This window comes from Podarcis gaigeae (assembly GCF_964106915.1).
Source record: "Podarcis gaigeae genome assembly, chromosome: 9".
In the NCBI taxonomy this organism is placed as follows: domain Eukaryota; kingdom Metazoa; phylum Chordata; class Lepidosauria; order Squamata; family Lacertidae; genus Podarcis; species Podarcis gaigeae.
In genome coordinates, this window is record NC_139685.1 from 36543908 (window position 1) to 36615760 (window position 71853).

At 43.2% G+C, this 71853-nt stretch overlaps 2 protein-coding genes across 4 annotated transcripts; one reads left to right on the forward strand and one right to left on the reverse strand.

Annotated features, from left to right (window-relative positions):
- Positions 1-287: 287 nt before the first annotated feature.
- Positions 288-37198, reverse strand: KLHL2 (kelch like family member 2). 3 transcript variants are annotated; one of them, XM_083755773.1, is made up of 16 exons: positions 35432-35602; positions 31419-31478; positions 30984-31109; positions 28374-28480; positions 26012-26133; positions 16274-16436; positions 13158-13267; positions 10851-10967; positions 9622-9771; positions 8669-8786; positions 8310-8507; positions 7869-7970; positions 6727-6855; positions 4187-4327; positions 3626-3769; positions 288-1292 (listed from the first exon to the last, which is right to left on the reverse strand). In XM_083755773.1, the coding sequence occupies exons 3-16, from the start codon at positions 31019-31021 to the stop codon at positions 1264-1266; spliced, it is 1668 nt and encodes a 555-aa protein (XP_083611899.1). In that variant the 5' UTR covers positions 31022-31109; positions 31419-31478; positions 35432-35602; the 3' UTR covers positions 288-1263. The 3 variants fall into 3 exon arrangements, with proteins under 3 accessions (XP_083611899.1, XP_083611901.1, XP_083611900.1); XM_083755775.1 differs by lacking the exons at positions 31419-31478; positions 35432-35602 and adding an exon at positions 36857-37198; XM_083755774.1 differs by lacking the exons at positions 30984-31109; positions 31419-31478; positions 35432-35602 and having other exon boundaries at positions 26012-26236; positions 28374-28479.
- A 7046-nt stretch (positions 37199-44244) lies between these two features.
- On the forward strand, positions 44245-62274 carry TMEM192 (transmembrane protein 192). Its single transcript, XM_083756021.1, has 6 exons — positions 44245-44422; positions 48992-49141; positions 50534-50798; positions 53784-53918; positions 59072-59174; positions 60104-62274. The coding sequence occupies exons 1-6, from the start codon at positions 44360-44362 to the stop codon at positions 60225-60227; spliced, it is 840 nt and encodes a 279-aa protein (XP_083612147.1). The 5' UTR covers positions 44245-44359; the 3' UTR covers positions 60228-62274.
- The last annotated feature ends 9579 nt before the right edge of the window (positions 62275-71853 follow it).

The window sequence follows — 71853 nt, forward strand, 5'->3', positions numbered from 1 at the left end:
CTGGGAAACTGGAAACTTCTAACTCTAACTCTTTCCTGACATTAACCTGAAACTGTTCTTAACCTGAGGTACCACTTTAGCTAATGGGGCCTCCTGCTGCCACCGTGCCGCCACCGCGCGATTTCTGTTCTCATCCTGAAGAATGGTCAGCATGGTTCTTTTGCTCCAAGCAAAACATACTCAGTTCATCCAATCTGTCTTCCCAGACAGTTATGAAACAAAAAATACCTGTCTTGTTGAAGAGGGGCATTATTTCATCACTTTTACATTAAATAGAAGTCCCAAACTTTAGGAAAAACAAATATGCAAAGTTTTATTAAAAGAAAAGAAGTCAAAATGACAATAGTTTTGGTCATATCTCATATCCAGGAATTGTTTGTTTACAAACATTTTCACATACAGGAAGTACATAATTAATAGCAGCTAGTTACACAGGAAAAGTTTTAAATGCCATGCAAGTAAAACAGAGCTCCATACATTCATTATAAACCTGCCATTATGCCCATGCCAAGTATTAACCCTTATGACAGAGTTAAGAGAGATAAAACATAACAAAAGAGATCTTGGTAAATAGAGATCACCAATACATTAGTTTAAAACATTTTGGCATTACACTTGTTTCATGAGCATTGTATTGTATGTTTTCTGTGGCATTTGTTAAAGCATTGGTAAATATCAAAATATACACCTCTGTTTTACAACATAGTACTGGCAAACTTCAAAGTTCCGTGCAGAGTATAAATAGTATCATCAAGAAAGTCTACTTACACACACACTTAAATATGCACACAATAGTAATGTAACCAAAGATGATTTATAAAAGCATCCAGATTCTTGTGCCAGCTTGTAGTACTAAGCTGGGATTCAATATTTCTCCAAAAACCAGCAGTTAATGGATATTTTTTTTCTTTGGAAAAAAGACACCAGGAAACACTATCTTTTACTTAAAAAAAATATCCAGTCAACCATGAGACACATGATTGATCCTTAAGGAATTTTGTCCAGAAACCCAGCAAATCCAAATTGTAGTCAACACAGCCAGCTACATCTCAGTCAGATGCTGCTTTACATCAAATAATGCTACACATTGCTTCAAACTGGAATAATCTTCATTTTCATCCTTAATTGTCGCAGGCCACAGCTTCCAACATGTCTCAATGTGCTACAAGTTAAGAAGTGACTTGATGCTCAATCACTTCGACATCACTTGTTAAAGCTTGCTTCTACTGCATAATCAAGGTAGGGAGAAATCTTTGCACCAACTCACAATGGCTTGTCAATAACTGTAACGCCTACAGAAAGAGAGAGAAAGCAGGACTTGAACTGTTATTCAGAGAAACATTCCTACATGGTTGTTCTAAAACTACATAATTCACTTTATCGTGTTAAAACAGCCATGTAAAAATAAAGATGTGACCCGATTCTGTGGCTAGAAAGCAGGACTGATCCTAGAGTGGAGTTATGGAGTTTTGCTTCACATACATATTTCCCCCTGAAACTAAAATATTTTCCCTGAAGGGGGCTTTATTTGCTGTGCTTTTTGCTGTAGTGGGTCTTGGGCTATAATTATGTTTTAGTTCTAGGCTGGATGTCTGCTTATTTGCTATCTGTATTTATTGAGCTTCATTCACCAAATAAAAACGAGTACAATTTACATTAAAACTGTAAAGTAGCATCAGAAAACCACCAATGGCAAAGTTGCCAAAAAAACAACAACCCCAACAACAACCAAAAAACAACAACAGCACAGAACATCAGATCATAGCAAAGTAGAAGGGAAGACACCTACTCGGTGTGATTTTCTAGAAAAATAAGTGCCGGAACTCACCATGACCACCTCCCTCCTTCTCTTAGAATGGCAATAGCGCCCACCTGAGAGGTGCTGGACTTGAGTTCCGGTGAGTTCCAGCTGAAACAAAGCCTTGCATCTAGTCAACTAAAGACCTGGGTGAAGAGGTGTTTGAACTAACTCAGAGAGGAAGTCATTCGACAACCTGGAAGCCACCACAGAGAAAGTCTCCCCTGTCTCCCCGCCCCTCAAACCATATTTTGCCTGCACTGCCAAAATGACTTCCCACACTGATCACAACACTTAGGCAAGCTAATGTGGTAGGAAGTGCTCCTTCAGGTATTTGGAGCCCAGGTGATTTAAGCCTTTAGCAAATTGGAAACCAGTGCAGATCTTTCAAAGCCAGCAGAATACATGTCAGGCCAGACACTCAACAGTAGCCTTGCTACTGCATTCTACATTAACTGCATCATCTAAACAGTCTTCAAGGGCAGCCCCACAAAGAACATATTGCTAGTCTAACCTGGAAGTTATCAAAGCATACATTGCTTTGGCAAAAGAATCCCCTTCCAAGTGGGACTGTAGCTGGCGAACCAGCCAGAACTGGAAATAGGTATTCCTAGCCATTGAAGCAAACTGTCTCAAGTGACAGTGATGGATCAAGGAGTCCTGCCCCCCCCCCCAATGCACATTTTCCTTCCAGGGGAATGCAACTCCTTCCAGAACTGACCATCTCCCTATATTCTACACTTGAGAACCTGCAGCACCTGAATTTTGCCTGGATTACGTTTCAGTTTAGTACTCCCCATCCAGACTACTACCATCTCCATACAACTGACAAGCACCTGAACTGCTTATCCTGAGTCAGAGGCAACAGAGAGATAGATCTGGTTGCCAACTAACTCAACATCGCCTTAATACATCTCCCAGTGGATTACTATAGGTGTTCAAAAGCATCTATAACTAATGCTCTTTGTATGGATTTTGTTTCATTATTTCTGGTTTATTCACATTTTACCTGTGATGAAATTGCCTTACATGTTGTTTTTTATGGACGCCGCCCTCAGAAAGCTTTGACTCTTAAAAAGGTGACATATACACCGTGGCGCCGCAATGGGGGTGTGTGGGGTGGTGCGGTGCACCCCAGGTGCCATGTCTGGGGGGGGGGTGACAAGAAGGCAACCCGCTGCAGCTGCATGTGGAGGATCCTCCATTCGCGGCTGGAGCCGTGAGTAGAGGATCCCGGCGCCATTGGCAAACTGCTATGTACAGCGTGTGTGCAGTGTCGCACGCATGTGCTTTACGCAATGACGGCGCACATGCACTGTACATAGCGGTTTCCGCCGGCGCCGCTCAAGCGCCTTGCAGATGGCGGTGGGATCCTTCCATCGCCACTACAGCCGCATGTAAAGGATCCTCCGTTCGAGGCTGCAGCTGCGAGCAGGGGATCCCGGCACTGTCCGTATAGCGCTGGAGCACCGGCAAACCACTATGTACAGTGCACATGCGGCATTGCCACGTATGGCACATGCATTATACATAGCGCCCTCACATGCGCCCTACGTAGCGATGTCCCACCCCAGGTGTCACAACGCCTTCATTCGCCCCTGCATATACATATTTCAAATCAGCAAATATAAAGATGAGAGCTTGGTTTTCACCGCATACAGATGCTATCTGTGTTTAACTCCATTTATATCCCATCCATCCTCCAAGAGCTTCTAGACCCATTCACATAATACACGCTCACTGAGGGAGCATAATGCAGACCACCTCCCTTCATTAACCTCCAGAAAAAGGGAGAAGACTCCTCCTTTTTAATGTATTCTTTATTACCTGCATAGCTTCTTCCTGTACTCATACATGACGATACCACCGTCCACTTATCTGTTGTAGGGTTATAATATTCCACTGTTGCCAAGTTACAGGAACCATCGTCTCCTCCAACTACATATAAGAGCCCATTGACAGCACAAACCCCTAATACAAAGCAGAAAAATAGTGTCAGCGCCTGGTTTCTTAGCTCACCAGGCCACATTTGGTGCCAGGAGGTTGTAAAAAAGAAGCATTAAGGCCTTTCTAAGTGACAAGCTAAGTGCACAATTATTTATTTGATATGATGGACAACCATGTATTCCCCCAATGTAGCATTTGAGGCTAGTGGTTTATCAAAATTCAAAACTGCCATAATTTTTGTCTGTTGTTATTTAGTTCTATGGTGAAAGTGGCTGTGTTAGTGTCATATACTGAATTATGTTAGATTTCTCATTACTCAAAGCAAGGTCCTCATTAGATAAATAACCTGGGGGGCAGATATGGAAGCAATTAAAGCCCAAGCGAGTGTCATTTCTATTTTCAATGCTATATTAAAAGTTCTTTGAAGGCTGTAATATTTACCTGCATTTCTCCTACACATGTTCATATCTGCAACCTGTTTCCATGTATTGATGGTGGGATCATACACCTCAACACTTTTTCTGACTAAAGGACCATCATGGCCACCTACTGCATACAATAAGTTGTTTAAGACACCAACACCTGAAAGGAGGGGGGGGCGGGAAAGCAAAATAAGTTAACATTAAGAAAAAGCATAAATCCCCACTTCTGGGGTTTTAGCAAGTACCAACAAAGTACCAAGGGGTGGGAATCAAAAAATTTCAGATGCAATGAAAGTCACATAAATACTGTATTACATTATACGTTCACAGGCACCAACACATTCACAGACATGAACACACACTTAGTATGTACCTAGAGCTTGAGAGTTTTGAAAAATGTCTTCACACTTTTCCCCAGCAACTCTTACAGCCACCTTTAGGTCAGTTTGTTTATCCCAATATTACATGGTTTGCTGGAGCTGTGTGTGGCTTTGTTGAAGGTTCTATTGAGTTCATCAAAGGGGCAAACTTTAAACTAATGAAATACTGGCCCACAGCTGACTCTCTTACAGTGCAATCCTATGCTAAATTACACCTAGACAAGTGTGCATAGGATTGCACCTTTAGCCAATATGCTATGCTAGTTCTTGGTCTTGCAAACCTTGATGCAGCTCACAGGAAGGAAATACTGTGGGGTCCTGCAACAGATTCTATAAGCTAAAAAACATAACATGCAAGAATAAAAGGGCAGCGTAAGCGCTATACTAGCAAACAAACTGCAGAGTTGAAGTGAGGCACATCCTTGCCTTCCTTCGCCACCAGTCAGGAAACCAATAGCCCCTGGGAGAAGCACTCTCTACCTCTCGGAAAGAGCATCATGGGAGAGCAATCTAGCCTCATCCATCTGCCAGAGGAGGAGAAGCAGCTCCTCCAATCATTACTTTCTCCTTCCCACCACATTTCCCCCCTTTTCAATTTGTATATCACTTAGTTGCAGCAATCTCTCAGTGGCATACAGGAAACACAAAGCAGTAAGACTAAAAGTGAGTCAAAACTATAAAACCAGAATTCAGCTTAAAAGTATGCAGGAATAAAACAATGTCTTCAGTAGGCACTGAAAGCTTAACAGGGAGGCGGGGTCCTGTCTGATCTGGAAAAGAGTTCAATAAAACTGGGCCCACTATACTGAATGCATGGCTCCTTGGTAATAAGAGTCATGCATCCAAGCCATGGGGGACCATTAACAGTGACTCCCTTGAAGACCTCAGTGACTGAGCAGGGATATAATGGATCAGGTGGTCCATTATGTACCTGGATCCACGTTGTTAAGGGCCTTATAAATTAATACAAGAAACCTGAACCTGGTCCAGTAGCATATAGGCGGCCAATGCAAGCTTGAACACCGGGTTTATGTGCTGCCGATAGTCCAACCCTATCGACTGTCTAGCCACAGCATTCTGCATCAGCTGCAGCCTCTGCTCAAGGGATGAGTGCATTGCAATAATTGAGTTTTGAAGGTATCAGTATATGAATCTCAATACAAATTTAACCAATCATCATCATCATCATCATTGCCATTATTATCCAGGTCCAAGAACGGCCATAGTTGGAGGACTAAGTGTAGCTGGCAAAAGACACTCCTAGCCACTGAGGCTATATCTGAGCTTCCAGCAACAAAGACGGATCTAGGAGCACTCCACCCCCCAAGCTCTGAACCTATTCTTTCAGAGGGAGTGCAACCCCACACAGAACTGGTCAATCTTCCAAACAAAGGAAACACCAAACCATCTTCCAAGGATTCAAGCTCAGCATACCGGCCCTCATCTACTCCACCACAGTGCCCAGTGGTGCAAATTGAACTGGACACCAAGTACTGAATGGGTGTAATCCAGACGTATGCAAACAAAATTATGTTTTCTCAAGTCATGCTGAACCAGAAATTGCTTTTTCAAAGCCACTGGCATTTAAGAGTTTGCTGCTGGGAGCTTCCAACATAAATACTTAAATTGGGATTCAAAAAACAGAAAACAAAACAACCAAAGTCAGATTTTTCAGTGAGTGAGATCATACCAAAAAACTTTGAAAAACAAATAAATGGGGGCGTTAAACCAGCAATTTAAAAATTAGCTACAAAGAAAGATTATCTTGAGAACACTTCCTGATTGCAACTCACAATGTCAGTTCCTTCCAAAGAAACTGATAGCAATTGATCTTTGGAATGTACACCTACCCGTCACCCCACCTTGAGAATGGTAAAGCATGAATGGCGAGATGACCCTCTCCAATCCTGCAATTCAAGCTAAAATCTGATCAGAGAGACATCTCATATTCCAATAAATGCAATTATTTCCTGGTTCATGAATTATGTCCCATATGCAGCAATGAGTGTGAGGGAGGTGCAGGAACAAGTTCAAGCAACAGTAAGACAGCTATTTGTATTTTGAAAATATATGTACCTGCCATGACTAGTTTAAAAACACCCCCCCCCCCCAAATTTGGGATTCCTTGCATTTTTTTCTATTTGACACATAGAGTTCTCATTTAAGTTTGTTTACTCACCTGCTCCGCTACGTCTAGTGCCCATCTCTGCAACATAGCTCCATTCATTTGAACTGTAGTTATAACACTCCACTGTACTAAGGCACTGACGTGATGCACCATCATAGCCACCGACGGCATACAGCATACCTGGAAATAGGATTAACAAATTCTGCATATACAGATACACCAGTAGATGTTATGTGAACCTTCCCGAACCTGGTGTTGCCCAAGCATTTTGGACCACAACTCTTGTCTTTCCTGACCACTGATCATGCTCGGTGATAGAAGTCAAGAGCCCAAAAATATCTGGTGGGCCCAAGGTTGGAGAAGGCTGCATTAGATTTGTATGATGTGCATTTCATGGAGGATTAAACCTAGAAGCCTTTATGTTAAAAGGGGTGACTGATCTGAATGAGAAAGCTTCCACATAAAATAGTTAAGGTTTGTGCTCTGTGTAACTGAAACAATGCAAAACCATTTAGCGTGGACGTTTGCATTTGATGCCTTGTGCTAAATGGGCTTTTCTCAACAAGGGTCTATTTTGAAGAGAACTTGTCAGGTTCCACTCAAGTCCTTTTTTGTGAGGTTTGATGGACTCACACTTTGAAGAAGCTGAACGAAAGCAAGGCAGCCTTATCTGAGCTGTCTACTTCAGATAGGTTGTGGTTCAGTTTAAATCATTCGTACATTTCAGAAGAAACAAATACTTTCTCTTTAAGTATTTTTTTAAACATTTCTCTTTCAATCATATTCATTTAATTCAAGATTTTTATTTTTATTTTAAAACATGAGCAGTCATTTTTTAAAAAAGGACTATTCAGCTTCTCAGCTGGGCAATAAAATCTGACTACTATAGCTATTTCTTAATATAGCAGGCAGCACACTGCCACTTTCTCCTTGACACAAGGAAAGCAAAAAAATAATAAAATAAAGATAAAAATACTGTACTAAGGTGGTTAGGAAAATTTCACAGAGAACACAGCAGAGGGCACTCCTGGGTCTAATAAATACTTCATCTGAAGATGGAGTTAGACTGAAAAGACTAGTCTGCTTTGCAAAGTGCTTGCTATGAACATATGGTGTATTTAGGAGTTAAGCTTGGGAACAGCTATTAGTCACATGGACACCAGAACCAATTTAGTCTTAAGAGGAGATCTTACCTCCAACTACACCTACACCAACACTACTTCTCCTTGTGTTCATTGGAGTTACATGAAACCATTCATTAGTCTTCATATTATAGGCTTCTACTGATGATAGACCTGTAACAAAGCAGTACACAAAGCTATGAAGAAAGAAGGTATTATTCATTTGTTTCTCCATGAACTATTAACAGGAATTAAGAACTTATGAACTCTTTTCTATCATTAGCTACGGAGATGACCGTGAGCTTGAGAGTGCTGGTCTCACTCAGATGAATTACTGCGTGTTGTGTTTTCATTTTTATAAGCACACTTTTAACAGTGCAAAACAACTTGCTGGGGCTGATGGGAATTGTACTGCCAAGCATCTGAACAGTGCCAAATTGGTGAGGTCTGATCTAGAAGACTGTCATCTCAAAGTAAGAATGCAAAGTACAATATGAATGAAATGCTCTATACCTGTACTTCCATCAAATCCTCCCACAGCATACAGAAGTCCGTTTAATACAGCAGCCCCCAAAGTGCTTCTTCTGTCTTGCATGCTAGCAACACTTGTCCATTGGTCCTTCACAGGATCATATGAATCCACCGTACGAACCCTCAAGGAGCCATTGAAACCACCAACGGCAAAGACAAGTCCGCTCATGTATACCACTCCTGAAAGAAAAGGTTCTACATTTCAGGCATTGGTCTCTGCAGACCATGTATGCTCTTTTGTTTAAAGACTGCACACATAAAAAACCCATCCTTCTTAAAAGGAAGTTGTTGGCATGGAGTTACCTAGCTATGTGAGCAACACTATCAATTTAAGCAGCTACCTGCTCTGCATCTTCTAGAAGGCAGCTCAGCAACTTGGTGCCACCGTTCTTCCTTAAAATCATAACACTCCACACTGCGGATAGCTTTGGGTGCTTGTCCTCCAACCACCACCATCAGCTTCAAAGGAAGAAACACATCGTAAATAACCTTGTTGCTTAGTCACATAAACGGAGACAACAATGGAAAATTGATCATTTTTTACAAGTTGCTATTCCGTGTCTCAGAGTAGTTTGTCATGGTCTTTGGCTAGAGCAAAAAACTTAGGAACTATTCACTTACGCATACCCATCATGTATCAGAATAGCATCTTTGAACTTCCTGTATTCTCCTTTTCTTTTGGAGACTACTTCTGCCAAGGCGATTGTCAGGAGAAAGAGTTCCACCACCAAAGTACACAGGGATCAATAAGGAGGAGATATAGTCCTACTCCTACTATCTAACTTTGCTGCCACTAGGGTTTTTTTTGGGGGGGGGGAGGAGAGAAGAGTCTTGCTATAATCTATAACGCTGCTCCTTCTGTTAAGTGGTCACCTTGACAATTCATGGGACACATATGGAACCAAATACCTCCATTCTACTCACTAAAAAGGCAGATGCTCTTGACAGGCAAAACAAGAGTCTCTCTTCTGAACCACCATGACAGTCTTGCCAGTTACGTCATGGCACCCCAATATTCTTGAACAAGCAGAACCCTACTAACAAATATGAAAGAAAGACATTCTAGATTGATTGTCTAAATTCACTTACTGGATTGTGGTGCGCCTCTTCCTACTGGTGTGTGTGTGTGTATGTGTCCCATTTGACTGTCTTAAATTACTCCAAAATCACTGCATTTTCAATAAGACCGCCACATAATTAAATCCATCTGTTACATCTCTGCTGAACGTTCTCTTCCCATAATGCAATGCAATACTAAATGGCGAACCAGGTAGCCAAGAGTGACGGGTCTTACTTTTGGAAGGTAGGCTGGTGTTCGCAGCCTTGTTCGTGTGGTCTTCATCAGAGCCCTTTGCTCAAGTGGCAACAAATGGTACTTCATCGCTTCAATGAGGTAATCCTTACACGCACTGCTGTTTTTAACAAGCGGTTCCTCTTCGACTCTCTGCGCATTAAACATGGACAAAAGTCTTAACAAGTACTACTACACAACAGGTGCACACTATTATGCTGGCATGTTCATCTCAAGATTACCCCTATGCCAGCCCTCTTAAGAAAGAATATACAAGCCCTTTGGATCTGTTCAATAAGAGATGTAAGCACGGTGCTTCCAAAATTTTTGGAACCCTATAAAGAAAAGGCATTTCAAGAGGGTGGATGCCTACAGGCGAGAAACCAGAATATAGAGACAAGCACAGAAGCTGTATACCCTGGCAAAAAACAAAAAAACAAAAAACAACAATTTGAGTATCACTTGTTATGTGTGCTTTGGAATTCTGTCCTATGCAAAGACATTTCAGTACTTTTCTAAACAAGATCAAGGTAACTTATTCAAAGAAATGAAAACAAATAGGCTCAAGGAAAAATGAGGTGAATATTGCCAATTTCCTTCTGCATGACATGCAGAAGGTTCAAAACTCACTCCCTGGCACCTCCAGGTAAAGATGGGGTTGTCCCTTATTAAACTCTGGAGAGCCCTGCCAGCTGGACCAAAGCTGGAGAGCCCTGCCAGCTGGACTTCATTTAAGCTGGTTTCCTACATTCCTAGGGCAACAGGAAATATTAATTCCCTTCAACAAAATATCAAGGAAAGCATAAACCAGTACACAATTGTTCTAGTATAGCTGCAGATTCAGATTCTTACCGATAAACCATTTAAGGCAGGTCACTTCAAATTTAGGTGTAGGTTTTTTGGGTTGTTTTTTTATTTTTTTTGCTAGTTAGGTTGATGAAGTGATTCCTCCAAATTAACGGAGCCTTACCCTTTCCACTATTAAATATTTTCAAAAGTTTCACACTCGCCAAAAAGCACGACACAAACAAGATAAAAAAAGACCCGGTCGTAACTACCAAGATACAGAACGCTGAGCAGATTGGTAGAACCTTACAAGAAGTGCTATCTGTAGTTAAGCGATTCTGTCTCCTTAATGGTAAATATTCTGTTCCTATGGCTAAGTCTGTACGCTTAAGGTTGTACAGAATAAGAGAGAGGGTGTGCACATTAAATGCTTACTTTTTACTTACCTGAACCAAATACTCCCGGGAGAGCAATGGCAGGCGGACATGTTCCATCAGGCGTGCCATGAGCTCCTGTCGCACATCTTTGTCGTGGTTGACCCATGCGATCACCGCTTCAAACACCTTGAGTAACAAAAGGACACACTATGAGTTTTGAACATTTTTTTTGGGGTGGGGCAACAGGGCAGATTCACATATTATTCTCTCTTAAGAAGCCCTTCTCTGCGAGTGCTGTAATTGAGCGTGGAGAACAGACACCCTTCCATCAGGGGTTAGTAGCACAGGAAAGGAGCCACAGCTTCCGCCCATACTCTGTGAGTTATCCTCAGCAGGTCCTATCTTTTTAAAGATGCCAGTAGCCTTCTCACTCTCTAAATGGTTAAAAGGGGGTACCAAGCCCAAGCTGCTTCCCTCTCTCACCCCAAGCATCTTGCTCCTTTTGAAAGTGGCTGCTCTCCTCTGTCGTCTCTTCCTCAATCACCTTCAGCTTCTCATAAGCCATCAGGAGGATGGAGTATATTCTCACCTCCTTAAAGGAATACTGTGGCTACTGAGGATCCTCAGTCCTTGGACACAGCTACATTGGCAAAGAAAAAGCGCTTTGTATGTGTTGTACAATGGTACCTCTGGTTATGAACTTCCAGAGGTCCATTCTTAACCTGAAGCCGTTCTTAACCTGAGGTGCGCTTTCGCTAATGGGGCCTCCCGCTGCCGCCGTGCAATTTCTGTTCTCATCCTGAGGTAAAGTTCTTAACCCAAGGTACTACTTCCGGGTTAGCAGAGTCTGTAACCCGAAGTGTTTGTAACCTGAGGTACCACTGTATATGCATTATAACACTGTGACACCTGACGGCGCTTTGGAGTTCCGTTTTTGCCAAACTGATTTCTCATATAAAGTTTACAACGCGTTTCACTGAAACGCTTCTTTGATGTGTCTGGATCCAGCCCTTACTGAGGTTCAGCTTTTCGATTAAAATGTTTGTGTTTTCACAAGCTGCCGGAGTGGAATTCAGCATCGTGCTAAGCTGATCCTTTCATCGGCACAGGCATTTCTCCTTGTCAGGTGAAATGATTAATCCTCTGCTCTCCCTGCGAGTTGTACGGGGGGGTGGGCATATGGCATGTGGGGCATGTGTGCGGAAGAAGAGAATTCCCCCAAGGATGCCAACAACTTGGTGGTGTTGTTTTTTAGTGGTCTCCGGTTACAAATCTTGTCAGCGCTTACCACTTGAGTTAGAAGGATTATCTATAAAATTCCCATACTGTGCTAAATATATCTGCAGTCTATGAGGATGCTTAATAGAAGTTCAGTTCAGTTTGCAGCTAGGGTACCAAAAGATCTGCTGAGGATTTAATTAAAGGATAAGAGTCATGCAGCTCTAAAAGCAGGCCGAGATGTGGGCTGACAGCACTGCGCCACTGCCAAGACTCAGAGAGTTGGACAGTGATGCTGCAATAGCGTGTCAGCCCTCACCGAGGGAAGAAACCCACACAGGACATGGGCATGTGGCAAAAACAAAACAATCAGAACAGCTTCTCCATATGCCGAAACTCAGCACATGCTCTACTTAACCTACATCTCGGCCCACATTCAGTATCATATGATCTTGCTTTGTAGGCCTATGTGTATTCCAATATCTGCGCTATCACTGTATAATACTCATTTTTAGGTAGGATGATTTAGCTGTACTTCAAGGAAAGCCTTGAAGTTGGCCAACTATAATGCATGGCGCATAGGGCAACCTTTCAAGATGGCCCCAAACCTGCTACTGGTCCATTTCCAAAGTGCTGGCACATCAGCATATAATTTGAAGCCCTACCTACTCAACTTTGGACCTTGTTACCTGAAGGCTTGTCTGCTTCCATATGAAACAGCCCAGGAACTAGGTTTTTGGGTTTTTCCCCTTCCCACCCTCATTGTATGAAACCCTTCTCTGGGTGCAGCTACCATCTGTGGTGAAGGAAACGCCATTTTCTATTATAGCAACTTGCTTTTGGAGTTCCTGCAATCCTGGGAGGTTCACCTAATGCCTACGTAAATGTCTTTCCAGGGGCAGGTGTTTTCCAGTTATCATCATCTGAAGACTTCTTATCCAATAAAATGTATTATTGCTATTATTAACATTTATATACCACCTTTATCTTTCAAAGATCTCAAGGTGGTGTACATGGTTCTCCTCCCCATTTCACCCTCACAATAACCGTGTGAAATAGGTTGTTGTAGATGCGGCACATGAATGAAGGTTCCATTGTATCTGATTAGACCTTAAGATTCTTTAAAGCAGCTTTCAAACTGGGAGAAAGGGACCTTACCTTTTCCTCGGACGCTATTGTAAGTTTGTCACTGGATATTAAGCTGCACACCTGTTCTACGTCGAGGTTCAGAAATTCCTCACAAAGTACAACTTCAGTAAAGTGCTGCTCTGTTTAGAGAGGGGAAAAATATATTTGAATGCACACGCACACACCCGTGCGATGCAAGTTAAGAGGTACTGACTATAGAAGCAAGTGGCTTCCACTGCAGTGACTACGGCGGCAAAATGAGGAAAGCACATAGTTCATATATAGTAAATGCACATATATGAAGCATTCTAATACAATAACTCACCACAATATCATTACAGCATTTGGGATAATATTATTTGATATTCAGATGAATGGGTGGATAGAGCTGTAGCCATAATGGCACACACCAAAGGGGAAGAAACAGGCTTGGCAGAGCCCTGAGCTTTGCAGACGTACAGACGTTCTGCTAAAAATACCCAAAGGGGAGAAACAGCCCAATGAGTACTGAGTATGTTCAGTGGACAAAGAATGCTGACTGTTTGGGGAGGAAGACTTTTGCCTTGCTCATAAATTAAAAGTTGGTTTAAATGGACTCTGGCCCCTGAATGGCCAAGGCAGCGCAGCAGGAGTTGGGCTCTTTGGCTAGGGGAGGTATTTTCCTTCTGTCCATCATTGGAGGATTTTTGCTTATTTTTTTAAGTTGAAAGGGTGGCAGAGGCAAGTTAGTACAACAGGGCATTGTGCACCTCCAGGGTGGCTTGTTCAAGGTTGGGAGGAATGAGACAGAATGTTGGGAGGTGGAGGAAATGGCTGATCAAGTTCTTTGGGGTGGTTTGTGGTATACAGAAGACAGAGGGCCTCTCTTTTGTTGGCTTCATGATTTGGATGCTGTAAATCTGACTGTGGGGGCTGAAGTCAGGGTAAAACTCTCTGGGGTTTGGCGTTGGACAGTTTGTGAAGACTATGAGGTTCTACAAAAGGCTGCAACTGAAATGTGATTGCAGTATTGGCAGTAGGTGGTTTCCTTGGCCTTGCTGCCATTGAAGCCTGAAAAGGAAACCAGATGGAAGAGAAATAGAGTAACCTAGAAGGGGGTCCTGGCTGGCTGATTGACATACTAAACAGGAGCACTCCACACTGCCAACCTTATGTTGAAGGCCCCACTTGCCACATGGTAATTCAACAGTTTAAAGGGACCCAATCTGATTAATGTGCTATTCAAACACAGTAGCCACATTCTCAACAGATTCTGCAGCAATTCAGCCTAGGTGATTGGCAAGTTGCCCCTTTCGTAACATCTATGCTCTCTCACACTCAGGTTCTCAGAAACGAGAAAAATAGGAAAAATAAGGAATCTGAAGCGGCATTGTTATGATCAGCCGTCTGTTTAGAATGTAGTTTGTTGCCTAGGAAATCTTTTTAACTGTTTGAGGCATCTGCTTTTGTCATGAAAGAGGAACAGATAAATGAATTATTTCGAATAATTTGTTCTGAAATTATATAAATCTTACAGCTGAGCGAAGGAAAAATGTGTGCTGTTGAGACGGAGGCAGAAGCCTTCCCCAAAGACCAAGATGGGGAACCACCTGTGGCCATTCAGATATACATGGGCTTCATCCCCTACCAATAATGAGCAGGGATTGTGGCAACTGTAGCCTAGCAACATCTGGAGAGCCATCTGTTCCCCAACCCTGGTCTATAATCACTGGCAGCAGCCAGGAATTGAATTTGAGATGTTCATGTGTACAAAGCATGTCCGCTAATTCTCAGCTATGCCTCCAATCTTGTTTGAATGTTCTAAGCTGCTCAGAGGACCCAGACAGCTTTCCAACGTTTTCTTGGGGGGTGACCCACAGGAAGGAGGGGTACCCAGAGAGCTGGAGAGCCCTAAAGGAAAAGGAGATCTTTCCCTCCTCTCTACCTTGTATCAGCAGTTCAGCCAAGCCATTGCCTCATATCCAAACAAGTAGCAGAGCCCGTCAAGCAGTTCAGAGATCAACTACTCATTTGCACTGCCTTAAAACCTGACTTGACAAGGGATCTTCTCTCACTTCCTCAAACTTCATAGAATCATAGAGTTGGAAGAGACCACAAGGGCCATCGAGTCCAACCCCCTGACCATCAGCTCTGCCATTGATCTGCTGCCCCCAAATGCTAGAACAACTGTTTGGGTAAAATGCTGAGGAGCAGAGTTGCAGTAAGAGAGACCTTTCCCCAGCTTCCAGCCCTTTATCCAAGATACTGCTGCATGCAAGTGTGCACAGGCTATATAGGTCACAGGAAGAAGTCCACTGAGACTGCTCCTCATCCTATGCTATGGTGGGGACCATAGCTGTCAACGTTTCCCTTTTTTAAAGGGAAATTCCCTTATTCCGAATAGGATTCCTCGCAAGAAAAGGGAAAAGTTGACAGCTATGGTGGGAACCCTCTCACCCATGGGCCAATCTTACCCTGCCAGGGTATCCAAATTGCCCTGCAAGGCCATGTCCCTCCCAAGCCTCATCCACCTACCCATCAGATAGAATGACTTAGGACATCATCTAATGAATGATGGTTGAAGTTATGTATTTACCACACACACCTATTGTCATGGAAGAGAGTTGTATGGAATCCTCTGCTAAAAAGGAGGGGGGGAACACTTGTTTTAACAGTTCCTTGCAAGGCACTTTGTACTCCCAACTTTGGGTCTTCAAAGCACCTTGTGCCAAAACGACTGTGAAGTCAAACTTGACCTGCAAAGCCTATCATGATAAGGAGAGAGGGGCTCATGGAGCCAAAAAGGTTCCCTATAGCATTGGGGCTTGTCTACAGAGCATCTGGGATAATTTTTTGGGATAAGGCTAGAAAGCCCTGGAAGGCTTGGGCTGCACAGACTCATTTTTTTATACCGGTGCCTAAAATTTTTATGTGGTTTTAATTTCTGGTTTTAAAATCCACTCGTTTCCTAGTTGCTTCATGATTATTTTTTCTTGCATGTGCAAAAAGTCAAGGCAGTCAGTTCTAAGACTTTCACATCCCCCAACATTGTAGCTCAAATTCCCTCTTGTGCAAGCAATGTTAAAAGGCTGCCAGATTAGACAGCGTTAGAAACAAAACCACAGTCCAGCCAAGTGTGTTTTTTTAAGAATCGGTGTTGCACTTGCCTGCATAAGTGTTGGCCTTGTTCAGAAGATCTGTGCATGCATGCATGTCAGCAAAAGCGCGAAAGCCTAAACAGTTCACAGGATGAAGTTGGGTTTCCAGAAAATCACAGCAGCTCTTCTTTACATCCTGCAACTGCAACAAACTAGCTGCCGGGAGAAGTACCTACAATAACCAAAACCAAATTCATGCACACATTGCCAACGTCAACAACAACAAAAAGGAAAACTTAAGGCACACGTATTAGGAGAAACATTAGAATGGTAGAGAATATGACCAACAGAGGTCTGCATTTTAAAGTCACCACCTTAAATTTATGGTACTAGTGTTGATTGTGATGCTTGCTGTGAGAAAGTTTAAAAAACCCTGTATTCTAGATAAGTTATGGCTGATATTTCTATTCATTTTCTATCATTCCGACTCACTGGCCTTTGAATCTAGATGAGTTGCCAAGGATTGGGTCACTGCAGAAATGCAGTTGCCCCTTTTGTCGCATGAACTACGATGGGACAAAGTTCCTTCTATTTTCAAAGGTTTATTCATTCTTCTCCTACTGCTCACTGTAGGACTTAATCATATTAGCACAACAGGGCTGGCATTAAAAATAAAAAATGGTTAGTGTTTAAGAGGTTGACATTGATCAGCTTCATTCCAAAGCGCTATCCAATTCTGAGAGCCAGTGTGGTGTAGTGGTTAAGAGCGGTAGTCTCGTAATCTGGGGAACCGGGTTCGCGTCTCCGCTCCTCCACATGCAGCTGCTGGGTGACCTTGGGCCAGTCACACTTCTTTGAAGTCTCTCAGCCCCACTCACCTCACAGAGTGTTTGTTGTGGGGGAGGAAGGGAAAGGAGAATGTTAGCCGCTTTGAGACTCCTTAAAGGGAGTGAAAGGCGAGATATCAAATCCAAACTCTTCTTCTTCTTCTTGTATTCCCAACCCCTTTATTTGATTGACTCAATGAAATCTAAGTAAGCTCACAAAATGGGCTTCTTTGTATATACTGCATTGGCTGTTAGCAGTTGTATACGGTATTCACTTTTAAATACAGAAGCCACGGAATGCTAGCTGCAACTGGAACACATTCAAGAGGACACCACTGACTTTACTTTACTGCACTTAATTCATCTGCCCTGAACAGAAGACGCTTCCGGGTTCCCAAGGGCTCACTGAACCAGCAGAGAACTGCAGAAATGCCTCAAGCAGAGATCCTTTGCATTTGCACTGCTTGTCTTTCAAGAAAAGCATGAGTCAAGATAAACAGCTGTAGTGGTGGGTGGGTAGCAGTGCAGAGGGCTAAAAATAAATTTTGACATCTGTAGCACAAAGCTAATGCTAACACTTTACATTTCACCCAAGAAAGCTATTAGCCCTCATTCATTTCAGATGTAGCAAGTCGTTCCTAAAAATCATTTACAAGCCACATGCTTCCTGAAACAAGGCCTTTTTAAAGCGATCAACTTTTTTTTATATAGCTCTGCTTGAAGTCCAAGCACTGTTTACAGACCGAGCGTGTGGCCTTGTCTAAAATGTTCCCAGCTGCCCAGCACACTCTCCCTCCAAACAAATATTTACACTTGGTTCTGTTCCATGTTATATGCTGTTCTCTGCCACCATATGTATAAAAAGTGAACTGTGCCAGAAAAAAATACATAAGCACAAATCAGGAAAGGATCGAACCCCACTTAGGTGTAGTTTTCAAGGCAGAATTTGCCATTTATACACATGGGAGCTCTTAAAGGACGGCTCCCTTTGGATCTTGTTTAGGGACGTTTTTAATATTTTATGCTTTATTGTATTTTTAACATTTTGTTGGGAGCTGCCCAGTCAGATGGGTGGGAAATATATAAATATATATATATATATGATGCTTTTGAATTATGGTGCTGGAGGAGACTCTTGAGAGTCCCATGGACTGCAAGAAGATCAAACCTATCTGTGATGGGATAATGAGCTGCTTGTGCGTAAAAGCTTGATCCCTCTGGGGTTTGGCTGGTCACCCAAACCTAGGCACTAACGGAGCTCCCAAAGCATGACTCCGTCAGTCGCTGGTAGAATCCGACAGTGGGCGTCTACGGAACTTACTCCAACATAAAAGCTGTTTGACGGACATACGCCTCCTGGACTCTCTGCGTGACAGCTTCCGGCGAGGGCTGGGGGTTGCTAAAGGGGGTCTTGTTACCTCCTCACTGTTCTCACTAGAAGTATCCCAGAGCCTCTCCCCCGATTCCCTTTCCGCTGGAACTCCTGCTCTCCCCCTACTGGTTCCTTCTTCTGCTGTAGAGTCTCTCCTATTCTCCTGGAGCCTCTCCACCACCTGTCCCTCCGATGGCAGTTCCCTGACACTATCCATTCTTAAGGAAATCAGCCCTGAGTGCTCACTGGAAGGACAGATCCTGAAGCTGAGGCTTCAATACTTTGGCCACCTCATGAGAAAAGAAGACTCCCTGGAAAAGGCCTTGATGCTGGGAAAGATGGAGGGCACAAGGAGAAGGGGACGACAGAGGACGAGATGGTTGGATAGTGTTCTTGAAGCTACCAGCATGAGTTTGACCAAACTGCAGGAGGCAGTGGAAGACAGGAGTGCCTGGCGTGCTCTGGTCCATGGGGTCACGAAGAGTTGGACACGACTAAACGACTAAACAACAACAACAAATATCTGAAGGAGTGTCTCCTCCCCCATTGTTCTGCCTGGACACTGAGGTCCAGTTCCGAGGGCCTTCTGGTGGTTCCCTCACTGCGAGAGGCCAAGTTACAGGGAACCAGGCAGAGGGCCTTCTCGGTAGTGGCGCCCGCCCTGTGGAATGCCCTCCCATCAGATGTCAAAGCGATAAACAACTACCTGACATTCAGAAGACATCTGAAGGCAGCCCTGTTCAGGGAAGTTTTTAATATGTGACATTTTAGTGTATTTTTCATCTCTGTTGAAAGCCGCCCAGAGTGGCTGGGGAAACCCAGCCAGATGGGCGGGGTACAAATAATAAATAATTATTATTATTATTATTATTATTATTATTATTATTATTATTATTATCTATCCATCTATCATCTACCCAGCAGCTCCCTCCCCAGACCCCTCAAGCTCTCCTGCTCCCTGACGTATCAGTGAGAGTTGTTAGGCAAGTGGATATGAGAGGTGCACTTTCTCCCAGTGAGGCCCCACATTTTTGGAGCTTCATTCCCAATAGCCTTTAAAAATCTTCAAAAGATACATTTCTTTAAGCCAGTGCTTGGTTGAATTGTGCTATACCGTGAAAGTTAATACATTAGCAGAATTTTTTTTAAAAACACTTGTAATATGATAGATAATGTTTAAATTTGGAGGTAATTAGAGATAAAGATTTTATTGACATGCATGAATGAAGATAATACAAAGGAACCAAGGCAAGGAGTAGAGGGAAGTCGAGGGATTCAAGTAATCCCACAATGTGGATTTAATATTGATTGTGTATACAGTTGTTATAAATGCTTTATTTTATGTTTTTCTCTTTAATGTAATGATTTTGTTGTTTTTTGTGTGGAAATCAATAAAAATATTATTTTAAAAAAGGGGGGAAAAGAATTGTGCTATACCGCACTTGGTAAAGAACTTTTTTAGCTGCTGCTGCTGCTTTGAATCTGGCTGCGGCTTTGTAATTGTGTTTCATGTGTGTTAGTCTTGTAAGATGCCTTGCAAAGGCAGCATCCCCTGAAAAGTATTAAAAAATACTTTAAACAACATTGAACATTCCTTAGAGTCTTTTTAGTAGCTTTTAAGACAGATCTGTGTCTTTCTACTGGCAATCACACAGGCTTTCTTAAGGCCACTCACAAGACACACACACACAGCTGTCTCCCTACTGTAATTTATTTTGTAAAATTACACTTCCCATTGTAGATATTACCTTAAAATAGCTTGTGCAAAGGGAACATCAGACTTATTAGACATTTATATTTCATATACAGGCCCTATTCAGGTGTTCAATCTCCTCACAAGTAAGGAAAAGATGAGAGAAGCAGGGGTACAGTTTAAAGCCCTCCACAAGTTTGAGGGAAAAGGTCTGAACTGGGAAGCCACCTTCTAAATCATCACACAGGAGGCATCCAAGAATAGGAGGCAGCTTCTCACATCAGATCTTCCCCCTCAAACGCATGAAGGATTCTAACCTGGGTAGCAATGACACACCAGAGGGGATGCGGGACGTGACAGCACATCCTCACGCTTTTCCTCACGTTTCCTCAGTCTTATAAGGAGACTGAACACTTGAATAGGATGACTGTGTACCTCTGGCAACTGCCTCCCAATCTCCCACAGCCTCACTCTTAATATCTGTCACAGCTCCAAGAATTTGGGATAACACGAAGTAATAATCTAGAACTAGAAACTGCATAGCAAAGTGCAAGGCACTGACTTAGCTGTCGAGGTTTAGGCTGCAAGCCTAAACACATTTATTCACTTCAAGAGTAAAGGTCCAGTGAAGTCAATGGGAGTTACATTTGAGAAAGCAAGATTGGGCTGTTGGGAGTGATGTCCTGCAAGAGGCAAAGATTATGCAGCTCACTGGATGGTAAAATGTAGCCCGTTCCTTTCATTTGCTCTTTGACGGTCTGAATACTAAAATCTTCAGATGTCCTCTCTTTACCAGGGAAGGGTCCTTCTCAATTGCGGTGCCTCAATTGTGGGATTCCCTTCCCAGCACCTACTCCAAATTTGTTTTGGCACCACGTGAAGAGCCTTCTGTTTTATCTTAGCTGGGTTTGCTGCTATTGATTTTCCTGCTTTTAACGCATTAGGCTGCATCCAATGTTGCTGCTCTGCTGGTGCATGGGAATTCCGTATGTTCAAGAGACTTCCTCTTCCGTCCCTCCAGCTCCCTGAGCACCCTCAAAATCAGTTCCAGAGCAAATTTTTGGGGGAGGGGGAGGAAGGGAAGAGAAGAGAGGAAAGGGAAGTCCTGTTGCCCCATTGGAATCCTGCTGGTGCAACACTGGAGGCAACCCAGTATGTTTTAATGAGCTTGGAATTTTATCGGAAGAGTGGGGAGAAAATCCCTAATTAACAACAACAGACTGAATTCAAACAGAGTTAGTTGGTGTGAAGTTCCACTCAAATGAACAGGACTTAAGAGCAAGTCTATATCCACCCCAGCATGTATAAGAAGAAACTAAATGAATGAATGATATTGCAAGTATTATTATTACCTGCAAGTCACACTGAATTAATGGTATATTATAGTTCAAAGGGAACAGGTGACGCTGTGGTCTAAACCACTGAGCCTCTTGGGTTTGCTTATCAGATGTTTAGTGGTTTGAATTCGTGTGACAGGGTGAGCTCCCATTGCTCTGTCCCACCTTCTTCCAACCTAGCAGTTCAAAAGCATGCCAGTGCAAGTAGATAAGTAGGTACCGCTGCGGTGGGAAGGTAAATGGCGTTTCCATGCACTATGGCACTCGCCACAGTGTCCCACTGTGCCAGTAGCGGTTTAGTCATGCTGGCCACATGACCCGGAAAGCTGTCTGTGGACAAACGCCGGCTCCCTTGAACTGAAAAGCGAGATGAGTGCCACACCCCATAGTTGCCTTTGACTGGATTTAACCTTCCACGGGTCCTTTACCTTTTTTACCTATATTATAGTTCGAACACACCCATAAATACATGCTATAAACTCTTCTATGATCTCAAAAGTAGATCCTGTCTTATCGGATCTCCCTTCTCCTCAACCTGCCTCCTATTTAGACTCTGGTGTTGCTTTACGCCTAACACCACAACAGTTCAACAGTCCTAACACCTCAAAGCAGCTACCGATTAAACTGAACCAGAATAGGCCTAGGAAAGAAGCTACAAATTTTATGAGGAAGATCACTTTCGGGGGTGGGGGGTAAAGCTGGTCTCAGTCAAAATAGTGTGATACTACTGATAGTAGTTTATTTCTATGTCAAACTGGTCAAACCAATCCCAACAATTAAGGAATTTTTTTAAGCCAGCAAGCTATTAGGTGTTAAAAATCCTTAATAGCTTAATTGCTGCCATTGAAAGTGTTGACTATGCAACAGCTTGAGACATTTTCTTGCGTTTAGTGAACATTTGGCCAAACAGTTTGTCAGAAATGCTACATGCTGTACCAGATAATGAGTTGAAAGATACTGGCAAGTCATATCTAACAGGAAATAGGACTTAAATTGCAAAGGACGAGATCATTAGATCACTGGTATTACACACGCCATTTATATACAAGATGGAGGGCATTACACACAGTATTTGCATACCGCAGGAATGCACAGCAGCTGTTTGGGTTTTTTAGAGAATTGTATATAATTCTCTACCATCAATGAGAACAGCCACAGTGCAGCCTGCTTGTTCAGGTTGCAAACAAAGGGAATGTAGCATATACATGAACATCTGAAGTGAAGGAGCATAAATTGATGCCCGTAAAGGCTGCAAAATCTAATGCTTCTGGAATCGGTTGCAGAGACCCTCAATTTGTAGCCACAGGATTCTAGTTTCCATAATTGCAGCTATACCTCTTCTCTATGATCAAAGTCCAGCCTAGTGTCTAATAAAACACACTTTGAAGTATACACAGTGTAGACTCCTTACACTAAAATTTTGCTAAATTCCATGGAGACACCCAATGCGAGTTGCCTGTAGGGCTTACCCAGAGCTCATCCGTCCTGAAAAACAGAGGCACTGCTTGATTTCCAAAGTCCACAATGAAAAACAAGACAACCAACACCTGTCAGGATGAAATGCCAGGTAAGGAGCTTTCCACCTTTTCTTGGATGGGTCAAAACAGCTCTGCTCTACTGGCTCAGTCCTAAACATGGAAACCCACACATTTCATCTCCATTAACATAATCAAATAAAAAACAATTACTTTTAGCTGTAGATGGATATGAACTAAGAGTTTCAGAAATGAATAAAATGTAAGGTTTTAATTACCTTTAACTCCCTTCCTAATTCAGGGGAAATAGTCGTGCCCCCCCCCCCCCATTTCCATCACTCTTTGCAGAGACTGCAAATCCCTTGGAGACTTATGTTTTGTGGAAGACAGGCTACAAGTACAAATATAAGTAAAACAAACTGCTTATAAAAGAGCTTTGGCGATGGGGGATCTCCATGTAATTAATGCATTAGGTACCAATCCCAATGACTTCAGAAAGACATTCTGTGGGGCCAAAGCACTTCAAATATGTGAAAACGAAGAAGCAACTTGTAGGTGCAACAGAATACCAAATGTTGGCTGTATAACAGAAGTCATTCTCTTGCTGACGTGTGTGTGTGTGTGTGTGTGTGCGCGCACGCATGTGTATATTATATATGCAAAAACAGCTGTGTCAACACTCAGGACCATATTAATATGATGCTGGCAGTTCTGCATGCTTTACATGTGGCTTTCCCCTATTCACATAGGGAGTGGCAATAAAATTTAACAGAAAAAGGGGAGCACAGGTGAGAGACGCTGTACTCTCGCTGCACCCACTGTTCACCTCCCTCCAGCTTTTCCCTTTCCCAATCAGACTTCCAGCATCAAAGCTTAGCTAAAAGGAGGTGGCTTGTAAGCACTTGAGGGCTACATGAAGACAAGTCATGCACCCCTTCTGCGGTTAAAAACGAGACCTACACCTTCCTTCCTTTCAGTGCAACTGGCCAGTTGGACTAGATGACCCTTGGGATTCCTTCCAACTCCACAATTCTATGATCCTACATCGGTCTCAAAGTGCCACATCACAACTCTAACTGAAAAACATGCACAGAGGCCTTCCAGGCAGAAGAATCTTTAGGCAGATTTGGAAACAAGCTTGAGTTAAAGGTTGACTACACCAGCTGCCATCATTAATACTGTGTTAGATACTGCGATCCAGATGGATACTCAGGAAATGTAATAACAGCACATTGGACGGCTTATTATTGCAGTATGGAGGCTGGAATCAGAAACAGTATATAAAGCTGAATGAAGTGTGTCCATAAATAATGGTTGATGTTGCTGCACCAAGATCTCTGCTACTCTTACATGCCGCAGTTTGCCCTAATAGTTCAAGCAATGACATTTACCACCTTGGCTAAGCCTGAGTACTGCAAACGCTGAACATTATACACTGAAAGATTAGTAAGGTAAGAAACCAGAGCTCGCAAAGTGAAACCCAAATCCCTCAAATCACTAAAGAGATGGGCATCTGATTTCTGGTAAGCGAACAATCATTTTTCCTAATCTGTAGGGATGGCTATTGCAGCAGTCATAGCTCATAGCAGTTCTGCAGCGAGTAAGGATGTGGCAGTACCAACCCAAATGGAACAGTGATATTATTCTGTTTAAGACTGCACTAGGGTCTTAAGTACATTGTTGCAACAATTAGGCAATGCTAGTGTGACATTTTAAGTCTTATCATTATCTGCTGAACTAAGGAAATCAGCTTTCAGGTCAGTAAGTTTTTCCAGGAGCCAGGCTGGCCGAAGACATTTTGCAGCCCAAGGGGGAAGGACCCCTCTCTGTATTCCAGATACAGAAGCTGACCAGGCTGGTGGCTGAATCTCATTTCACGACTGGTGATGGGACGGTATCTTCTACTGCAGTCAGATAGCAGGCTAACTTAGGAGGCACAAAGCAGGCTGCATAACACACACACACACACACACATGTACCTGTTCCCTGACCCTCAGCAGAGGGTATTTACAGGAAAAAAGCTGTATTATAGGTCAACATACGGAATGTACCCCAAGCTTTGATTAATCATTTCTAAAGAAGGGCAATCTGACCTCTGTTATAAAGAACCAATTAATTTACTTTTAGTAGCAGCATGCCCAGTAATGGCACAGAATTGGAAGGGACTGGAACATCTGTGTATTTCTCATTGGAAACAGAACGTATGGTTGATTGCTGCATCAGATAAATTAACCAAGAGATGACATGCATTCATTGAATGATACAAATGATGTAGATGATTTTGCTGAAATATTACATCTTTTAATAAAATACTTTACTGATAATCCTGAAGAATGGCACGGACTGGACTTTGGCAAATTAAACAGACTGATCCGTCCTGGAAGGGGGAAGTGGGGGCAAACTGAGTTTTGTTTTTGTTTTGTAATTGTTGTTGTATAATGGAAATCAATAAAACAACAACAACTACAACAACAACAACTGGGTTCATTTAGAAAGCTGGCTGATTATGCCTGTTTAGTTAACAACCTGGACAACTAGTAAACCTGTTCCTCTGTGTGTGTTTTTGAGCTCCTCCAGAAATGCAGAACAAATATTTGCTATTTGTTTAGTGGTTGCTGGCCACTTCAGTGGTGAGTGCAATGAATGCATGACAATTTAAATATGATAGATACCAATATGTATATTTGACATCCATATTCATCCATATTCAAACTTTGCTCCTTTTTGCTACACTAGAGCTTCTGACATGCATAAGCAAGGATTTATACCCAAATGCAGCATATTTAACATTACCCTTTCAAGCCACTGCTTTCTCAACTGTTTCCAAGGCTGGCCATTATATTTGATCTACAATTACTAAACGGCTTGTAGAGGACTGTAAAACAGCAGGTGACTTTAAAGTGCAAATTCTGTATCAGTTATTTTGAACAAGAAAAAGAAGTGCTATAAGATCACATAAATGCTATTAAAAAGCACACATCCTTCTTATGACTAAGATGCTAAAAATAAATGTCATTACCCTCACAGGGGTGGGGGAGTGCCTTACTTTTTGTGTCATTATGCATACCATTAAAGGATGAGTTGACAGTATCCTCCTACTCACCTGTACATTTTCCTCTGTAAGCTGAATTTCAGCAGTGTAAACATATTCAATGAGCATCTTAAGGGTCCATCCATCAACTTCCTTTATTCGAACTCTCTTTGCCTGACTCTCGCTCATTTCACCTATAATACATGGTTGTATAGCTCTGTTAATTTAATCAGATACTGGCAATTGGCATCAACATGTTGCAGTTCCAGGTGGCTTCCTCAGCACAAAAACTTTCCTCTAAGAGAAGAGAAAGGAAAAGCTTATTCTCCAGAACGAAGCTATATAGATCAGTGTGTCTCTTTTTGGAAGACACCCCCTCATCCCCAATAAAAACCACAAAGTGCTGGAAAAATATTTTGAATTTATGGAGCAACTATCAGGTTTAGCTACGCTTCCTGCTATGATCTGCACAAAACTGTGAAAACCTTGGATGCCAGTCTAAAATGTCTATATCTATTTGTAATTTCAGGGCTAAAAACTTCATGGGTTCATAAAACTCAGCACATGACAACTATGCAGAAAGGGCACCAAAGCACTCATACGAACTGGAATAATGGCTTGATACAATCAGCTTTCAATATATTTAAATGATACCAGTAGAAACTCCTTAGAAAATTCTAGCAGCCCACAAGGAGGATTATTCGCAGCAGCATTTGATTCACTGTCTCTCAAAACAATTTCACCTCTAGCCAGAAAATAGGGAAATATGGTGTCAGCTTGTGGAGGCTGAAAGGCTGGTCATGAAGACCATCTGCAGTGCCAGCACAAATATTTGCAAGAGAAGAGGATTCAGAACAAGACTCCAAGACCCGAAAAAGCCAGTGCCTCTAATAGCAATGAAGTTTGTCCAAGGTATATTCTGCTCTGGTCTGTGACCACAATAAAGATAATGATTGACTGCTTCTGTTCAACAGCAGGAAAAAGCCTACTGTAACCTGTAGTACAGCCCCAATGTAATTGGGCTGTACCCAACATTAATCATACTTAGTTGGATACAGCCCATTGTGCCTGGCAGGTGTAGCCAACATGGTGTTGCTAGACTCCAGCTCCCATCAGCCCTGCCTGCTGGCATAGGCTAATGGGAACTGGAGTTGAACAACATCTGGAGTATACCATTGGCTACCCCTGCAGTATGGGATAGAATTACAAAACAATACAGATGAGATAGGAAGGAAATAGTCTCCGAACTAGAATTCTAGCTGGATAGTCAATAGTTTGGTCCTTTTGGAATATGTTTTCTGAGTGGAACAAAAAACTCCCAGACTCTACACATACATAGGCAACAGAGATGCTAAAACTCCTGCCTGTGAAGCCAGAGCACATAACCCAATTGCAATGGAAGATGGGACAGACAGAGGTGAATTTTTAAACTGAGGGGTGGTTTTTTTGCTGTTCTCTTGCTGCCATTGTTAATTATCCCATTGCATATACCATTTTTTACTTGTATTACATCTGAAAGCCACCATGGTGGCCCCTCTGAAGACCCAAAGATGGATCATAATTTTCTAAATAAAAATGGCGTGTAAGGGGAGGCCGGAGCCATCAGGGAATGTGTTCAGCCACAGCCACAGCTGGTCATAACAATGGACTACCTAGTATTTGATTACACACATCGAACAAAAGCATTTAAGCTGACAGAATAATCTCTAACTTGTATGAGAACTCCATATTTTTCTTTCATCTATCTTTTAGGAAGACACCTGAATCAAAATAATGCAGGTAGTGATTGACTTGGTCTGAAAATAAGAATTCCTAACGTAAGAAACTTTAGTATAAAGGGAAAGGAGGCTTAGTCAGAGCTTCAATACTAATACTGTCCTGATGACTGACTGAATATTTATCCTAAATGACACTGAAGTCATCTAAAGAAGAGACTGTGAATTTGTGGCCCTCTGTATGAGGTTGGGCTACAGTTCCCATCATTCCTGGCCACTGGTCATGCTGGTTTGGAATTCAGAGCACAACAGCTGGAAGGCCATCTGCACATCAACCCCAAAGACAAATGCAACCATTCTTGTGTCCTGAAAACCCACTAACATTTCAGCCTTAAACACACAGCATAAGCAGTGCAAGGAGAGAGAGAGAAAAGGAGAAAAACCCCAGCTGGCATATAATTTACGGCAAGATATACAGTCCAGCTGTCACTTAGAGTTATGCAAAAAATACTAAAACATGAACTCCAGCAATAAGACGGCAAAGTCATTAAGTCCTCCATGCCTGTTAATAGCTTGACATTTTCAAATATTGCAACTGATGTCTCAACAGTCTCTCACCCCCCCAACCCCTCCCAATTCCATTTCCGCTGCAGTGTTTTGACCTTGTAGACTCATTTAGCTATGCTATAGTTTCAAGAAGAAACAAAGTAGTACAGTACCTGTAAACATGGCATGGAAGTATGGGCTGCAAGCCGCTAACACAACTCTATGAGCTGCAATTTCCATGTCTTCAGCTACTATTGTCACATCACACAACAGGTTTTGACTATGTAGAAAACGAGAAAAGAAGAGGATGAGTTGTGAACAATGCAGAATCTGGAAGAAAGCAAACATCTACTGTCTGTTTTGGAAAGCTGTTTGTGTGCTCTGTATTCAGACCCCTCTTGAGATATCATAACCAAATTCTGTATGATGGTGCCTGAGATCAAGGAGCACGTTTTTATCTATGTTTGGATACAATCAGATGCCATTCTGAATTAAGATGGAAGACTTTTTAAAACTGCACTGGTTTTAACTTCTAATTTAAAAACTGGATTAATTTTTTTGGTTTCTTAGAATTCCCAAACAGCATCTGCTACGAGGCTGCTAATAGTATACTCTCCTCAAGAAGCTTTAAAGATATACAGTATTTAATTTCCAGGTGCATTTCAAAAAGTATAACCATTACCCACGTTGATGAATTGGGAACGGAGTTTTGCTAAACCCCACCAATATCAGCCCCCCCCCCCGCCGCATTTTAAAAAATAAAATGAGGAGAGTGCAGCCAAAGTCCAGAAGCTTACTGCTCCTCTTGGTAGTGATGATGCCTATTAACATGCCTCTCTCGGCTTATTTTTATTGTATCACATCTGCAGCTCTCCACTAATCACACCTTCATCTTATTAAGAACTATTAACTTCATTGGTATTCCTATTTTACAGATGGAGAACCAAGGGCAAAAGACAGCTGCCTGTCCAACATCACACAATGAACCTCAAACTCAAAAATATTGACCCAATGTTCTAGTCACTGAATTAGGACCATACATGGTTTCACTACCTGGACCTTTTCCCTAGATCCCTCATTCAGTCATTTTATTTGTATGCCACTTTTTCCACACACAAACACCAAGCTCAAAGCGGCTTACAACAAAGAAGGAGGATGAATTTTAAACATACACTACAAAAAAACACAATTTCATAACAACACAGCAGAACAATAACATAACAACACTTTCATAATAACATAGCAAAACACAAGCTGAATTCAAGCCATTTAAAAGAAGGAAAATTTGTTATTGGGGTGTGTTCAAAGCAGGAAGAGGCAAGACAGATGGCAGAATCACTTGCAGGATGGGTGAAGCTCAGAGAGGCAAAACAACAATTTATTAATATACAGATAGTTTCACACTGTTTGCCAAGATTCAATTTGCCTATAAATGGTAGAAGTTGAACATTAAGTGTGCCCCTCCAAACTGAATTTTAAAGAGGCAAATGAACTCAAGGACATTTCGTTTAAAAACATGAGGGCAAGGAATTTCTGGTTGTGAGGAATGAAATGTATGCAGAACACAATACAGCGACCCTTATTTCTGCTGGGAGAAGACCTAGCAGACAGCACACTGTAGACTGCAGTCTGTGCACAGAATAGCTAGGGCTTCCACATTCGTGGATGTCAGACTAGTTTACCCTCCTGTCCACAAAAGATGGCAGGTCCTAATCAAGCTTATTCACAAAACCCTGAGACTAACAAAGCAGGTTTACATGTTATATGTGTGACAGCGTCCTCTTGCAACAACTAAGGAGAGGCAAGTCACCTGCCCTAGCTTTGGAGAGCAGCACCTACTCATGAGCAGACATCATCCCTGCAGATATCCACACTGGCACAAAGTTTCCAAAGTGGGGACAACGCCATCCCCAACTCCAGGGCTGGCCCCAGTCATTGTATGGGGATCTCTCCATGAATATAATGGGTGAAGAAGTCTCATAATGCAAACAGGCTAGAAGTTACCAACTAATTGTATTACAGTACTTCCAAACAAAATCAAGGTGCCATGAGCCAAAAAAGGGGGAGACATTTGTGCCATTCCAGGCATGGGTGCACAAGACTTTGAACAAAGGATGTGGGAACTATACACAAATAGAATAGAAAAGTGACAGGTGATGCTGTTACTATGCCTCTGAAGTGCCGCTGCACCAACACCACCAACTAGGCTCAAAAACAAAACCATTTCTTACAATTCTATCCCATCTTTCGTCTACATTTTATTGTCACAGCAACTATCCTAATAGGGATTATGGGATTTATCTCACAGCCCAAGACAGTTCTCATAACTTTCTTTCCTGTGGGGCAGGTTATGCCCCATAGGACTGGCCCAAAATCACCCAGTAAGCTTTAGGGCTTTGGGGGAAATGGAAGGGAGGGGGAAGGACAGCTTGGGGCCACAGAGTTCCCACTGCTTGAAACCAGCCCACCTGTTTTGCATAGAGTTTGTAGCAACCCACATTTAAGGTGCAGAACTACCACCATGAATGGATACAGAAGCATAGGCTTCTACATATGGAAATGTTTATCTAGATGCAACTCACCTTAACCCGCCCTCCGCCCCGCTAAAAGAAAACCAACTTTCTTTAGGGAGCTGCTTTTGAGGGGAAGACAGCTGTGCATGCAGAAGAGAATCTCCAGATCCCATCTTAGGACATGATGCTAGCCTGTAAATCCCATCAATGGCAAAGCTCAGTGAATGACCAGACAAGCAATCAGACTATCTGTATATCAAGAAGTAGTACCTTCTTAATTCATTCATAACTTTGAAAGCGTTCTTCATATGCCAAGGGTTCACTGTAACAGGACAGTGCTTTTCGGTATTATCATCTTTCAGATCCAGAGGTTTCTGCTGGCACAGTTTGGTACATCTGCAAGTAAGAAAGGCTGGTTCATTAACTGTCTGCTGGAGAGTTTGTCACCAACATGGGCTAAAAGGTTTTACTGCCTACATTTCTGCAGCTTCCGCATCATCACTACCTGAAGAAAGGAAGCCAGGTGCAGAACTTTGCTTTGACCAGGCCCTCAACACTCAGGACAAACAACCCAAACCTCTGAACAATTTAGATCCATGCATATTAATGCTCCAAGACAACCCCCCCCATATATAATCAGATTAAATTACTGATAGCAGATCAAAACAGTGCCAGTTAAAAGGAGTCGCTCTGAAGGATACTTACTCAAGATGTACTAACAGACTGCAAGGAAAGAGGTCAAAATGATGTGCTCTTTAGCCAAATCTGAAAAAAAGAAAAAAGCCCTAGTGCCATGACTTACCTGCACCTGCAAATGATACACTATAGACCAATCATGAGCCCCAATGTCCTTCCCAAACCTGCTTGCCTTCCAATGTTTTGGATTGCAATTCCATCATCTCTAACCATGCTGGCTTGGCCTGATGGGAACTGTAGTCCCACAACATCTGGAGGGCTGTGCTAGTATGACGACACATGGGCCTGATATCTCACAATACTTCATTTGAGGAGACTTCCCCCTGCCTGCCAATCAAGGCAGCAAGAATGGCCACTGACAATATCTCATTATGTTCAAATAGAGCTGCTCTGTAACCCAAGACATCACATATTAGCAATTGCTCCAAAGGTCAGAGTAGAGAGGTAAACACAGGGCTTATTCCACAAGTTTGAGCCACTAGGTACCGTGCAAATGCATCAGGATCAGATTGTCCTTCCAACAAATCAGTCCTAAAGGTCACAGTGAATGTCTGCGACAAAGTGAGTCAATCAATCAGTGAATGCAGAGCCTTCTCGTCAAATGTCTGTATCCAAGCACCAAAGAATTCTAGGGGAAGACAAACTTGGCCTTTCAAAGAAAATAGATCAGCTCAAACCATCATTCTTATTAACTTTTTAAAGACAGTTTTCTAGTCATTGCACCTCTAGTTACCTAAAGTCTCTCATGCTACAGAAATTGCCTGTATATATCACCAAGTCCATTACATTAAGGGAACATGCATGGTATTTTATTTTTTATTTTTGCAGTTGCTCAATATCCTTTTCTCTTCCTGTCCTTTTTGAGGCTTGTCTGCCTGGATAGCTCAGTTGGTTAGTGTGTGGTGCTGATAATGCCAAGGTTGCAGGTTTGATTCCCATACGGGGCAGCTGCGTATTCCTGCATTGCAATGACTAGAACTGCCCTGAGACCTATGAGCATAGGGCAGTATATAAATTCAATAAATAATAATAGATGATCCTCAGGGTCCCTTCCAATTCTATGACTACTCTTCTATTACTTCTTTTAGCTTAGTGCCAGTTCTGGAAGAGAACCCATCGACTTTAAGAACTTCCAGCTACAGGTCCTCCCAGTGCAGCCCAACTTCTGAAAGTTCAACAGTTCTTCAACAAACTGCATGCAGGTGCAATGGACAAGATCGAGGACAAGATTGAGCACATAGAAGACCTTAACTAGAGGCATGCTTTCGCAGACCTTCGAGCAGCAAGCGGCTAATAAGTCTAATAAATGAAATGAAAGATGCTAGCACAGTGTGGGTAAGGTCCCAGCAACCATCTTTATTTGCTAAGAGACCTAAATCTACATCTACACACATTAGTTAGTATGCCTTGTGACACTGCCCCTTGTTGATATATGGTTCTTCAAGCATGCTAAAATTATATTCTAATGCAAATTAATATACTGTATTTAGCTTTTAACAATAAAAGTTAATACAGTGGTACCTCGAGTTACAAACACCTCATGTTACAAACGCTTCAGGTTACAAACTCCGCTAACCTGGAAGAGTTACCTCAAGTTGAGAACTTTGCCCCCGGATGAGAACGGAAATCGTGTGCCAGCGGCACAGCAGCAACAAGAGGCCCCATTAGCGAAAGCATGCCTCTAGTTAAAAAAAGTTTCATGTTAAGAACGGCCCTCCGAAACACATTAAGTTCATAACTAGAGGTACCACTGTAATGTAAATGAAGTGTGTGCTACTGAGCTGTCATATCTTAAAAGTATTTTAAAGTAAAAACATTTCAGAAGTATCAAAATACGAATTTCCACGTAAAGTTTTTAACATGTTTGAATATAGCATGTAAACAACATGAAGTGTGCCTTGTTTTCCTGAACAAAGCACTTCATTTCAAATAATTCTGGCTACTGAGTGGAAAATTAAATACTCCAAACAGCACATAAAACCAACAAGGACATGGTTATTTTTTAAAAAATAGCTTTACTAACTGAATATATCTTCAACATGCTAAAGTAGATCTTAGTTAGTTTAGGACAGAAAATTTAGGACAGAAAAAGTTTCCAGAAAATCCGCATTGCTGTGAAACTCTCAAAGAAAAGTTACAGGTAGTTAGCTTGCGTACATATGCCCCCCACCCGCTTCAATAAACCATTTTAAGAATCAAGGAAGTGCCCCTGCTCTTAACTACTTAGTGGCTCTGTTTGTATGACAAAAGGCCAGGAGTCAAACTTTATGAGACACCAAAGAACATGAGCCCCAGCTAATTTTCTTTGCCAGTTCCCCCCCCCCCTTTCCAGTAGGGCTTATCTTTTAATACACGGGGATTACACTGTGTTGCATCCTATTCTCAAAAAAAAACGGTCCAACAACTCATTATAAAGATGTGGTAACATACAATTGGCACCCACCTCTACCTCATTCCATCCACTATTCCAAGAATCAAGCCTGATAAACAACTTAACATTTATCAGTGTTGCTTGCATGGTTGATTATAAGACAACAGCCAGCGGGATACTCCCCACTTCCCACCAAGATGTCCAGTCTGCTGTGCAGGAAACGGAAGGGATCTGTTGCCATTTAGACTAGAAGACAGACACTTAACTCTTAGTTTGGGGACACGGCACGTGCATCTGCTTTCACATTCCTTACAACACATATATAGTGGTACCTCGGGTTACATACGCTTCAGGTTACATACACTTCAGGTTACAGACTCCGCTAATCCAGAACTAGTGCTTCAGGTTAAGAACTTTGCTTCAGGAAGAGAACAGAAATTGTGCTCCGGTGGCGCAGCAGCAGCAGGAGGCCCCATTAGCTAAAGTGGTGCTTCAGGTTAAGAACAGTTTCAGGTTAAGTCCGGACCTCCGGAACGAATTAAGTACTTAACCTGAGGTACCACTGTATATGGGTAGCAATATGTCTTTCTCTAGCTCCACTGACCTCAGAAATCTTTGAATATCCTTCTTAGAAGCCTACCCACTAAGAGGTATCTGGCAGGCCACTATGGAAAACAGGGTGTTATTCTAGATAAGGTGTGAAGGACCTTTGGCCCTCCAGGTATTGCCGAACTACAACTCCCATCAGACCTAGCATGCATGCCTAGAGGCTGAAGACAATGTGCACTGCAGTTCAGCAACAGCTGGAGAGCCAACGGCTCTCCAAACCTGGACCTGATGAACCACTGGTCTTAATATGCACCTCATCCATCCATCCCTTTTCTATCATCATGCACAAAAGTGTCTGTCCCAGAAGAGCTTCTTCAATCTAATGTGACAAACAACAGGCTCGCTTCCCCTTGGATGAATTGCTTCAGCGGATTCTTAAATTTGTTCCAATACATTTCACCTTCCTAGCTTCAAGAAAGAGGACTTTGGAGGAACCTTAACAAAACTCCTTAAAATCTTTGGGGATCACACAATCCTCTAACCTATGGCAATATTTTTTTTGCTGATACCGACCATTACCTGAAGCACTTTACATCCATTATTTGGATGTGTAATTCTTGAACAATTTGAGCTGGTTATTTATTCATACATATAGCAGGATGCAGGTGAAGTTAGTTGAACTGAGGTCCTACTGAAATTGATGGAATGGAACAAATTAGTCATATTTGGTTATCACTGAAATGAGGCAGCTTAAGTGCAACTAACTTCACCTGGATTCAACCCATAGTCTCTTCTCCTGTGTTCTCCATTCCCTCCAAATCATGCAGGAGCAAATGAGCTGCCTTGTCTGTTTCATTCCCAGCTCCCCCTCCTCTCCAAACTGATCCCCCCGAGTTATTGAGATTTCTATTACCCCCAAAACCTTACTTTTCTGTAACTCAGGCTAGGCCAAAAACCTACGTGGAAAGTGGCAGACAAGTGGGAAATATGGCATTTTATTTTATAATCTATTTACAAAGCAGGAAGATCCAGTTAATGAAATAATGAACATTAATATGCAACCCCCAAAAATAAAAACAAGGAAATAAATATAGCCACTCACAGACCCTTGCTGGCTCTGGGTTGAGTTAACTTTTCTTTGAAGGAGATCAGTACAGTAGATGCTCTAAATAATGAAGACTCCAGGTTGGGTCTGAAATCCTGAAAACTGTTGCCCATCAGTGTATATGCATTTCTGAGATGGCCAGACTGGATGGTATAACTCAGTACTGTATATTTCTATGTTAGGACAGCAACAATCACAAAGTTTCAGAAAGCAGCATCAGTAATTGTTTGAAGCCTGGGATAATAAGGTTTTGACACATAAAGCTCGAACAAGGCACCAGGTGAGAGCATTCCAGAGTGAAGGCACAATCACAAAGAAAGCCCTTTCTCTGCTTATTGTCATCTAACATCTGACAGCAGGGGCATGCATCAGTAGAAGGGCCTTTGAGGATGCTCTAACCTGCCTGCTGAGTCTTTTAGCTATGGGCAACAGGTCTTCACTTCTAGCACCTCACTGGGAGGGGCACTGACTTAAACTGCAAACTCACAATGCTACCAGGACCTCTTTCAAAGCAGCAGTTGAAACATATTAGGGTGCATTTCCCTAATCTTTCAATACATGGGTTTGTATTGAAAGATTAGGGAAGTTATTTCAAGCTAAAGAATTAAAGTGATTGTGCAGAACAAAACTATAGCCCTCACAGGCAGAAACCATCATTCCTGTACACTACCCAACACACTGCAAGCGCCAAACACACTACTATTCAATAGAAAATTATTACTAATTCAAACAAAAGAACAAACAAGGATAAACTGGTTCTTCTCTTGCTAGCTTGCCCCCAGCCCACATTAGGATTTAAAAAGAGCACATACAGACCGGTAAGTGTGAAGGGCAGACAAACAAGAAAACGCCTGCCTGAAAGCTGCTCCCTTTCACTTAGAATGAATGGAAATGTTCCACAAAATTAGACTACAGGCTACCTCAAAGCAGCCCATACTTACATTAAGGCCAGGGTCCAGTTCCAAAAAGTGTTTTGGCCTGGAACTTACAGATTCTACGGGCAGTGCTTCTGAGCACGTCCAGAGTGCATTTCTGTTTCCAGACACTCGGCCAGCCCCCAAAGGTGTGGGACCAGGGAGCATCCCTTCCACGCCCGAGAGCATCGCCCCAAAGGCGACCCTTCTATACCAACCCCACTTCCTTTGCTCTGGGGCGCCTGCGGGCTGGCCTCTGGGGAACAGGAAACAAACTCTGCCCGTGCTCCGAGGCTCCGAAATAACTGCTCCGTTCGTTCCAAAAAGCGGACCTTGCGCATTCCCAACCGGCGGCGGGGCCGAGGCCTTGTCCAAAGTACACTCTGTCGAGGTGGTGGTGGATGCCCTCTCCAGGATCCCTCGCATCGTTATTACGCGCGGCCCAGCCCAGCGCCTCTCCCCCCCCCCCGGACCCCCATGCGCGCCCAGCCCCGCCGGCGCCGCTCACCCCAACGGCTGCAGAAGCAGCATCTCCATCGCGGCGGCTCCTCCGCTCGGGCTGCTCTCTCCGGGGAACGCGGGCACCGCGCGCCGGCGCCAGCACCATTCCAGCCGCGAGCGCTGGGACACCCCCGGCAGGTCGCCCAGAGGGAGGCAGGCGAGGCGAGCGCGGCGCCCCCACCCACGGCGGCGGCAGCAGCGCCTCCGCCGCCTCGTCGTCCTCCTCCTCCGGCGCTGCCCCGCACCGAAGTGCAGACGGGGTTGCAGCTCCTGCGCCTGCCGCCGCCGCCTTGGCTGTCCACGCTTTCTCCCCAGATTCCGCCAAGCCGGCACTTCCGGGGTCCTAGCCCGACTATCCTAACAGGAGGAGGGGGAGGATTGGGGGCGGAGGGGGTGACGCGACGTCAGCGCGCGACTTGGTGCGGGGTGGCGGGGAGAGAAGGGAATGGCTCCTACGCGCTCTCCCCCCTCCCTGCGCGGTCCTGGAGGCGCGGCGCGGGCGCAGCTCGCGATGGCGGCAGCTGGCGCTGGGGTGGGAGCCGGGCAGCGAGGGGAAAGGCGAGGCTGGGGGGGATCTTGCAGTGGAAGGCGACTCTCTCCTCTCCAGGGGCGCGAACTTCAATAAAATATTAGGCTGGGGGAGGGAAATAAGCCCCGCCTTGCTTAATCGATCACAAGACACGGCGCACCCCCTCATCTGAATGGCAATGCCCATCAACTGGCGGGGGGGGGGGCTTGGGCCCTTCAGTATTTTATTGGGGGTGGCAAAGGGACCACGACTCCTAGGAGTTGCCTCCTATGCCCCTCCCGTTGGAAAAATAGGAGGTTGTGGGGTGTGGTATCTCTCCAACCCCCTTTTCCTTATGCTGCAAGGTTTAGATGCAGCCATGAATAGCCTTGTCCAGCTTTGAATCAGGTGGGTGGGCCCTGTAAGGTAAAGGTAAAGGGATCCCTGACCGCTAGGTCCAGTCGCGGATGACTCTGGGGTTGTGGTGCTCATCTCGCTTTATTGGCCGAGGGAGCTGGTGTACAGCTTCCGGGTCATGTGGCCAGCATGACTAAGCTGCTTCTGGCGAACCAGAGCAGCGCACGGAAACACCGTTTACCTTCCCGCTGGAGCGGTACCTATTTATCTACTTGCACTTTGACGTGCTTTCGAACTGCTAGGTTGGCAGGAGCAGGGACCGAGCAACGGGAGCTCACCCCGTCATGGGGATTCAAACCGCCAACCTTCTGATCGTCAAGTCCTAGGCTCTGTGGTTTAACCCACAACGCCACCCGGGGTCTTGTACAATCATAGAATTGTAGAGATGGAAAGGGACCCAAAAGGGTTAGCTAGTCCTACCCCCTGCGATGCAGGAATGACAGCTAAAGAGTCAGCGTTGATCAAAGCTGAACCAAATGCTGGTTCAGGAAAGTTAGGAGCGCAGGAAGCTGCCTCATAGCGAGTCAGACCAATGGTCCGTCTAGCTCAGTACTGTCTACATTGCGCGGCAGCATCTTCCAAGGGGCCAGACAGGAATCTCTCCCAGTCCTACCATGAGATGCTGGGGATTGAGCAGGGACCGTGTTCATGCAAGACAGATGCTCTTGTTGGCTGTTCACATCTGTTTGTCTCAGGAGACAATGGAAGAGTGTGCCTGTAACCGTTGGAGAGTTACAGTGCCTGCTGTGGCTGTAGAGACCAATAAGGGGGAGAGATGTTTTGTTGCAGCTGGGGCAGATGAAGGTTTCTCTGCTCTCCTCTCAGCGGTCATTCTTCCTCTGGTCACTGCTATGGATCCACGAACTGACTGTCTGTCTCCAGGCCCTACAGCTTTCTATAGGGGATTACCACACGACAGGCTTGATGTTGCCAGCCTTTGTGTCATGTTTGCAGACATCTGTGTAAGACAGAGTTGGTCTGCCAATGAGCCTGGTGCTTGAAGCCAACTCCTCCTAGAGCATATCCCTGGGGATCCTGCCATCTTCCTTTCTGTGGACATGAGCACACCAGCATAGACGTCACTGGAGGGTGAATATGCGAGGAATATTGGCTTGGCAATCTTTCTTTGAGACTGTCCTGCCATGTGATTCAAGACAGATGCTCTGCCGCTAAGCTATAGGGCCCTTCTCCAAACAAATAGGGCAACTTGGTGGTCAGGCGTGGACTTGATGGTGGAAATAACACATCCATGTTATCCTCATCTGTCTCCTTGCCTGCCCTTCATTTATGTTTTCCCTGTGTTATATTTCATATGGCAAGCTCTTTAGAGCAGGGACCTGCCCTTCTGCATGCATGTCGCATAAATAAATAAAATCAGGAGAGTACAAATGGAATTTCCCTTTGTATTTTTAACCACCTCAGGTAGGTTCAATTGCAATAGTAGCTTGATGATGTGTCATGGCAGAATACAGATATGAACCTTGGACTGCAATAATAAACTTGGTAAGGGATAAGGCCAATGTGGGGAACCTTTGGCACTCTAGATGTTGCTGAACCACAACTCCCATCAGCCTCAACAAGCACAGATTGCAAGGCCATCTATATAGAGAGAGACTACATTCACATTGCAAGGCCATCTATAAATAGAGAGAGAGAGAAAGGGGAGTCTCTAAGATGGTTGGATTGTGCCTTGTACGCCTCCTTCTGGCAACTCCTGCAGCCAAACTGGTGCCAAATGTACTGCTCTGCGTTCCTTTGAACCACATCAGTGAGGACAAGAGTGGCGGTCTTGTCATCTAGGCAGCCCAGGACCTCCATACACACTGCGCAGACTTGTGACCCCTGTTCTTTCAAGACATGGCTGCCAACAACTTTACATACAGAGAAAGATTCCCACTTATTTCCTCGATTGCAACTTGTTTTAAACAGTTGCTAATACAGTGGTACCTCCGGTTGCGGACGGGATCCATTCCGGAGGCAGCTATCCATGCGTGGCCTGGGTCAGCAAGTTAGTGGAATCAGGCTCATGAGCAGTTACCCCAATTTTTTTTACTAGTCTCAGTCTGTATCTATGTAGTTAGGCAAGAAGGATTATGATAGTAATCCCATATCAGTGTCCACCTCTTCATCACTGCTGTAAATTCTTAGGCGACACTATTACAGGGCCAAATATAGTATCACAATAGCAAAGGTTCATTTGCCTGGTTGTCTTCCAATATGGTATCATCTGTCAGCAACACCCTTCTGCAGACTGCATTGGGCAAACCAGACAATCTTAAGTAGACAGAAATCTGACATCAGAAATGGAAATATTCAGAACCCAGTACAAGAATGTCTTAATGTTACAAGACACACAGTTACAGTGGTACCTCGGGTTAAGTACTTAATTCGTTCCGGAGGTCCGTTTTTAACCTGAAACTGTTCTTAACCTGAAGCACCACTTTAGCTAATGGGACCTCTTGCTGCCGCCGCGCCGCCGGAGCACGATTTTTGTTCTCATCCTGAAGCAAAGTTCTTAACCTGAAGCTGTCTTGGCCTATAGAGTGAGATGAGTGCGCAACCCTAGAGTCGTCCGTGACTGGACCTAATGGTCAGGGGTACCTTTACCTTTTACCCGCTAACTTAGGATCATATGTCATGTGTCTTTGTCTATGAAGGCAGAAGCCATAATACATTTGATAGTAAAGACTATGAAAATCAGATCAGATGCCACAAGACTCTGTGCTTTAACTACTAAATTGTTAATGTCCTTTTAACTTTATACAAATATGCTACCAGTGAGAATATTTGCTTTTTCTTTCTGTGCCTTGTGGGAAATCCTTAACATGTAGTTTTAGAAGTAGCTCACACTGAGTTCAGTGGGACTTATTTGGAATTGCAACCTCACAGGTAACATTCAAGTGTATGAATCACAATACTTTGTCCACTAGTTAACTGGGTTGTGCTTTTTTAAATAAATAAATAATAACTAAGTTGACAGTAGGCATATGCACCACTCTTTAGTTCATAGAGCACTCTGTAGCGGCTTACTCCAATAAGAAATGCAATACTGTTAAAATAATAAGATTATAAAATAATAACCAATTAAGCTGTATAATCTAGAAGAGTAACAGAGTCATACACTAAAAATTCTGTTGGGTGGTATTAATCTGTCCAACAGACAGGAGTGAGAAAGCCAGTTGAGTTAGGGTATTTCACATGCTGCAGCTCCACCAATGAGAAGCCCACCCACTTCATCCCACCAGGGGAAAGGACAGAGAGTGGGACCTCCAATGAAGATCTCGGACTTAACAGTGCAACCCTGTGCATGTGCTCTTGGAAGTAAGTTTCATTAAGTTCAATGGGGCTTACTCCTAGGTAAGTGGGTAGAGGAGTCCTCTTTTAACTAATGTGACAAATTAGTTTATGACTTACAGTAAATTCTATTGATTTCAATGGGAACTAAGTGCAACTGACTTAGTCTGGATTTCATCCATAAGATATAACACAGCATCCAAATAATTGTAAACTTAAGTTCCTTAACCTTTGGTGTACAATCCTCCAGAAGGAAAGGGATACATAATTTTCATGTGTGTCAGGCTTTTGATACCCTATCCTATAAGTATTTATAAACAGCAGTTGACGCTAGGCAAGGTTATCATGTAACATGCATTTATACTGGATCCTTTCCTCAACTGATCGTGGGTATAATATATTAATTTCCAAAGGAAAACATAAACCTGTCTCCTTGCCTGCCCTTCACTTATGTTTTCCCTGTGTTATGTTTCATACAGCAAGCTCTAAGGTAAAGGGACCCCTGACCATTAGGTCCAGTTGTGACCGACTCTGGGGTTGCGGCGCTCATCTCTTCAGATTTTGTATTTATGGCTAAATTAATTTTATATACAGCATTTACAAACTATTTATTTAATTAAATCTACCCCCTTCATCCGTAGATCTGAGGGCTGTTCACAACATAAAAATACAATATAAAAACGTAAAATGCATGATAAAAAAACCCAAGCAAACCAATAACCCTTCCCACCCCCTCCCACAAACACATGTAAAAGGGGTGTAAGATGTTAATCAGCCAAAGGCCCGGCTGAAATGGACCATTTTTTTGCCTGGCAGCTAAAGGTGCATAATGAAGTTGCCAACTAAACTTCCCTGAGGGGAGCATCCATAAATGGGGAGCCATTGCAGAAAAGGCTGATCTCAGGGTCCAGGGTAAGTTCCTATATGGATTAAATTAAGAGTGTGTGCATGCACAATATAGTGCCATCTCGTGGTCAGTGGATCACAGTGCTCATTCTGACAAAAAGCATTTCATTTTAATCTCTTTTTCACTGGCACGATCCCCTCCCCTGTAGATAACTATCAAAATACACATGACCCCCACTTTTGTTTTCTTTTAAAAATTAAAGTGAACAAAACGAGACATCTGTGAATATATTTCTCAAATCAATTAAATAATACGGAACAGTCAGTTTCAATGGGGGGGGGGGGAGAATGGTTTTAAGGCTGCAGTCCTAAACTCTCCCACTAGGGAACAAGCTCCATCAGTCTCTGTTGAACTTACTTCAGCTGCATGTCAAGTGACTTCTCGAATATAACCTGCAGTAAATTGGAATGATGCAGATTTATTTATTTTAGAGATCAGCATGAATAGGAGTGTTCCTTGTTATCAGCACAGTGATCTTCCTCAGAAACTGACAGAGTGGGTTTCATGCTATGCAGAGGATTAGATTTACAGTATATGGGGAAAGGCACCTTTCTTTATTTGAACAACAGTCTCAACTTTCTCAGTTTTAGAGGAGAATTTTACCAATAAAGAATTAAATTGAAAAGCAGCAGTTGTAAAGTACTACTTAAGAATGGTTGGCATGCATTACCAGTGGTTCTGGCTACATTGCCAAGAGCCTTTCTGTCAACCGCTATTTATCTTACTTTATTTAATATGTTTCTAGGTCTCCGTTCATCATTCCCAGTCCCAGAGTGGGTTGCAAGCCCTGTCTGCTGCCCTGTCTTCAGGGCAGGAGTTGGCTCTTTAAGACTGAAGTTCTTGGTGAATGGCTGAAGTGTGGAGGAGATAAACTGTTGACAAGAGGCTTAAAAGGCCTCGGTCTACTCCCAACCTTTATCAGAGCAAGCTGCTCACCTGAAAAATTGTCCAGTAGCTCCTTAGAGACCAACTAAGTTTGTTCTGGGTATAAGCTTTTGTGTGCATGCACACTTCTTCAGATACACTGAAACCTATCCTGCTCACCTGAGGTTTGTGTGTGGTCCTGCAACTTCTGACCTGCCTTGCCACCTCCTCTTTGGGCTCCCAATCATAAAGGACTATAAAGGACCCCTATAAAGGACCCCTGACAGTTAAGCCCAGTCACGAACGACTCTGGGGTTGTGGCGCTCATCTTGCTTTACTGGTTGAGGGAGCTGACGTTTGTCCACAGTTTTTCCGAGTCATGTGGCCAGCATGACTAAGCTGCTTCTGGCGAAACCAGAGCAGCGCATGGAAGCATCGTTTACCTTCCTGCCGGAGCGGTACCTATTTATCTACCTTGGGTTAAGTACTTAATTCGTTCCAGAGGTCCGTTCTTAACCTGAAACTGTTCTTAACCCGAAGCGCCACTTTAGCTAATGGGGCCTCCTGCTACCGCCGGAGCACGATTTCTGTTCTCATCCTGAAGCAAAGTTCTTAACCTGAGGTACTATTTCTGGGTTAGCGGAGTCTGTAACCTGAAGCGTATGTAACCCGAGGTACCACTGTACTTGCACTTTGATGTGCTTTCTAACTGCTAGGTTAGCAAGACTCACCACGCTTAACAAACTACAACTCCCAGAATGCTTTGCGAGAAGTGGTGAGCGTTCAATGCGGTGCCATAGCACTTTAAACGTGCGGCGTGTGAACGAGGCTGTTCTCATCTCCCTGCTGAGTAATCAGGAGGAACCCTCATTTAAATAACCATTGCTTCTTTAGCACCATGCACTTCGCATGCAAAAAAATAAAAGGTAAAGGTACCCCTGCCCGTACAGGCCAGTCTTGACAGACTCTGGGGTTGTGCGCCCATCTCACTCAAGAGGCCAGGGGCCAGCGCTGTCCGGAGACACTTCCGGGTCACGTGGCCAGCGTGACATCGCTGCTCTGGCGAGCCAGAGCCGCACACGGAAACGCCGTTTACCTTCCCGCTGGTAAGCGGTCCCTATTTATCTACTTGCACCCGGAGGCGCTTTCGAACTGCTAGGTTGGCAGGCGATGCAAAAAAATAAAAAGTCTCAAATCCAATCTGCAGGTCGGGCTGGCGTCTCTACAGAGCCGCTGCCAAGCCGCCAGAGCTCTGCGCTCGTCCACTTTGGCCACGCCTCCCCCTCATGCCACGCCTCTCTCTTCGCTTCTCCGGCAACCCAGACAGGGAGGCGGAGCTTCGAAGGGAAAAAGAGACCGCGGAGCGAGGGAAACATCCGTCCAATAGCGTCGCGGGCGGAGGTTTGGGCGGAAGCAGCGCTGCGTGAGGGCACGGGAGGGCGGGGCGTCCGCTACACCTGACAGCGCCGCGCGGGAGACGGGCGTGGAGCGCGTCGGGGCCGGAAGCAGCTGCGGAGAAGATGGTCGGCGTGTCGAGTGGGGCTGGGCGGCAGCAGCAGCAGCAGCCGCGGCAGCTGGATAACGTGAGTCGCCAGCCGCTTGGGGGTCCTGCTCCGCGGGCTGCACAGGGGAAGGGTAGAGGCGGCTTTGGGGTGGAGCGTGTCGGGAGGGCGCGTGACTCGGGAGGGCGTCTGAATCGCGGGGCGCGTGACTCGGGAGGGCGTCTGAATCTTTGAGCCCCGTGGCTGCTCCAGTATCCCCGAAAATGGAGCGCTTCCAAGAGTTCTGAGGGCACACGGTTCTTCCCTTGAACGGAGAGTCGTCGAATTGCAGCGTTGGGAGAGGGACCCCGAGGGTTATCCAGCCCAGCCCTGTGCAATGTAGGAATCCTGCTCACAGCCGTCCCTGGGTGGGCTCGAACCGCCGACCTTCTTCCTCGCAGCCAGATGCACTGGCCCACTGCGCCACAGTGTGCTTTTATTGCATTTGTATCCGCCGCCCCCTCCCCAGCGGATAGAAGGTGGTATATTAGTGGTTCTGCTCCTCAGTTTAATCCCCCCCCCAACAACCCCGCAAGGTAGGTTTGGACCGAGAGGCAGTGTCTGGCCCAAGGTCTCCCCGGGAGCTTCGTGGCTGAGTGGGGATTTGCACCCTGGTCTCCCAGGTGTTAGACCAGCACTGAAGCTGCTACACCGCAGCTGCTGGGCAAAGAAGGCGTGGACGTTTATAGACTCCACCGCAGAGATTTCTATCACACGCTTGCTTTTGCCTTGAAAACCTCAGTTCCTCAAAAAAGGAAAAAAAAAAGAAAACCTCAATTCCTGCTTCCAGGTGTGGAAACTGTTTTGATTGTGAGGGAAACTATGGTTAGGAAAAAGTCATGTTAAAACTCCTGAAAACCATTGAGTCCTGCCTGTTTACTGTCCATTTGGAAGTGCATCTTTTCATAACGTCTGCCAGTTACTTGAAAAGCTCATTGAATTCCAGCACAGCAGCCCCAAAATATGGCTATTTCACTCCTATGCTTCTATTCTGTGAACTTCTTGCTTTGGGGGCTTTAATTATAAAGTTTATTGCCCACCCTTTCTATAGGGGAGACACATGTCTTCAAGAATTTGGGTCCTAAGACATTTAGGGCTCTAATGGCAATGAAGAATGTACTTAAGCTTTGTTTAAGCTTGTCAGTTCTCTGAATGTAAGGGAAGGACTCTGCAACAGGTAAACTATTGGGAAATCTAGTAAAGGGGTGTTGATCCTAACAGTAGAATTGGCTCCTGAGTTGAGAAGTATCTGTGGTTATTTTGTTTTTTTTTTATTCTGCTGTTTTGCAAAATATGAGGGTGGTGTATAAACATATAAACATTTAAAAGCAATCAGGGGACATATCAGACAACTGTATAGGCCTGTCAGCATAAAAGTCTTCAAGTCTCATGAAAGTCATGCAGTTACTGGGCCACAGTTAGAAACACACACCAGAATACTTGTAGTAGGGGTGGAAAAGAGGAAGTGTTTGCAAATATTTCACTCTATTCTAAAATATTGTAGACAGACATTCATACTTACTTTGCCAAACATTTACAGTGGTACCTTGGGTTACAGATGCTTCAGGTTACAGACTCTGCTAACTCAGATATAGTACCTCGGGTTAAGAACTTGACTTCAGGATGGGAATAGAAATCACGTGGCGGCAGTGGGAGGCCCCATTAGCTAAAGTGATGCTTCAGGTTAAGAACAGTTTCAGGTTAAGAACAGACCTCCAGAACGAATTAAGTTCTTAACCCGAGGTACCACTGTATTAGACATTGCAAGCATAGGCCATCATAAAACATCCATACATAAAATTTTGAAATATATACTAATAAACAGCCATGTAAAATACATAATGTGGATTTTCATTGGGATTTCTTCCCACTAAATAGTGCTATTCGCCACTTTGAGAGATTATTGACCAAACTCAGCCACCTTTGCAGTTACATCCAGGTTAATGTCAGACAGATAGAATCTGATATTTTCATTGTCCTGCGATGTTAGACTACCTCAAAATGGGGATAGCACGCATTTGCATAGCTGTTTGTACAATGGACTGTAGAAAAGAATATGTTCTACAGGGTCCAGCACATTCAAAGCAATGTCCATCATTTCTGGGGATGTTTAAATATCTGCCCTTGAGAAAAGCTGAGAGGAAAACATTCAATCGGGTTAACATAAAGGTACTGTGTTGGACTGGAATTATTAATTTTTAGATATAAATGACCCTGTTATCTGTTGTATTTAAACTGTAGAACTTGGGGGAGCAAATTTTATTTACAGCTAATGGTAAAAATGCTGGAAGCAATTTTCAGCAATGTTACAAATATATCTTTTATTTTGGGTTTAAATGTTCAAAGCAAAGCTAAAAATGTGTTTGCATTGCAGAGTTCTGTTTGTTGTAATGGCTGCCTCTTGAGTTTGCGAAAGGTGGGATTCTGAGGCTCCTAAAGAAGACCAATCATTTTAAAACTGGTGGTTGTTGGAGGAACCATGCTCTGTACCCTTAAAAAGAACTTGGTGGAAAACTGCAGTATTATGTTGAAATGAAGTTTGATTAGGAAATATAAAACTATCTTACATTTTGGGGCATGCGCCTATCTCTCTAGACCCCAAGGAGGGCTGTTTTTTTAAAGTAAAGAATACAAAACTTATTTACTCCATTTGTTGAAGAGCAAATTAGAAGTGTGTTAAGTAAATTTGTTTGGGTGATATTCAACTAAGTTTTACTCAGTGTAGACCCGTTGAAATTAATTATAGAAGTTAGATCCATTAATTTAAGTGAGTCTACTCAAAGTAAGACTTAGTTGAATATCACTCTTGGTGTTCTGTTAAGCAGACATGACTATTGAGCCTTCTACAGTTACTATTGGGATCTCTATTTCTGATGTTAAGGTATGAATGTTGCAGCTTATGTAGCCCACATGGTATCCATGCCCAATAATAACAATAATAATTTATTATTTGTACCCCACCCATCTGGCTGGGTTTCCCCAGCCACTCTGGGCGGCTTCCAACAAAGATGAAAGATACACTAAAATGTCACATATTAAAAACTTCCCTGAACAGGGCTGCCTTCAGATGTCTTCTGAATGTCAGGTAGATATTTATCGCTTTGACATCTGATGAGAGGGCGTTCCACAGGGCGGGCGCCACTACCAAGAAGGCCCTCTGCCTGGTTCCCTGTAACTTGGCCTCTCGCAGTGAGGCCAAGAAGGTTATTGTCCGGGTTGGCAGAGCCCTGTGTCTTCCTAAAGCAGGAACCCTAAGGGAGAACCCTCAGAACAGCCCATTGAGAACACTGGGTGTCCTGTGGCTATGCACTTCTGGCTGTTGGTGGGTGTGCTGTGCATTGGCTGGCTGACAGGAGCACTCCACTCTGCAACACTTCACATAGGACTGAAGCTGCATGGTGGTGTTCCTCGTGTAATATGGCAGCTGTATGTGCAATGCATATACAGCTCCAAATAAATATTGGGGTACCTGCATTGACTAGACAGGAGTTTAATTATATTTTAAAAATGCTAAATTAAGTGCTGGCTAGCTTTCCAAAATTGTACAGTGATTTTTGCCGCCTTTAGTGCATTATATCTTCAAAACCTGTGATCATACATTGGGGCTTCTGAAATTTGAAAGTGGGCATTTAAACTGAATTATTAGGAAATATTTTTATCTTCCAAATACGAGCAGTTTCAACGTTTGAAACAAGTTTGAAGTGCAAGGAGACTATTTTACATGTGGTCCCAAACTTGCATGGGATTGGTTACCCATTAAGGTAAATGTTGACTTCTGTGCTCATTTAGATAAGATTGAGCTGTCTCTGGGAACAATAAAAGAGCTCAAGTGATGCCTTCTAAAGTAAACTTGCTTGAATTTTTCAAGGACTAAACTAGATCACATGCTTTTCTCATTCCTTTTTACTAAAACTGAATTTTTTTTACTAAAACTGAAGTAGTTTTCCATTCTGGCAGGACAATGCCAAAAATGCTTGTGTAGGACAGGAAAAATGAGTTGGGCAATTATCCTGTGATTATGTGTGATGTTATTTCTTAAAATTTATGCAAAAAAAACCCCTCAATGGTTTATGTTAGGTAAATGATCTCATAGGCATCACTTTTATCTCATTGAGCTTTTCTAGTTCTCCTTAAGTTCCTATTTAAAACCTTAAATGTAGATGAACACATTGAAAACCATAAATTAGTTTAAGCAAGTTCATATTCACGTGGAAAACTGCATTGGTGTTTGTGCTAAACTAGTGTGGGCAATATTTGTTGCCAGTTCAGGCAATATTACTTACCTTCAATTTATTGGAACAATTTCACATTGGTCAACCCCAGTTCTTTAAGAACTGGTTTACAAAAACAGACCACACTCTTCCAAAAACAGACCTGTACATGGGAGTAAATCCCACGGAGTACAGTTCCAGTTTCCATTGAGTATTCTTCCAATTAAACATATATAGGATGGTGCTGAAAAGATTTAAAAATCATGCTTTCTGATGTAGCTTACCTGTGTAAGCTTTTTAAAAAAAGCATGTTTGCAAAGTAGATGATCGAACTGTCTCACAATTGTTATACTTCTCTTGGTTTTCTGTTTTGAACGCTATGTTGCTAAATCTATTTCAGGGATCTGTTTCAGAGATAACGCAGAGCATGGATGACGACCCTTTGCTTGATGCACCGCTCCTTCCACCTCATGCATTGCATTCCAGGATGTGTCCAAGGTTCCACGCCATACCTACAGTCGGCATTGCCAATGTTTTGCTGCTCATGCATGTAAGTTGCCGATGAGTTATTTGGATAAATTCAATGATGCAGAGGTGCAGTTTGCCCCCAGGCCTTAAGTTGAGTGAGCGAGTAGCAGCTCTGGCCTCTTCCTCAGGCATCTCCTGCGCAGCCACTAGAGTAGCTCTTTCCCCAGCAGACAAGTGTGACATGGCTCTCCTCCTTGGCCACTTAAAAGGTGGAAGGGTCAGCCCAGTCAGTTTCCTGTGAGAAGTGTGCTGTTGTGGTCGCATGTTCTGTCTGTCCCTACTCTTTAAGGCCAGAGGGTGGCAGCATGCAGAGCAAGTGGGATGACAAACCAAACCGATGCACCTGGAAATTAGAAAGCACTAAGGCATGGATGAAATCTCAAAATACCTTGCGGGCAGCAAGTTGGGGAAAGCTGTTACTGCCCAACCTTCATCCCTAGAGTTTTGTTGGCTTGAGAGGCAAGCAGACAACAATAATTGTGTCTATGTCCCTATTCCGTATACTGATGCCATCCTTCTCCCTGCCCGTGGTGACCCTGGTCAGTGAGAATCAAGCTTTTATAGCCCTGCCTTCCAGTACCAAACTTGGTGGCATCATGCTGATCAGTAGAAAAGTGAAATGGAGATGCCCCAAAGCAGGTGTGTGTTTCTGTTTACTGGGACTTCATAAGCACAATAATACTGCTTTGTTAAGAACCACTTTCCCAACACCCGCCAAAAAAAAATCCTGCTGGAGAGGGCTATGCAATCAAAAGTCCTCCCCTAGAAACAGTCAAAGCTGTCTTGGTGGCAAAAGCAAGAGGAGATAGGAACTGTTCCTGTGGAGAACTGGGATAATGCACACCAGCAGCAGCTGTAATGGCCAGGTAGCTACCACTCAGATTAAAGTACTTGCAATCAGAGTTGGTGATAACAAAATGGGCAGCTTCATTTCTGTGCTGTCCTGCTCAGGTTGGGGGTCATTGCCTTCCACTGGCCATTGTTTACCCACGCCAGAGATTCCTTTGGGGAGAAGGCTGAGCTCACTGGCATGTGCATGTGCCACTTCCCATCATTACCCTGTCAGTACTGGGATAGCTCAGTCAGCAGAGCATGAGACTCTTAATCTCAGGATTGTGGGTTTGAGCTTCGCGTTGGGCATAAGATTCCTGCGTTGCAGGGGGTTGGCCAAGATGACCTTTCTGGTCCCTTGCACCTCTACAGTTCTATTATTCTAATAGGACGAAGGTTGGCTTAGATTTTTCCTTCCTAGTGGGAAAGCTTAAGAACATTCTATGGGCTAATGATGCCATATCAGAAATAGAAAATGGTAATGAATCTGTAAAATAAAGTTAGAGCAAACCTGCCAGGCTTTGATGTTTTTGACTTTGATGATGAGCATTTGAAATAACTTTCTTTCTCTCTTTTTTCTTAGGTTGCTTTTGTTGTTTTGGCTTTTCTGGCAGGGATATTCTGCTCTTACCCTGATGCAAGTGGAGATATGTGTCCTCAGCATTACACTTACCCACTTAAAGTGCAAACTGTTATAGTTACTGCCAAAGTAATTCTCTGGATCCTGTATCTGTTTCTCGAACGGTATATTCACTTCCACCATAGCAAGGTGAGAAGGAAAGGCTACCTCCAGATCTACAGAGCCACAAGGCATCTTAAGAGATTTCCACTCCTAATTCAGTCTACAGGTGAGCCTGAACCTATTGACTCACTCTTGTCAACCTCTTGTTTGTAAATATGAATTCTTCTACATGCATGAAGCATCTCACATGGTCATGACAACAGTGCAGTTCTAGCTTTCGCTGCATCTTTCTAGTATTTGGTCTGACTTGGACAAGATGAAGCCTTCAAGGTAAGCCAAGATTTATCAGTAATTTTCGTAATGCATTCAGTCCACTTTGTTTCTTAATGTATGCCACATCTCTCCTCTAATAGCTCAACTGCAGGTACCATAACTGCCAAAAAATGGCCATTTGAGGTGTTTTGCTCCAATAGCTATCAAGAATTGACTAGTACATTGTGACAAAATGTGCCATACTGCCCTAATAATGTCCAGGGTATTCCTTACTGCAGTTAGCTCAAAGGGGGGCACTGGCTCTATAGATCAAGGAAAGAGTGGGTACTTTAGCTTCTACCCTGATCACAGTAGATGGTGTGGTAGGAATCTGAGCCCTGTAGGATAATAATAATAATAATAATAATAATAATTTATTATAATAATTTATTACTTATACCCTGCCCATCTGACCGGGCCTCCCCAGCCACTCTGGGCAGCTTCCAACAAAATATTAAAATACAGTAATGCATCAAACATTAAAAGCTTCCCAGGGCTGCCTTCAGATGTCTTCTGAAAGTCTGGTAGTTGTTGTTCAATTTGACATCGGGTGGGAGGGTGTTCCACAGGGTGTGTGCCACTACTGAGAAGGCCCTCTGCCTGGTTCCCTGTAACTTGGCTTCTCACAGTGAGGGAACCGCCTGAAGGCCCTCGGCACTGGACCTCAGTGTCCGGGTAGAACGATAGGGGTGGAGATGCTCCTTCAGATGTACTGGACCGAGGCCGTTTAGGGCTATAAAGGTCAGCACTAACAACAACACCAATAATAATTTATTATTTATACCCTGCCCATCTGGTGGGCTTTCCCAGCCACTCTGGGCGGCTTCCAAAAATATTAAAATACTATAATACATCAAACATTAAAAGCTTCCCTAAACAGGGCTGCCTTCAGATGTCTTCTAAAAGCCTGGTAGTTGTTGTTCTCTTTGACATCTGGTGAGAGGGTGTTCCACAGGGAAGGCGCCACTACCGAGAAGGCCCTGTGCCTGGTTCCCTGTAACTTGGCTTTGAATTGTGCTCGGAAACGTACTGGGAGCCAATGTAGGTCTTTCAAGACTGGTGTTATGTGGTCTCGGCAGCCGCTCCCAGAGTTACAGCCTCAACCTGATGCTCGGGAAGCAGAAGTACAATAGAAGTATGTTGCGGTATGTAATAAACCCATTGCATGTTGACATTTAACAGATGGCTGTTCAGCCTTGACTTGAAAACCCCCAGCATAGAAGACCCCATCACGCCTTTAAATAATCTGCTGCATTGCTGAACTGCTCTTGCAGTCAAGAAGTTTCCACCCAAAATCTGCCTTCCTTTAACTTAAACCCATCAGATGCCTGGTGCCCCAGAATTTAGTCACTTTCTTCCTCTAAGAAGCAAATATTTGAAGAGTGCTATCATGCCCTCTATAATCTCAGATAGGAACTGAATAATGAGTAACTCCTGAAGAAACCAGTCCTTGCTCAAAAGCCTGCTTTTGCTCAAATTGAGATATTGGGCTCTTGTTATTTTCCTTATCTGTCTACTGATGCAATAAATGTTCAGTTAACAGATTAATGAATTTTCCATACACCCATTGTTTTTGTAACAACCAGAGTAGGGATGCAAGTGCCTGCATATTGACTGAAAACTGTGGGCTTTAATACTTAAATAGAGCTGCTTTCTTTGTGTGCAGTTTGCCCTACTTATCAAGTTGGGCTGCATTGTTAAGACGTGGCCACTAGGTGGAGCTCTGGAGATTTAATAGGAAAACTCACACTATAAGTAGCTTTTGGCTAGATAGTGTTGGTTGTAAGGACAATAGCTTTTCTTGCAGTATACAATAATGATTCGAGCTTGAAGCACTGTGTGGCTGAAAAACTTTAGAACATGTCTGTGAAAACTTGAGGGCAAAATGTGAGGTCGAAACAGTAATCCTTAGTGACTTCAGCAGTGTAGTAGTGGGAAACCACTGGCTCTCCAGGCTTCCCAAGCCCTCGCCATTTGACCTGTGAGGTCACTTCAGTCAAGCCACATGCATGTGCCCCACACCTGATAGGGGGTAGGTAAAGACACGACTTGCTTGAAAGTGAGTTTTGTGGTCACCATAATCAGAGGCTCCTGCAAGGCCACAATTCAAACACCCATCTTGATGGGAGTTTTGCTAATACAGTAGACCAGCTGATTAACTGTTCCTTTGTCCATGCAATTTGATTCCAAAGGAAACTGGGGGCCCTGATGTGTGCGGGACTTGGCCTGTCAAACATGGTGTACGGGTGGTGAGGTGGGTAAGGATCTCTGATCATAGGTGTGTTAAGAGAAGGGGAAAAGGAAGGGAACAGTCTAATACAGACATCAGCATCTTACTGTCAGTCATATGTTCTCGGCTGCAATTCCCAACTGGAAGGCATCAGGTTGGCGAAATCTAGTCCAATGGATAAATGTAACTGGTACTTCAGATGTGTTCTTAGTAATCCTAAGCCATACGTACTGTAAAACATTTTATCTTAAGTTCAAACTCTGCATCTTCTTGCATGCAATTGAATATACATTTGCTAGAGACAACTTGGAAGCATCTTCCATGCCATTTAGCTTGAACAGAAAATTGAAAAGTGCAGCTGAAATAATCACAAGGGTCTGTTCCTCTTTCTTATCCTATAGCAAAGCCACTGGCCATCTAAGTGAGGCTGTGCGTGGTTGAGAATGTGCTCAGTGCCTGTTTTCACTCATGACCAAGAGAGTCAGCTGGGTATGACTACTGGTTCAAAGTTAATGCTGGTTTATGTATTTGGGGGTTATCTTGAGCCACTTCTGGAAGCTATTTAGACGGCTGGGTTTCTTAACATGTCTCATCTGTGTCTTTTAATAGGTAATATAGCTTTACTGCTGATCTTGTCAGCGCAACATTCCTTCCCTGATCACAATAAAATGTATCTCTGCTTCATCCTGGGAATCTTGAGCGTGGAACTACTATGTTCGTTGATATGTGTGGTTGTCTACACAGGTAAGAGCAGCAGGATTGCCTTGCATGTATAAGCCAATTAGACTGGCCACTAGGCCACAGAATCACCTCTTTATTTTTCTTCAGATTCATTGCTAAGATTAGCTTGACCCAAGGGGCCTGCTAAGAGTTAATAATCTGATGGCTTAGATGGTTGTATCTTGGCTTAATAAGGCAATACAAGAATGGGCCTTGTTCACTCATATGCAGCTGCTTCAATCCTGCCTTTATGTTAGTAACCAAACAAGCTGGGGAGTCTTAATCTGCCTAGTTTCTCTCTCTCGCTCGCTGTTTTTGCCCTATCGAGAAATCTGTGTTTTGGCCAAGACCTGTGGAACAGCTGGATTTTACATTTCCATGGAAGCAGAATTGGCCATTGTCAGATTCTCCTTCCCAGCAGCCTAAAACCTGCATGGTATACATTTGTATGTTACTGCCTCCCACATTTCATCTTGAAATTCTTGGCAAATGCCAACTCAGTGGCTTCCCTGCCAGCCACATTTTTTTCTTCCATTTCCTCCTTGCTTTGATTGCCTATCTACACTGATCAGGTCTGGGGAACTGAAACATTGTGCACTATGTGAGAGCCAGTGTGGTGTAGTGGTTAAGAGCGGCAGGCTCGTAATCTGGTGAACCGGGTTCGCGTCCCCGCTCCTCCACATGCAGCTGCTGGGTGACTTTGGGCTAGTCACACTTCTCTGAAGTCTCTCAGCCTCACTCACCTCAAAGAGTGTTTGTTGTTGGGGAGGAAGGGAAAGGAGAATGTTAGCCGCTTTGAGACTCCTTTGGGTAGTGATAAAGGGGATATTAAATCCAATTTTTAAAAAAAAATGTGACATTTTGGTTGGCGTAATAAAAGGGCTGCCCTAATACGGATTTTGACCACAGTTTACTGGTTTAAACATAACAGAAAACAGCAGTGAACTGAGACTTCCCAGCTCACTTGTGCAAGGGGAGAAGGAAAATGGCCCCATGTGGAAGAATGAAGCTTGTTCATACATTGCTTTATAAAGTCTTGATAGGGTCATCCCAATATGGCTTGTTGTTGTTGTTTAGTCGTTTAGTCATGTCCAGCTCTTCGTGACCCCATGGACCAGAGCACGCCAGGCCCTCCTGTCTTCCACTGCCTCCCACAGTTTGGTCAAACTCATGCTGGTAGCTTCAAGAACACTATCCAACCATCTCGCCCTCTGTCATCCCCTTCTCCTTGTGCCCTCCATCTTTCCCAACATCAGGGTCTTTTCCAGGGAGTCTTCTCTTCTCATGAGGTGGCCAAAGTATTGGAGTCTCAGCTTTAAGATCTGTCCTTCCAGTGACCACTCAGGGCTAATTTCCTTAAGAATGGATGTGTTTGATCTTCTTGCAGTCCATGGGACTCTCAAGAGTCTCCTCCAGCACCACAATTCAAAAGCATCAACTCTATGGCTTAGAAAAATAGAATTGGAGAGTTGGAAGGGACCCCCAAAGGTCGTCTAATCCAACCCCTTGTAATGTATGAATCTTTTGCCCAATGTGGGGCTTGAACCCACGACCCTGAGATTAAGAGTCTCAGGCTCTACCGACTGACCTATTATCAGATTCAAGTTTGTACAACCTTATTCTGTCGATAAAGTGTGTATTTTTAACAATGTGCATAACTACTTGACGTTAGATAAATGCAAAGAAGCTGAAATGCATTCAAGCGTTTCTAACTTCATTCTATTGCATTGATCCAAAATTCCCAGATGGAGGGATAGAGTTCTTTGCCCAACGCTAAGATGTTGTTTAAGCTCCTACACTGTCCTATCCCAAGGGTTTTGGGCAGTTAATAGTGTAGAAGAGAGGACACACAAAATGCAGCTGTTGATCTAGAAATCTCTCGCTTGGCAGTGAGAGCCATCTTTGTGGAGGAGCAGCTGTTTTGAGGGGTTTCTTGCCTGGCACTGATAGGCAGCTGCGTCTCTGCCTATGTAGTGCAAGGCTCTTCATTTTTGTACGTATGGCAGCCGTGGAAGGAGGCAAGACCCTGCTTCTGAAAAGTGCCAGCACAATTGACAGAACTTGAGGTCTGGACTGCAGCCTGATGTCACCTGCAGGGCAATGCAGTTCTTGAGTCTCCTCCCTCCTTTAGGAAGACAGAAGTTAAAGCTGCCAAACTTCACAGCGTTAGCAGTAAGGCAAGAGGGAATCGTGATGCGTTGTAAAATATTGCAGAGAGGAAACGGTGGCAGGGCTGCTGATTTAAGAGGGAGGCCAGGGAGACTGCATTGGCTTTCGACCGTGCCAGCAGAGCAGCTCTTGGGTGTAAATAATTGATCTGTCAGCTCCTACATTAAAGGAGTGAGCTCTTCATGTTTTTAAAGAGAGAAGAATTCGTATGATGGTTCTGTGCTGGCCTTGCTGCTTTCGGAGCCCCTCTGAGACTCCACACAGATGCAGGCTCAGTGTGATGTCACAGTCCAGGCACAAACACAAAGTTAACGGGCTTCCAAGACCACAATTTACATGTGATGGCCGTAGATAGCGGCCGCATCTGGATGATTAAATCCTGTCTTAATAAGACAGCGCACATCCACACTTTGTGCACACATCCTCTGCGCTTTCTTCTGCATGTACAAGGAAACCCTGGGAATTAGACAGCCCTGGGTTGTTTGACCCTTTAATTAGTTATCTTTTTTGCCTCCTATAAAAACTACACAAGACACTCTCTTTTAATGTTTAAATAGCATATAACCTTTACTTAGTGTACTTGCATTTGCAGATTAAAATATACAATGTGGGCGGGTGTTTCAGAGGTGTAGCTTGAGTGGTGGTGGGCACTGGCTTATGTGTCGAAGCCAGCATGTGTAAGTCATGGTTTAAAGTTAGCTTTTGCTTCCTTGCTTGTTGTTCCTGGTTCTCACGTGACAAGAAGCTATAGCTAACTGCAGTGGCTTGGCATACTGTCCAGTTTGCAGAAAGGGTGGATTAGGGGACTGCATGCAGATGTATGGCGCATGTACACATCCTGCTAATTAAACGAGGATTTAATTTGTGTAAACCAGGTTCCATTAGATCAGGCACCCCCAAACTCAGCCCTCCAGATGTTTTGAGAGTACAACTCCCATCATCCCTAGCTAACAGGACGAGTGGTCAGGGATGATGGGAGTTGTAGTTCCAAAACATCTGGAGGGCCGAGTTTGCCTATGCCTGCATTAGATGCACACATGAAAGTAGATCTAGCTGGGGAAATGAAGTTGTTGTTTTTCTGAAGGCACATAACAATCCTGCTACTACTTTGCCATGTGTCTTTTGCCTTTGCCCATTGTGAAAGTGGCCCTGGGAACCTCTATTCAAAATTCACCTACAAATGGATGAGATGGGATTTGCTGACAGTGAGCTCCCTCGACTCCTTCCCATTGGGCTCTTGGCATGCTCCACTTGCAAAAGAACAGTCAAGAATTTACTTCGAGCTCCCAGGAATTCCTTTGTAGCCATGTCCATACACTTGCTTCTTGCCTGACATCATGTATAAAGTCAGGAATGGGGCAGCTGGGCATGGTTTGGAGAAAATGGCCAAATTGGGACCCATGTTGGACCTAATTAGAGTGGTGGGACCTGTGTTAGAGTTCACAAGTGGAACCTACAACAAAATGTTGCAGTCCTTTTGCTCAGGGTTTGTGTCGCTTCATTTCCCCTTCATGTCTTTTTTATTCGCACACCACTGCACACATTCAGTGAGCATTCTGTGGCCATTGGTTGCTCTTGATCCTTATCTGACTATTTTGTGGGCCTTGCCCCTATAGGTGTTTTCTAAAGACTTTATTTTTCTTCTGTTAACCTTGATATCCTCTGAACCTCTTGTGTGTTGATGCCCCTGCTTTGAGCTACATGAGCAATGACACCCTTGCCTGAAAATTCAATTTTTTTTAGAGAATCATCAACTTTCTTATCTTTTCTTGATCTTTCTTTTACCACCAACCTTCCAGAATGAAGTAGTTGTATATCTGAACCCTTCAGGACACCTGTTGGGTTACAATTGCCTTAAATGTCCTGGAATGCATGTGCTGGGGTAATCTGATCCGGTCATGAATAGCTGAATTCTGATGTTGTTGAGAGCCAAACTCAGCTGATTACTTTACAGCTTGCTGACACATCTGCCTTGGTTATTCCTCTGATCAGTCATGCAACCTGCTTGTACACAACAGGTGGTCTAGTATAGTAATTCTATGGGGGGAGATAGGAGGGGGGAGAGAAGAAGAAAGTTCCTATTCAAAAGGAGATGCTGACTGAGTAGATGAGAATGAAGCATTGTGTTGACAGTGGAACTCTCTTAAAAGGGAACTTCCTCCCCCATCTTTTGCCAAAGAGATCAGATGAATTTAAGCATTCCGATTAGGGACGGTTGAAGGGGACTCGCCAAACCACATTAACTGGTCTGTAAAATTAAGCCGCTGGTTATTTTTTCGTAACTGGCTGAAAGTGGTATAAAACATGCCATTTCACACTGTCACACTCATTGCAAAGATGATCAGTTTTTCCCTCTTGGGCTTCAGCTCTCAAGCATTGTTTATGGGTTTGCTATGGGTAGTAAATCTGCCTAAGTAACATATTCAGCTGCACGTTCCCTGCTTTCTCCTATTTTCTGCTTCTCTTCCTTTTCCTCTTTTCCCCCTGTGCTCAATTGTCAGCTTCCCTAGGCAGGGGCCTGTTGTATTGAATATAAATCAAAACAACAATAGCAGTGCTTTAAGCAGACCTAGGAACACAACACAGGTCACTCAACATGCATTGGCTGTGGTCCAGATGTGGAAAAGTAGGATATTGCATGTTTGTAACTCAGGTTAGCTATACCTGGCTCATGGAGTGTGTTGTGTTCATGTATGGAATGGAGCCAGAAGGAAAGTCCCATCCTGTAGCAATCTTATTTTTCTTCTGTGGTGGAGCAAATGGTAGAACAGAAATGGAGAACCTGTGGTCCTCCAGGTGTGGTTGGGACTTCCATCAGCTCCAGCCAGAATGGTCCAGGGGTCAGGAATGATGGGAAATATAATGCAGCAACAGGTGGAGGGCCACAGGGTCCCTCTCATTGTTCTAGAAATTAAAACGGTTCTGTATTTAAAAGATTTCTGAACTGTCACTTTATAGTTCCGGTCTCAGACTGCACACACTGTAGCTTTCCCCTTTTCTAATTACAGTAAAGGTAAGCAACTTTAACCGGGCAAAACCAAGACCTGATGTCATAGAAGAAGAGCAGATGTATGCTTATCCTAATCACACTACCTCAGAAGTTGGATTCAGGTAACATCTCCTGTTACTCATTATTCCTCCTGTGCACTAGGTAACAAATAGCATTTATTGGAAAGATGAAGTCTGACTTCTTGATAGATGCCAACATAATGTTCTGCACCATTACTGAGAGTGTAACCATAGATATCACTGGTATTTGTGTAGCTTGGTACTGTCATGTTTAATGACATGCTGGACTTGATTGAAGTACAGTTGACAACTCTGTATGTGGCTTATCTACATAAACACTTTTGGGCTTAGCTGCGTCCTCAGAATTGGGAACTGTTGTTTATCCACTACTTTTGTTAGTTCATTTGTTCCTTCCTTGGTGCATATCTGAAGACACAGTGATTTTTTCATATGCGTGGAAGACACTTGGTGCCAAATAGATGTATGACAGCTGGCAGTGGATGTGGTTATTGAAGGTTCAAGAAATAAATGCACACATAACCTGTTGAACCAGTCAAATCTGTAAGCTACCAAACTAGTGTAACTGCCTTCCTTTATTTAACACGGAGCTGAAACTATAAGTAATATTGCTCGACATATCTTGAGATTTCTATATTCCACCAAATATAGAACTTTTTAATACATATTTGTCTTTAGGCCAAAGCCATCATAAAGCATAAGGGTTATTTTACTAAGAGTCGGTGTAAGTGTTTTACTTGACTTTTTAATAGGCGTTAATGCTGCTCCTTTGTTCTGATTATTTGAGATTTCTGTATTCATTGTGTTAAGGTAACTGTGTTCCACCTTGGGTGGTCTGTTCCCCAAAAGGCATCATATAACTAAACAAATCTGAGATCAGTATGTAAATGCATTTTGGGAATAGGAGGGTGTCCAGTAGGGGGAAGAATTGCTGTTGCTTTCTTAAGTTTCACATGGTTGAGATGGAAGATGATAATGCTCTGTAAGTAACATGGTTTGAATTTGTCTTTTAGGGAAGCCTCAAGCTTGGAAGAAGTGGTTGAAAAACAAGGAGATGTGATAGAATACCTTAAACGACACAATGCTCTACTGAGCCAGAAGATGCTGGCTTTAACGTCGCAGCAGGGCAGGGGCTAGCCGTGGCCAGAAAACAGTGGCCAAACAGTGTTAAAAATGGCGGACTAACTTGAATATTGACTCGTCCTCTGACAGCAGCAAACACATCTTACGCAAGTTTGCAGTGACAGGTTTCCAGTCCTGGTTCTAAGCAGCTGTTGGACCTCATCTGACTTGGTGCTTAAAGCTGCTTGGTTTTTAAAGGACACTTTTATTTTTGAGATCCCCCCCCCCAAAAAAAAATCCCTCCTGTACAGAGAGCTGTAACCAGGGGAAAAACACCTCAATCAGTTGTCTGTTTGGTTCTTTCAACTCTCTGATTTGAAAGTGATGCAGATTTCCAAAGATTTTAGTCGTTTTGAATGCCATCTTTTTTCAAACCAGTATGAAGCAAACACCTGAGTATCAAGTATCAAAATATTAATATACTGTGCATTTATTTGGTAATTGGTAAGGCCATCAATTAAGGATTGTTAGTTTCTATACTGCAGCTGTGATGGATGACCTCGCAGTGGCAAGATCCCATAGGTAAGGCTGCTGGGTGTCACAACTGACTCCGGGAGACTTTCACCAATGTAAGTGCACTCATGATGACAAGTAGCACTGTAAATTCAGGGGCTGATATCCAAAGCGGTATGGAGACGACACTTAGACAAGTGGGAAAGAGAAGTGAAGCATTCAGAAGCTAGTCCCAAGGCAGTTGTATAGATGACATTTCAAGCATCACTCCAGACAAGGATTGCAAGATGAGGCTGGCAGCCTGAGAAGCCACTTCTTCTGGCTTGTTCATGTGTTGCATTATCACATGTTATAAATGCCAGTATCCTGTTGTCAGCAAATGGTTGCATACTGAAAATATGTTGTTCACTGCCTCCAGCTTTTTCCTTTTCTTTTTGCAGACCAGTTATCCCTTCTGCTTATGCCTCTCTGCTTGTCTTGCTAGCTGGAAATAAGTGAGAATAATTAAGGGGACAGTGCATGGGCATAATGTAAGAACCTGCATGTTAACAAGCTATGTGTAAACGTATTTCAGGGAGAATTGAGTACCTCTTGCCCTCCTGATGTTGTTGGATTGCAGCTCCTTCAGCCCCAGCCATCATGGTCAACAATCAGGGATGATGGAAGCTTCAGTCCAGCAACATCCAGGAGATCACATGTCCCACTTCCCTGGCCACCAAGGTGTGTCCTGCTTAAAAAACAGTCCTTAAATTCTTCTCATGGAAAACTACTTGTTTATCTAATCCTTCATATGGGATATATACACAAACAGGAAAACCCCCCCAAAATTGCATCACAGTGATTCACACATGCTTCATGGCGCTGAAGTTTGGAAATGGATAAAAGTAAACTAACAAAAGCATTTTTCTTACAATGTTGACATACAGTTTGAATCTGCCATGATCGTTGCTTCAAATATTTCACTTTACAGGATAGTATCCAGTGTCTGCTGTCTTTGAAAATGTCGGCATTTCCCCCCCTGAAGCCAAGTGGCTTACAGAAGTGTTTATAGGTTCAACTCTGCTTTGAATGTATTTGATTGAACTCTGTAGATACTAATCGTTGGGACGCATTCCCCCTTTAGGTTCCCCATCCAGCTACAAACAGCTGTCATTTGTCTGCTATGCCACTTTGCTGCCAACAAAGGCTGGGTGGTTTTTGTTTTCTGTTGTTTTTTTTGTATATCTTAGTCAATATTTCTGTAGAAAGACAAACACTTAAACAGGAGGATTTTCCGAACATGTGCTGTGATCTAGTTTAGAGAGAACAATAGCAACCCATTCTGTCACACTTCATGCAAACAGATTGTTAATCCACTGCTCAGTGAGAGATGTATATAGTATTGTTTAAGGGACAGTATAGAAAAACTGCAACTGGCTGCTTCTGACACTTGACATGTTCTTTCCTTGTTAGCTGTGCCTTAAACACAGTTGGGATTTTATTAAGAAGTGGAGGAAGAAATATGTATACTTTTCCTTTTTTAAAAGGACACTCAGGTTTTGATCTGATTTGTATGTGACTCATTCTCTGTTTTGTACTAAATGTGAAATAATAAACGCAACAAACCCTACTCACTTTAGTCTGCTGCTAGCTAAAGGTAAAGATTATTGTGCTCTTGCATTGGGGTAGAGCACTCGAGACTGGAGGTCTTCGTAAACGCCTGCTGGTGTGTTGTTCTTGCCATTGAGTCTGGTAAGTCACAGCTAAGTGCCTAGAATCATTAGAAAGTCACACTAAATTGAAGGCTTGAGTCAGTGTCAGAATATCAAACCTAGGGCACCTGTGCAAAATTGCATATCACGTAGAACCCAGTAGTTAAATCACATCTTCTGTTGATATCAGCCAGGTCTACTCTTTTAGCCTGTTAAATTGCATTGAACCCATTTACCAAGTAGCATCCTCTAAATGCTTCATTCTGAAATTATTGGCTAGAAAGATGACCCCTGGAATAGTATTTGCATAATGGGGAAAACATTGTATTCCAAAAGTTGGAAAGCAACATTGAGTTCTACTTGCTTTCATATATTTACTGCAGTTTTTACAATGTTTTCTCTACAGCAGCTAGATATTATTAATTTGAAGCAAGAATTCTCTCAAGGCAGCTATTGAGAGTTGTGCATAAATTAAATATTGGCAGAAGTGAATATTGACCCACCCCATTGCTGGTGGGGTTAAAGGACAATGCAAAACTGGATTCTTGCATTAAATGACTCATTGGTACAACTTCGCTTATTGTTGTGTCCCATAGATGAATTAGTATCATGCAGAAATAAAATTTAGCAATTGGGATAGCTGCCTGCATGGGGAAGGATTTTATGATAAAAAATGTATGGTTTGCCTTAATTTTTTTTCTAATCTTGAGAGAGAAAATGGAAACATCCGAAGGTGTCATGAGAAGTAGATATTTTTTAAAATAAGTTTGCCCAACATAATTTGAGTTCTTTTATCAATGTTTATAACTCCTTTTAAAAAAGATAACTTTAAGAGCTGAAAGCTTGAGAAACAGTGCGTAAATGTCAAGAAAAGCATCATTTCTCCATGGCACCTATTTTCCTTCATTGTGTCTCCCCACTCCTGGTGAACTGTGCCAGTCTTGCTGGCTGGATTGATTTTTTTCATATAAAAAATCTGCCATATTGTTTCAAGGCCTTAAATGCGAGTGCCGTTCAAGACATGTCCATGGAGCTAGGGTCAAAACTTTTCCAGTGAAGGGTAATTAAAGGGAAAAGCAAGCTGCCTGGGGAAGGCTATCAAATAGCCTAATCCTGAGATAACCCCAGAGACATGAAAGCAGTGTCACTGTGGGAAGTGGTTCAGTACCTCTGGTGCATTACAATGTGTCTGGAGACGAAACTGCCTATGAATTGATTGCTCTTCCTGTGCGTAAATATTAGACCATGGAAAACACTTGATCAGCATGCAAATGGAAGCCGATACCAGCTGACCTCTCATTTGCTTGAGGAAAATGGAGGTCTTTCCCAGGCCTGCCAACCTCTTGCAATTGGAACCATATCCTGGTGGGAATAGTCCCTTTGATCCCAGCATTTTGAATGCTTCTACATTACTTCCAATTAAATAGGCCAGCTTAGGCCTTTGCAGTCACAGCCAGTGGACTGGAATGGTTATGAGTGTTGGACTAGGACCTGGGAAACTAGTTTTCAAATCCCCACTTGGCCATAAAGCTCAACTGGTGACTTTGGGCCAGCCGCTGCCTCTCAGACTAGTCTACCATGCAGGGTGGTTGGGGAAGAACCACTTACACTACACTGAGGACCTTGGAGAAAAAGGTGGCATATAAATGCAGTAAGTAAATAAATAAGCCCTTCATGCAATTGCCATCACTTGTGCTTCGTGGCATTGCCACCCTCCAAGCTTCTAGATGAGAAGAATCCCTGTGGGATCAGAGTTCTAATTATGCCAGGAGCCTTCAGACTCTCCAGTGTGTGAAAGTGGAGCCAGCAGGGGATACGATTGAGGGTATGCAGCCAGCAAGTTTGCAAAAGGAGAATGACTCTCTGACCTTGTTTATATGTATTTAAAGCTTATGATTGCCTAGTCCATGAAAAGTGAGACTGACAGCACAATCCTATCCTTATCTACCCTGAAGGTCCATTAAGCTAAATGGGACTTAGTCCTCGGTAACTCTGCATAGGGTTGCATGTTAAAAACAGATTTCTTGCACAGGCATTAGCATAGGATCCACTGTGGAGCTTCCTCATTGCATTATACAAACACCTTCGCTTTTGGATCAAAGCAAGGCCAGCATTGTCCCGTATTCTGTTCCCATAGGTGCCTGTGGCAAGCCTCCAGGCAGAATCTCAACAGCTATATCTTATTTAAAGTGAATGAATGCATTACAAGCTGCAAAATCTGATCAACGGCTTCTTTCAAAAAAAGAAAGAAAAATTAATAGCATGATTTAAGCTATATTTTATTTAGCTACATCAATTATTAAAGTTTACATTGATCCCTTATGAAATTTACAAATTAGGCAAATATTTCACTTGTCTTTGGATATGGGCAATTTCCATGTACAGAATACAAAATTTTTAACAAAATTGTACAAAGATTAATATGAGAATGCTATTTGAAGTACCATTTTACAACATATACAGTTACAAACATGCTTTAAGGAAATAATTGAATCCCAAAGTAAGTTGTAAACAGGTTACAATTAGTACAAATACAACCAGTAATACTTTTAAGGAAGACTAGGTTGATCTGTTTGATAAGACCCCGCGGGGTTCTACTAAGCTAGCATCCAGCATAGATTTGGCATATTTTCCACTGGTGTGAGTGGAAGATTCAGTCATGCTTCAGTAAGACTTTCCCGTTAAGGCTGATCATTATTTAAGGAATTTTCCACTAGAAGTATTCACCTAGTAATGTCAACAGATATACTAGTCTTGAAAGACTGGGAAAGGTGATAGAATAACACTAGCTTCAAACATCCAATATGCATTTTTATAAATATTCCAACGAATCATGATGTTTATGAAACAACGGCTTCTTTCTTGCATATTGTTAGCTGGGTGTTAAAAGATATACAGACACGTGAATAAACACTATTAATATACCAATAGTTTGGGTTTTTGTTTTTTTTAATGACACACAACTCTTCTAATATTGTGAAGTTCGCTTTCTGGTTACCGGTGTTGATGTGTAGAGAAGAATGGTGATCATATTGCACTGATGATTCTCCAAAGTCCAGAAGAGGATCCCTAAGTTCTTCATTGCTTTTATTCCTGCTTAGAGAAACTCAAAACTCCTGTGAAGCTTGTTTCAGCAGGCCTCTGGTAAGATTTTTTTGAATGTTTCCAGGTGATGGCTTATGGGACACCTATATAGATTACAACAGTGCCGCTATCAAATTTTGTCATTGGCACATCTCCATTCCTTTCGCCAGTCAGTTGGTGGAAGCTACATTTGGGGGAAGAGTAAACCAGACAAGATTTTAAAATAATTGTATTAAGGTGGTCAACATTTTGTAAACCGTCCTCCTAATAGTTTCTACTAGTCTTTATTGGCACAACTTTTTAAAAATGTGATGCAAGGGTGATCTGGTTGCTACATGTCATTCCATTGATCGCCAGGTTTGATTTGACTGATCTGGCTAGCTAGGTGGGTGTCCCCTTCCACTCCCTGTGTTCCCCCCCCCACAAAGCCGCACACTCAGTGGAAGAGGACGACCATCAATAGCTGCACTCCCTTGCTAGAACCTCCAAACAAGCTAATAGCAAACTCAGGTGATCATGGGGGGATGATTACATTGCCAACCAGGGCCACAAGAAAAGAGGTAGCTATTGGCAGGCTCAGGAAAAAAGCATTGCCAAAGTACAATTCTTATTAGAAAAATATGGCACTAACACCCCACCCCACCAAAACCCATCTCAATGAGGATCAGGGATGCTTAGAAGGCATTTGAATATTTAGATCAGGGTTCAGCAACCTAAGGCCCATGGGCTGGAAGCAGCCCGCGGAGGTCATTTGACTGGCCACAAGCTGCCCCTGAACCGAACTTTCTGCTCATGTGCTGCGCTAAACTGGCGCAGCGCAGGGACTCGCTTCCACGGCACCAAAAATTGCGCCTGCTCGGGTGCCAGAAATCGTGCGCGCAGGTGATCCAGCCCAGAGGGATCTCCACAGGACCGATTTGGGCCAGACAAGATAAACCTTGCTGACCGCTGGTTTAGAGTCAGTTGTGAAGAAATTGACAGGAGACGGGGTAGGGGTTGAATGGAGTTGGGTACTCCTGGTTGGTTGGCACCTTGACAACTCCTGTTCGAACCCCACTTGTACACATATAGTCCTCAACTTTTAAAAGAGGTAGGGGGAAGAACAGATTTTTGAGAACAGTTGAACTTCTCTCAAAGCCAGCAGCAGCTGACTTTCCGGTGCCAAGGAATTCGTACCCCAGTCATAATAAACTTTACATCTGTTCTGTGATTGCAGAGAGTTATAAGGTATGAACATTAAAATATTATTATCCAAGGAAAGGACATTTTCTGTTCTTAAGCTGCTCTCTTCCGTATAGCCCTGCATTGTGTATCATTTGCTGCTTTGAAGAGATCTATGCAACTACAGAGAATTGTAGCCATTATGAGAGTTGTTTTCAGTGGAAATTTTGAGGTTTAAGTGCAATAGTTGTAGGTTTGCTTGCACAAGTTGATTTGGTTCAGGTAAACAGGATGCATTTGCCCCATCCCCTGATCGGTTTAAAAACCAGTTAAATAGGTACATTATTCAAATAGTGGTTGCTACCCATAGATGCTTAGAGGAGCCTAAAAGTCTGACTGTGCTCACTTGAGACCCTTGGAAGGGTAATACTTGAGCAAACATACCAATTGCTGCATTTCCAAAAGACTTTGCTTGAGAAACAGGTGGAAATTCGTGTCTATAATTGACAATGTTGTATCCCTAGGAAATACCACTTTTTCTAATATGATCAGCTAAATAGTCCCCCATATAGTCCACGTTACGAATAAGAGGCTATGCTAAAAGGCCCGGCACCCACTTTAAAAACCAACTCCAAACAAATAGAAACCAGTTTGAAATTTTCAGTGTGCATGTCCTACACCTTTAATAGTTGTGTAGAAGAATTTCAGAGAATTTCCTGAAATTCCCCATTAAAGGTGCAGAAGGCCTGTCCTCCCATTTCATCTGGCTACCCAAATAAATCATTTTCTGCCTCTTTGCTCTTTCTCAAGGCAGGTCCAAATGGCAGGCCTATTGTGAGGATTCCTCCTTAACATATGTGAGAGTGGATCCCAATCTGCAATCTTAACGGGTTTACGGGAGATAGAAAACATGGGTGAATCTTCTATTTCTGGACATTTAAGTAGTTCCTTCCAGGGTCCTTGTACCATAACACCACTCTAGATCATAGCCATTTTGGGTCCATTAGACCCAAATGAGAGCCCTTGTATAAAAATATGAAAAGGTACAATCTCTATGGAGTCTGGAGTTTCCATGATACTGCTGCCCCCGGAACTGGGGCACACATCCAGCTTTAAAGAGGACGGCCCTCTGTGTGATGGGCTGCCTGGTCTAAGTCTAGCTTAAAGAGTAGGACTTCAAGAAGAGAGAGCAGGAAGGGCCTGGACATGACCCATCAATAGCACCAGAAAACAGAGCAGGCACATGGGCCACTACAGTGAACTGCACTGTATTACAATTTAAATGACAACAATTGCTTCTAAATTTATATGCAAATAAATTAGTATGCACACATTTTATGAAAACCCGTTGTTTCTTTCATCCTCACTTTCTCTCCTTTTGTGACACTTTCCTGTTTTGGGGCAATCCTTAAGCAGCCTTCCTAGCAAGGAAGCAAGGATTTGCTAGCAAGGATTTGACTTGTGTCTATAACTCTGTGAGATGCCATGCTTGCTGCTGACACAGTGTAAGTATTATTAATAGCATTTCTGTTCTCTGTTAAATTCAACGGAGCTTCCTTCCATCTGAGTGCCATGGCACGGCTATGACCTTTTATGCCTCTGTATGTCTGTGGGAATTCATCCTCAATCTCCGAGAGCAGGCCAGGATTTCAAAACACATTATGAATATGCTGCTGCAGTAAAAAGTCTGAACAAAGTAACACAACACGATGGCCAATAACAATGGCACTAAACACTATCTATAGACTAATACAAATGATCAGAAATTGCAACCAAAGTCTCTAAATCTAAATAATTCAAAAGTTTGATATATACAGTAAAAAGTCTAGCAGGAGGAACATTCTCTTCTTATAATCTTAATCCCAAAATCAGGCCAGTGCAATGACTGAATGCATTTGAGAGCTGATTATTTTCCTCCCCATTAACAGTTAAAACATTTGTGCCCATGACACATTTCTTAAGATTGGGCTAGGTTTTTGTTTTTTTAAAAAAAGGAATATTCAAAATGTCAGTAAATCTTATATTGACACACAACTCTTTTTGCCAAGACTGGCAATTTTGTAAGAATGGACATTTCACTTATTGCCATTCAGTTAGGTGAAAGCATGGCCTCTGAGCCTCATGGGCTGTCATTGGAACGGATATAATGTGTGATGAATACATGCAAACAACACTTAGCCAGTAGGAAGTATAAAGGGGAAGGCTTTTCTTCATCTGAAGGTGCTACTGCCTGGGAAACAACAAAGATAAGCTTCACTGTGAATACGGCTGACATGGAGAACTAGATGACATTGGACTCCATATCCCATCATCCCCAGCCAGCATGGGCAGTGCTTAGGGATGATGGGAGTAGTAGTCCAACAATATCTGGAGCAGGAAGAGCTAACATGGAGCCCTTCAGAGCCTCCTTATCATTGGGCCATGCTGACTGGGGTAATGGGAGTTGGAGTCCCCTGATAGCCAACCCTGATCTGGAGGGTCAATAGCATCCCTGCTCTAGTGGATTAATCAGTACTTGTTGACCAGTTCAGAACCAAAGCTTAGACTCAACCAGTGTTAATTTTGTAAGAATCTTAGCACTCCTGGGAGCGTTCAGCTTGAAAATATATGGATTCCATGCAGACAAATGCACAACAAAGAGCATGACCCACATAGTTGTAGGGGATGCGCCATGCAACTTTTGCAGACAGGTTTGAAATCTTGAACTCTGTCCCTACCCCTTCCCTTCCCTGGCATCCCAAAATGCACATTTCAGTTGTTCAGAATATCTCTAGACCAGGTCATTGTTAAAGAGCATCTGTTTCTGCTCTGTTGTTAGGGCAGAGCAGTTTCCCCAAACGGAACTAGCTACAAAATAGCTTTTAGTCTTGCAAACAGATATTCTGTAAGGAGGGATGGGAAATCCACCTAAGTGCATATTTATCACCCAGACTCCGTACTATTAACTTGCATGCATTATGCTTAAAGGCGCATTAGAGATTGTCTCTGCACACAGTCATGAAACACTGGAAGTGGGGGAAGGAGACAATTGATTCCATACTCAGAAACACTTCTGAAGCTAGTGACTCAAGGAGTCTGCCTCCTCCTAATTCTGATTTCCACAGTGCCCCTAAACTCCAAAGTGCTGAGTGAGTGGATGTGGTTGCTTTGGCTTGAGATCCTTAAACTGATACCACTCCGCTCTCGCTTAATCTGCCACCTGCTGTAATTGACACACAGGTGGACCTTGCCCCCCTTTTATCATTATAAAAAGGCACATTTCTTTAAAAACTAGTGAAGTAGCTGGCCAGGATCTTGGAAAAACTTAACATGATGGAGACAAAGCTTTTAAATATATTTGGTACTTCCAGCACCACATATAAACCAAGGTGTGACTTTCAAGGAAGAAACCTTATTTTTGTTGTTGTTGACTGAGGCTTCTTGAGACTTGCAAACATCAACTGTTTTCTGGTGGGTTTCTTGGTTGTATCTCAGTGCAGGCTGTTTGGGGCCGAATGAATGCCCAGTGCTTTAGAATCACTTATCAAATTCCTTCACCGGCTTCCTTTGTGACTAAGCCTAAGTGTGTATAACTGAAATAACCCACATTCTTTCCCTGTTTACTCCTGCCTCTCCTCCTCTCACCCTTCATCTCCTGGCTCTCTGATGGCGAATGGTAGATTCAAAGCAAACAAAAGCAAGTGCTTCTCTGCACACAGTTAAACCTTGGGATTCGCTACCAAGAGATGCAGTGATGGTCGCTAACCTGGATGGCTTTGAAAGGAAGTTAGACAAATTCATGGAGGATGAGGCTATCAATAGGTACTAGTCGTGGTGGCTATATATTACCTCTAGCATCTGAATACCAGTTGCTGGGGAACATGAGCTGGGACTGTGCTATTGTGCTCATGATCTGCTTCTGAGCTTCCCATCAGCATCTGGTGGGTCACTGTGGGAACAGCACACCAGACAAGATAGGCTTTTGGTCCAATTCATCAGGGCTTTTGAACCACAGACTTCTTGTTAGCCCTTGAGACAGGGACTTGTACTCTTCTATGCTGTAAAATGGCATGTGCATTATGTATTTTTTATTTTTATATCCCATTGTTCCTCCCAAAGAAGTCCAGGGCAGCACTGATGATGCAATATATATATATATATATATATATATATATATATGCAGGTTTTGGTGTCCTCGGGTGTCTTCCCGTGTAAAAGTTGGGGTGTCTAGGCGACGTTTCGACGAGGTCTCACTCGTCATCTTCAGGCTGGTGCTTTCGGCTTCTTGTTACTGGAACAGAGCGGGATCTCAATGTTTGAGTTCCTATAAATACTGTAGAGGGGGTGTGGTGTCTAGCCTCCAATGTTCTGGGCAGAGAGGAAGTTCCCAGGCTAGTGTGCCTTTTCTTCTTTTGTTCCTTAATTACTTGAGAGATACCTTGAGTGATTTCTTGAGTGATATCCTGAGTACCACTTAGGTGGGTCATTAGGTGTGGATTAGTTGCTAAAGTCTTTGTGTCTTGACCTCTTGAACTTTGTGAAGAGTTTTCCTGAGAAGATGGCTGTATTGCACTTAGTTGTGCTTTGGCTTGGCTTCGTGTATAGGGGCGAGCTGTGGTTTTGTGGCTTGTGTCAGCCATATCTGTGTAGGGATTGCAGGGGGGTGCAGCATCCGGAGGTGCCACCATGGATTGGCTACTGGAAGTTCAAGAGGTCAAGACACAAAGACTTTAGCAACTAATCCACACCTAATGACCCACCTAAGTGGTACTCAGGATATCACTCAAGAAATCACTCAAGGTATCTCTCAAGTAATTAAGGAACAAAAGAAGAAAAGGCACACTAGCCTGGGAACTTCCTCTCTGCCCAGAACATTGGAGGCTAGACACCACACCCCCTCTACAGTATTTATAGGAACTCAAACATTGAGATCCCGCTCTGTTCCAGTAACAAGAAGCCGAAAGCACCAGCCTGAAGATGACGAGTGAGACCTCGTCGAAACGTCGCCTAGACACCCCAACTTTTACACGGGAAGACACCCGAGGACACCAAAACCTGCATTCCTGTACCCGTGAAAATCTACGAAAGCATATATATATATATATATATATATATATAAACAGACAAAGAAGAATAGCGCCGAAAATGTTTTGGATGGATTTCATTTTCTTCCCAGCTTCTAGGCAGGTAGGTTTCACAAAACTTACGGCACTGTCAGAAACGCAATTCTGACTTCGGCTGAACTGCTTAGCAAAATGTAAAGTGTCCTTGAA

What these genes read in the sequence shown, in the direction of transcription:
- KLHL2 (XM_083755775.1), bottom strand. Translation starts at nt 36,885, where the DNA reads ATGGAGATGCTGCTTCTGCAGCCGTTGGG. An exon ending in CAAGGCCAACACTTATGCAG is followed by an intron (nt 13,268 to 16,273) that starts GCAAGTGCAACA and finishes CTCTCTAAACAG; the next exon opens with AGCAGCACTTTACTGAAGTT. An exon ending in CATGTGTAGGAGAAATGCAG is followed by an intron (nt 3,770 to 4,186) that starts GTAAATATTACA and finishes GCTTTGTATTAG; the next exon opens with GGGTTTGTGCTGTCAATGGG.
- TMEM192 (XM_083756021.1), top strand. Translation starts at nt 44,360, where the DNA reads ATGGTCGGCGTGTCGAGTGGGGCTGGGCGGCAGCAGCAGCAGCAGCCG. An exon ending in AGCCGCGGCAGCTGGATAAC is followed by an intron (nt 44,423 to 48,991) that starts GTGAGTCGCCAG and finishes AATCTATTTCAG; the next exon opens with GGATCTGTTTCAGAGATAAC. An exon ending in ACTCCTAATTCAGTCTACAG is followed by an intron (nt 50,799 to 53,783) that starts GTGAGCCTGAAC and finishes GTCTTTTAATAG; the next exon opens with GTAATATAGCTTTACTGCTG.